A 72089-nucleotide genomic window follows, 5' to 3' on the forward strand; every position below is an offset into this window, starting at 1 on the left:
TTCTGAATTTATCCATACTGGAAACCCTATTACAAATGTTAAGAAATTATATTTGAATTATGATTCAATGTTTTAAAAGCTTTGATAGATAACAAATATAAAAATTTTATTTTTCCAGTGACAAAAATCGTGGGAAAATTTTTAAAAATTTTAAAAATTTTTGTTTTTTGTCCTTTTTTTGATGTAAAAAAATTTCCTTTTTTTAAATGCCCAAATAAAGGGTTCAACTTTTGTTTTGGGGAAAGGGAAAATTAAAAGGTAGTTTTTTTTTAGATGGGGGGTTTTCTTTTTTAAGACCCAAAATTTACAACATGTTTTAAAATTGCTTTTTAAAATGGGTTGTATTTTCAGCCGAGTTTTTAAAACCCCCCTTTGACCAAATCATTTTGGTTTCTTTCCCACATTTTTCCCCTCACATAAAAATTTAAATTTTGAGATGAAGGAATTTGGGTGTTTTAGTTCGTGTTTGAACACCTATTTTTGAAAGAGTGAAGTTAAATTTTTTCCGGTAGAATAAAAAGTTTGGTATTTTGAATGTTTTTTTTTAGATGATTTTTGAGGAGAGATCCCTTACTTTTCAGACGGGAAAAATGAATTTTCCCGTAAAAAACTTGTTAAATATTTCACGGACTAAATAGGGGGAATTTCCTACCAAGAAAACACCCAAAGGGGACTTTTTGCAGTTGTAAGGAAAGGGGAAGTTTCTCTAAAATTTTATTTTTAAAACAAAAATTAAAAACTGTATCCCAGTTTTTTGGTTTAGTTTTGAAATTGTGTTACGTGAAAATTTTTTTGGTTTATTGTGTAGTCAGTTTTATAGTAAAACTGAGGGTTTCCCTACCCCACAGCCCTGTATTTAAATGTATTTTTTCCCCCAGTCTGGCTGAATCCGATAAGTTTTAGGGTTTTTAAAAACCCATTGTTGGGGGATTTAAAACTCAGGGGTTTTTGGCATACGTTTTAAAATGAAGTTTGGTGCATACGATTTACAATGACAGTTTGGTTACTGACAGTATGTTATTATTCACCACTGCTGTTGTTTGTTTGGAGAAGTTGGCAGTAATCCGCTGATTAATAGGTTAATTGATACTGGCATAATGTCCAACAACATTTCCAAAGTTACTAAAATACTGTTGTTACATTGCCTCTTAAACCAACAAACAATTGGCCATGATAAGATATAGTGTCTGACTGGACTTCAAGTTGTGCAGAAAAATGACTATATTGTCCATGTAAAAAGTGTTAACTATTCTATATATTCTAGTGTTGTTTTTTTTTTTCGTGGGAGATTATTCCTCACTAAAATTTAAATTTTATGTTTAAAATTTAAATGCTTTGTTTGTTTTTATATAGTATTCTGAAATTTGGGCAAAAACATTAAAAGGGTTTCAAATAAAATTTTTAAGGCTCCCCTTTAAAAATTTACAAATTTGTCCCCCAAAATTTTTAAATAAATTTATACCCAAAAAAGGCGGGGAAATGAAATTTAAGGGAGTTGATTGGTTTTTAAAAATTTAAAAGAGGAGGAGAGTATTTTTAAAAAGTTGTGCTTGTGTTTATATTGGGGGTCGGGTTTATTACTTGAAATTTTGATAGTTTTGGGTCTTGTATTATTCTCTTTTTTTGGGCAACATTTTTGTTTTGTTGCTGGTTTTTCTAGTTTTATAACATTGTTGCTAAACTTATTTATGCTCAAAACAATTAACAGGCGTTTTTCTCCCCACAAGTGTAAGCATTTCATTGAATTATGGCAGTTATGTCTAACGGAGGACTAAATTATTGAAAGCTTTTTGGATTCATATTTTACTGATTTATGCCAGTTAAAATAGCAAAGGTAAAAATACTTGATTATTTGCTGTTGATATTCTGTGTAATAGATTGCATCATGTCTACATAGCCAGTCATTCTAGTTTGCCATCGATATAACAACTTACAACCATTTTGCTGGCTGCAGCACCAGTCTTTCCCATTTCGCTTTCAGCATAGTCAGTAAATTATTTTATTTTTTTACACAACATCAATTTTAAAACAACAAATACACAACAGCTATAGTTTATAGAGGCAAAAATAGATTGTTTAACCCTTGACCTCATATATACGCCAAACAACACACTTTTGACCCTCCCCCTCTTTCAGGCCTCAAATAGTGAAAAAATATTATATTTGGGCCCCAAACACATGTTTTCATTTGAGAAATGTTGCTAAAAAATGTGAGCACTTTTTGGGGGTTTGAAAGGGGGCGGTAGTCCCCCTCATCGCCAAGAAAATTTTGGACTTGTGAGAGGCTAAAAATGACCCCAGGTCAATCCTACGGTAACTTGTAACCCAACCGCTGAAAAAGCCTTTGACTCTATCTCAATTCCTTGAAGAAGGTTGCCCCACTTTGAAAAAAAATTTTGGGTAGTAAAAATCAAAGGCAATTATAGTGATTTTTGGCAATTTTAAGATGTCCCCCTCGTTGCCATGGTAACAGAAAATTTAAAGAACTGAGGATGTTGTTACAAGGCAAATTTGGTCCAGTCAACATTTGTTGCCCAAGTTTGGAATTAGTATTGAAGCATTTTTCATAGTTTCATAGCAGTTTGAACTTGTAACAGGAGGCTTTTCAATGAAAACGGCCATATCACTTTGTTTCCAGATTTTTTTTCCACAATATGCTCATGAGGGAAAGGGTTAATTGCTGGAATTTTAATGAAGCTCTAGGCAAAAACAGAATGTTTATTTGCTGGCATTTGGGAATTTTAAGCACTTTAATTCGAGGCATCTTGACTAGTAAAAAAAAAACATATGGTTCCATTTAATTTATGTCTCCCCCACCTCGGGGGGAGACATATTGTTTTTTGCCCCTGTCCGTCCGTTTCCGTCAGTCGTCCGTCCGTTAGTCCGTCCGTCCGTCCCGTCCGTCCCGTCCGTCCCAATTTTCTTCCGTTTCCGGACGATAACTAGAGCTTTCCTTTTTGACCTAACAGCTCTCAAACTTCATAGGATGAATGGTCTTATTGAGCAGATGATCCCTATTGTTTTTGGGGTCAGTAGTTTCAAAGGTCAAGGTCACAGTGACCGTTGGTCAATTTCTGTTTCCGGATGATAAATAGAGTTCCTTTAGACCTCAAACTTCATAGGGATGATTTTGGTCTTATTGAGCAATGGAATTGATCCCCTATTGTTTTTCGGGGGTCAGTAGTTCAAAGGTCAAGGGTCACAGTGACCGTTGGTCAATTTTCTCGTTTTCCGGATGATAACTAGAGTTCCCCTTTTGACCTACAGCCCCTCAAACTTCATAGGATGATTGGTCTTATAGAACTGATGATCCCAATTGTTTTTGGGGTCAGTAGGGTCAAAGGTCAAGGTCACACTGACCGTTGGTCAATTTCTCGTTTTCCGGATGATAACTAGAGTTCCTTTAGACCTACAGACCTCAAACTTCATAGGATGATTGGTCTTATTGAGCAGAATGATCCCTATTGTTTTTGGGGTTTCAGGTAGTTCAAAGGTCAAGGTCACAGTGACCGTTGGTCAATTTCTCGTTTTCCGGATGATAACTAGAGTTTCCTTTTGACCTACAGCCCTCAAACTTCATAGGATGATTGTCTTATAGAGCAGATGATCCCTATTGTTTTTGGGGTCAGTAGGTCAAAGGTCAAGGTCACAGTGACCGTTGGTCAATTTCTCCATTTCCATTCCTGTTTCCATTCACAGTTATTCTCAGCAGTGGGGGAGACATGCGCTTTTTTACAAAAGCATCCTCTAGTTTATTATTTGGTCTTCAAGTTTGTTTTAAGCATCTCACATAAGGCAGTGTAAAGAGGGGTATTGATGTACATGTATTTAAAGGTATAAGGTATACAGGTTTATTTATCAAGTATAGAATGGTCACTGACATGTACTAGTATATTGTCATCTGGGATATAGATATAATGATATGTAAAAGGAACCCTGGTCTATGTAAGCTGAAAGGGATACTGATATATTATTATATTGCAGTAATTCTGATATTGTTAGTAAAGTGTAAAAAAGGGATACTTATATATTTATGTGAAAAAGAGGATCCTGAAATATTGTTCTGATATATTTATAATGAATAAAAAAAAGATACTATTATATTTTTATAAATTTACAGTTTACTATATGGTTTATTTTTTTGATTTAGTTTATTATTTTTTAAGTTTTGTGGATTTGTTCCCCTTCTCTCCCCGTCTAGGAAAAATAAAAAGGGAAGTCAAGGTCATAAGTGGGGCCAAAGCTACCTTAAAAACCCCCCCCGGGCAGGGTTCCTTAAAGGCTCCCCCCCCAAGTGAAACCTCAGCCTGTGTTTTCTCACCCCCGCCTGCTTAGTTAAATTGGAGTTGTGTTCACAGTGGATCTGATACTCATACCAGCTTCTATATAACATGCTTTGCTTACATATACATTAATTCAGTCAGTGTTACACTAATCTTGTGCATTCACACCAAAATCTGTAATCCAGGTTAATGCTCTCATTGGAAATCTCATTCACCAAATGTTTCTTAATTTGTGTTTACGGAATGATGTGTTTTTGTCCATTTCATACAAATCTGAATAAGAAATTAACATATCCACAAAATAGATTGCAACCTCACCAAATCCTTTGACATCTGTTATAATTAGTTATTGTTTATGTTACTATTCAAAAGCAGTTCTGCTATATCTGGGGACATGTTCCTTGAGCCAGGCAAGTGTGTTATGCTTTAAACTATAACTGTTAACTGTAATTTTATAATGAGGTTAAATTAAAGAAGAGAGTTGAGGTTTAATTATAGAAAAAAGTGAGGTCAAATTACAGAAGAGACTGAGCTTGAATTACAAAAGTGAGTGAGGTAAAATTACAGAAGTGAGTAATTTAAAATTATAGGAGACAGTGAGATTAAATTATAGAACAGAAGAGAGTGTGGTCAAATTACAGAACAGAATGAGGCTAAATTATAGATGAGAGTGAAGTTTAATTATACAAGAGAGTGAGGTTAGATTACAAGAGAGAGTGATGTTAATTATAGATGAAAGAAAGGGATAATTTATAGATGAGAGTGAGGTAAAATTATAGAACAGTGAGGTAAAAGTATAGAAAAGTGAGGTTAAACTATAAAAGAGAGTGTGATTTAATTACTAAAGAGGGTATTTTTTTTTAGTCAAAGAAGAGAGTGAGGTTAAACTAAAGAATAGATGTAGGTTAAAGGTCAAATTATGTTTATCTATAATATATGAAGAGACTATACAGCAAATGAGCAGTTGTGAATATGTATTCACTGTATGGTATATCATGTTGGCATGATGTTCATGCTAATGTCTACATACCTAATACCTTGTATTTGTTATGTCTTCATTTATTACAATAGTTTTCATTCACAAGACTAACTAACTACATGTAGTTACTAACCAAATTTAGTTCAATATGTAGTGTCAAAACTAACATGGTATTGTCATCAAACTGTGTATGTCAATTAAGCATTATAACATAATAGTGTAGAGTGTAGTGTAATAAGTGGTGTTATTCATCTTCAGTGTACTTACCTTAACCACACTTAATATATCAAATAGACTTGTCCATTTTTCAATCTGGACAAAACCATTATTTTAGGGGTGAAAAATTGAAATGCTCACTTGCTGAATATCAAACAATGCAGACCATGATCAGACCTGCACAGATGTGACAGCTGATCTTGACATGCACTGGTGGCATAGATCTAATCTGTTGTCACCAACAGGCCAGGAGAGAATAAATAGATCCTACCAAGAACTTTTCCTGACCACAAGATGACCAATTTTTGTGAATTACCTAAAGTTAAATAGATGATAAAGAATTATGTAACTAAATTGGTAGAAAACAGTTGAAAACAAAGACTGATAAATGAACTCTTTCTCTTGTCTGAAGTTATAACTTCAGTAATACTGATGCCAAATTCTTCACCTTTTAGTGATGCTTAAATATGTGCAGATTAAAATAAGTACAGTTTTCCACTCGCAGCACATCTGAACTAACAACATAGATGCACCTCTTATGGTTCCTGGACTAAAACATTGATTATATATGGCTTTATTTTTAGATTTGCTTTAGACATGCTGCTAGCACAGAGGGTCAGCGAACATATGTATGTTGTGTGCTTTACATGTTATTTATTTTTTTGTGCAAATGTGGGAACACTGTTTTTTATTATAACATAATTTTCATGTTCAAGGTTTTAAAACAATAAAAAAATTTTGCTTGTGTATTTAGTATTTACTTTGCATTAGATATTCTGCTGTTAAGATTATTTAGAAATTTTACTGGAATGATTATGATAATGGTAGTATCTAATGCATGATACCTAGGCTAGTTGTCATAAAACATTGAGCTACATTCCTTAAATGTGATCAGCAAGTGTTATATTTGTGAATTTAGTGAAAGCTTTGAAAAGCATTCCAGCATTAGCAATTTGATCATCTGACAGTCGAGTTTACACGCATCAGATATGTGATTGGTTCATTTTAGATGTTCAGGCATAAGATTGTTTGAAATTTTAAAAGCTTATGGTAGGTGTAATAATTTACTTACCCATGAGGAGCTGAAATAAAATTGTTGTATTCCTCCACCAATGAACCTTGCAAGTTGCCATATGTGTGTAATAGTGTCTGTACTCCCAAGAAATGATTTTGACTACCTTGTGCTGAATAAACTCACTAGATGAAGACTCAGTTAACTTGTTTATGACATGTCTTTGAAGGATCAGAAGTACCTGGTCTGATAGGTCAATTATGACTACATTACATTTTCCTTTCCAAAATGTCCTGAAATAAACTGGATTTAAGGAAACTTACACATGTAATATACTGTAAAATATTGATTTCATATTTTAAAAGTGCATACTATTAAATTGTATGTATTGTAAACATGTATAAACAATGCATATAAAAATGTTCATTGCAAAATTGAATGTAATAACATTGATCACCTATTTATAGAACCCTTGAAATTGATGGCTATAATATGCAACAATCTGATTAAAATCAGCTCCTAAACATCACTATGCATTACGATCTGATGATCAGCAATAGGTTGTCACCTTCTTGTGATTTCTCAAACAGTCAATCATTGACCAGCTTTCACAATTTTGAAAGTGATTCGGTTTCTTATTTTAACTGCCGGAAAACCAATACTGAGTAGATGATTTTCATGACTTCAAGAACAAACATGGCGTTTTAAATATATCTGGCAGGTAAACTGGCAAAACAATCTTGCCCATTGAAAATTGGCTCTATTATTTCTAGTTTACTTGTTTCAAAATACTTCAAGCAATTTTTTTTCTAACAAAAATCAACAATTTGTTTTACTTCCCAAGGACAACGAAATTTTGATACTTTGTCTAATGCCTATCTGTAAAAATTGGTGATTGCATGGCTAAAAATAGCTTTCTCGGGGAAACTGGAATCACAATGAAGGCGAAACATATATGGTGGTAATCAAATCTGTGTAGAAATTAAGTAGATCTGAACTTTAGTCTAGAACCTCTGCATTATGTTAAAATGTTAAAATATGAAATGTTATGATAATGTTAAAATATGAAATGTTATGATAATGTTAAAATATAAAATGTTATGGTAATGTTAAAATATAAAATGTTAATATAAAATGTTATGATAATGTTGAAATATAAAATGTTATGATAATGTGAAAATATAAAATGTTAATATGAAATGTTATGATAATGTTAAAATATAAAATGTTATGATAATGTTACAATATAAAATGTTACGATAATATAAAATATGATAATGTGAAAATATAAAATGTTAATATGAAATGTTATGATAATGTTAAAATATAAAATGTTATGATAATGTTAAAATATAAAATGTTATGATAATGTTAAAATATAAAATGTTATGATAATGTTAAAATATAAAATGTTATGATAATGTTAAAATATAAAATGTTATGATAATGTTAAAATATAAAATGTTATGATAATGTTAAAATATAAAATGTTATGATAATGTTAAAATATAAAATGTTATGATATTGTTAAGATATAGAATAATAAGATATAGAGGATATTTGTTTGTTTTGCATGTAAGATTGAAATATAATTTCACTGAGTGAACACCAGATGCAATATTTTCACGAGTGGCGTAGCCAAGAGTGAAAATATAATAGCTGGTGTTCACGAATGAGATATATTTCAATCTTATATGTAAAACAAATAAATTTTCTTTTTATTTCATGCTTTTTAAGTGATTTTTAGTATTTTTTACTGATTTTGCCGTGTTACGTCGCGCATTCTCCTTTGTGACATCATCACATCATGACGTCACATCATCAATTTTGAAATATAGTTCTGTTAAATTTCTCCAATTTTGTTACATTTTTAACATAATGTATAGTGACATCGACTTTCTTTTCATAAAGAAGCAAAATTTACGCATGACGGCATTTATTTCTGCCTGTTATTCCATTTTGTTATGATTTTCTTTTCATCCGCATTCAGATAAAGTCTGGCTACAGTGAAAATTATATTTTATAAATTTCACTAGTGGTTTAACAGAATATAATCATCTGATATATTACAATAAAACACTGGAAAGCATGAAATAAAATGTTAAAATATAAAATAATCCCAACCGAAGAAAATATGAATAAATTTTTTTTTTAAGGCCATATTGGAGAGGTTATAAGTTTTTCACTCATTTATCTTAAGTGAGGCTTGAGGGCAGCTACTTGTAGTAAACACAATTATAAATTTAAAAATTGATGCATATTTTGAAAACAAGGCAATTTTCAAACTATTTTATACAGTTCTAGTGTGTATGATGAGTATTGAACTGTTACAGAAATAATATTTCTGTCTGTTAATTATAAATGTAATGTGTATTTCATGTGTTGCATTTAAGTAGTATAGATATAATTAGTTATAAACATTCTTGACATGTTATATCACCATATATAAATGGTTGTTTGTACTGTTAGGTGAGGGTTGTATTTCAAATAACTGTTTATATATATGGCTAAATTATCTGACAAGAACTATAACATATTTATAAATTTGCAAACTTCCTTTATTACGGAAAGTTACTTCATGATGATGGTCCAATGAAAAGTGAAGTTAAAATCATGCAGTGTTATAATTAGTTATATAACTGTTATATCTGGAAATTGTGGTTTTGATGGCGATACATATAATCAGAGTATAATATTTCAAAATGGGGACTGCTGTTGCAACTCCTTGGCTTTTATACACCAGTAAAATGTTGCAATGTAATACATTGTAATACTGTTAATGAGGCAAATAACTGGCATATATACATGTACCTTGCAAGATTTTCTTGCATCATGGTGATCATTAAAGGGCCATCATAACCCTGTTGTTTCTTTCATATTATTTTTTAAAACCATTCTCACAAAACAGACATTGAGAGAGAGGTCAATTAAGGTCAGTTAATAAGTTTAAAGTTGAACTTTTAAGATGGTTTCATGTGCATAAAACTCAAGGGGCAAGGTTAGGTCATTTTTTTGTGGATAATAAATAAAAAGTCGATAAAATATTCAGAAGTCTAATTTGTGAATGTTGTCACAATAACAGTGCTAGGAAATTCATATTTTATGTAGATATCGCTAGTTTCTTTTTGTTTTGGTATTAATCATCCTTGCCTAAAACACATGCTATTGTCACTATAGTTTCATTTTCTTTGATAATAATCGTCCTTGCCTAGATAACATGCCATGTATATTATGCCCGATGAGTACATAAACAGTGTTTTCCTCGTAAGTAATCAACGTAAGCATATAAGTCTTGAGACTAAGGTAAGCAGGTGAATTTTTTTCCTGGAAGTTCAAAACGAAGGTGGTCAGCATAACATAAAAGATGTGAATGTAAGTGTTGTTGTTGTTGCAGATATGCCATGCATGATTGTGGTGTAAATGATAGTGTATATAATAACAGTCTCTGTGTTTCTGCAATATCTGCTCTTTTATTCTTTTTATGCTTGCATGTGTTTATTTGTTAATTGTGCATTTTATTTTAAAGCTTTAAATTTATTAAGTCTTAGGTTTTTACTTAAATGTCTTTGTTTTATCATTTAATTATGTAGTAATAATAGCTCTAGCTCTATAAATATAAAGAAATATATACATATATATATACTTTCATGTACATTATTAAAGCACCATCTTCACAGATGTTGGGTATGACTTTTAGACCCTTATTTTAAAATAAATTTCTTACAACTTTGATTGATTTATACCCATACACATTGAAGGTATGATTTTTCATTTTAATAAAATTTTGTTGTAAATCTGTGAAGCAGTTGCTTTAACTATGTACTCTTACGTGGTTGGATAACATTTTACATTTTGAGTTTTCAGATATTTAGAAATTAAGACTTTGTTTGTGGAAATGTGAGAGTAGTGGTAAGAAGGAAGTGTGTAAATGTTGACATAAACAATGTCTGTTTGTTTATTTGTACAGAGATTTGGACCAGGCCAGCATGGAGGCAGTGGCCGCTCTACTAGCCGGTCTGCCATTACAGCCAGAAGAGAGTGACCGTGGTGATCTCATGGAGGCTAAATCTCAACTCTTTCTCAAGTATGTTGTGTTTCTTGCAACATGTTAATGTTTTACAACTACTTTTCAATTTTTCCACCCTTACCCACTCAGAGGCTCAATTATGTGTAATTCTTTAAGTAATGCAGGTCATATACGATAAGGGTAGAAACAACAAAATGTTATGTAGATTACAGAGAGGAATAGGGTTTTTATTATATTCATTGATGGTTTGAAAAGGTTTAAAATAATAATTATAGTGATATTATGTTCTCCATCCTTGTAACTTCTGCTTTTGCTGTTACTAAAGCCCCCCCTCACGACTGTGGGTTCAAATCTTGCCTGGTAATTTGAATTCTTTCACCCTGCTACCCAGCTAGCTTAGATGCACACTCTTGCCTGAAATAATGACTGAGGCCTTTCTCTACCATTTAAGCTGGATAGACATTATGTGAATATTACAGTGTCTGTGTGACTTGAAACCCGACAAAAAACAAAAATAAATCAATATTATCATACCTGGATAACTTTTTATAAATATACAACTTTTTATATTTGATGGGAAAAGATTTATGTGAATTATGCTCTTAATCATTCACAGTTTATTAAATACTTGTTTTTTGATCTTGAGATCTTAGATAAACTCATTTTTAAATAATTTAAATTTTTAATAAACTCGGTAAGAAACATATTCAATTTCATATATAACATGTTGATATGTTTTACAGGTATTTGACATTATTTATGAACCTGTTAAATGACTGTTCAGAGGAAGAACAAGACAAGGCCATGGACCCCAATCGTAAGAGAAGCACGTCAAATCTGAGTGCTTTAAGAAATTGTACAGTACAGGCTATGTCTAATCTACTCAATGCAAACATAGATAGTGGACTGATGCACTCTATTGGTAAGATATTGTTACACAGTAAAATTCTTTACCTTAGGTAATCTTAAGACTTCAGTACCATTTCTGTTACATCAATGCTTTATCAAACTAATATCAAAAATCGGCAATCAAGAAAATTATAATGTGCATACAATAGGAGAAGAATGTTCAACCAATACTAATTGGGACTCCTTTTTGTGTCGTCTGCTACTGGGTAGCAGTCACATATAAGGATCACTTCTCCTCTGTCTGGCTGTCACAAAACTTCCTATAAAAGTCTTAATGGTATCTTATGGAGAAAGTTGGGATTTTGGAATCTTTTTTCAAGATAATTTAGAAACATAGCAGTGTTGATTTTTGTGTATGTATTTGTTTTTTAAGATATAATAAAAACAATTAACATTTTGCCATTGTCATTTGCCAAAAGAATTGAAATATTTGATATATCATTATAGTCCTGACTATGTGCAATGAATATTTTACACATGTAGCATTAATTAGCCTTTATTAAACATCATGTTCTTCTTGAAAAAGATTTTAAGTGCAAAATTTAAGAGGAGGAAAAGTAAGCGATTATTTTGTGAGTTATAAATGATGATTTATATTAAAGCATTGGGCTACCACAAAGACCCTCAGACTCGAGCTGCCTTCATGGAGGTGTTGACCAAAATTTTACAACAAGGTACAGAGTTTGAGACCCTGGCAGAGACAGCACTGGCTGATAGGTTCGAGAGATTGGTGGAACTGGTGACTATGATCGGAGATAAAGGAGAACTGCCTATAGCCATGGCGTTAGCTACTGTAGTACCTACCTCACAAATGGTAAAGTACCATACATTGCTACTCTTACCTTACTTTAAGTCTTTCAAGTGTTAATAGCAATAGCAACCAGTCTTTGATATCAGTTAATGGTCAACCAGGTCAGCATGACTGAACTCTCTAACCTACGGAATATTGTTGAAGAAGATTGCAAGGGATTATATGTGTGAAATGTTGAATGTACAAAATTTAGGCCTTGCAGAAATATTTAATTTTACAGTAATTTACAGTTAGAATTATAATATAACATGTGATATATTGTAGGACGAGTTGGCTCGAGTGTTCGTGAATCTATTTGATGCGAAACATTTGCTGTATCAACTGCTGTGGAACATGTTCTCTAAAGAAGTAAGTTAACTTTACATCATGTGATCAGCATACTTGTAGGATTTGGGTTGTGCAGTACGTCATTTTTAGCTAGCAAGTTGTAATAATTAAAAGGACTAAGTCTTGCTTCCATTGAACAAATTATCTGATAATTACTGTTGCATATTCACTTTAAAGAACACATGTCAATCAAAGTATAAGTCATTGATTTTAAGACAAGACATCTAAGTCTGTTTGCCATGTTTCAATTGATTGGATTACTATGGTATTACAGGTGATGTAATTTTAGGGAGGACTACTATATTTCAAATTTCTCAGCAGCATAAATCGATCTCAATTTTGCTGAAAATAATTTGAAATCTGACATCACTTGTTTGAAGCTATTAGTTGTTGCAACAACAGAAAAGTGGGAAAAGAAAAGAAAAGAAGAAAAAAAGAAAAGAAAAAGCTAGTAATACGACTATGGCTTTTAACCCGTCTTACAATAAACAGTAGCAAGATTATTATTATTATACATACCCTATAAATTTGATGTATTAAGAATATTTTGATAAACCCTGTAACAGGTGGAGATAGCAGATTGTATGCAGACATTGTTTAGAGGGAATAGTTTAGCCAGTAAGATCATGGCATACTGTTTCCGATTTTATGGACTCGGATATCTACGGGAACTTTTAAACCCCCTCATCATGGAGATGTTTCAAAAAGAACACAGTTGTCAACAGATTTCATTTGAGGTGGATCCTGCCAGGTATCTTGTTACTATCAGTTAATTTGAAATTAAATCATGCTATCTTTTTCATGTTGCTTATATGATCAGCTTACTACAGTAAGCTATTGAATTCTTGCCTATATGGAAGCTGTCCAGTTTGCTAACGAAAGGTTGGCTATGCTATTAATGTGACACAAAACAGGGACAGGTTCATGTAACAATGTTTTACTGATTAAAACCTGTTTTCTCATCACAATGGTAGACCTTGAAAGAACAGTTGCTTTTAATGTTTTAGTAAATATATAATTCAGAGCATTCAAAATCCTCAGAAGAAATGAAATTTCCTCATGACAATTAATCTTAACTATTGAGTCTAATGGTCAGTTGTCAGTCTCTTGTGGAGAAATTGGTTAATTACTGGTTAGTTAACCAGGAAAGCCAGTTAGGTGGACAGACTGCCAAGATATGATCAAATAATCTGTTAAAATTAGTGTTAAAAGCAGAAAAACAAACAGCATTTATCTCGGGGAAGACTTTCCTATTTAAGACAATTCAAATGTATCAAAATGTTTTGTTGTATTATTACAGGTTAGAGGCAGGTGAAAATATAGAAGAAAATAAAAAGAATTTGACTATCATCACCCAGAAAGTGTTCAATGCCATAGTTGGGTCTGCTCATAAGTAAGTAAATATGTCAAATTTGTATATTGATTATAAAATCTCACAAATCAAGGTGGATAATATGTGTATTATAATTATAGTTTTTAATAATTTTGTACATTTCAACAGCTGTTGGTCGGAAAATTAGTTTACGGTGCAAGGATATCTTTATTAAACAGAAGTGACATGTTGGGTTTTTTTTTAACCTTTTTTTTTAACCCTTACCCTGCTGGATTTGTGTAATGGATTGGTCCAGTTTTGATTTTGGAACAGTCCATTCAAATATTTAAGGGATTTTAATATCAAAATACAAAAATTGAGCTCACATCAGGATAGAACCTGGTCAGACTGAACATGAGTGTAGGTTGGCCTGGCTCTATACTGGTGGTAAAGGTTTATCACTTAATTCCAGCAGGTTAAGGGTTAAATGGAGTATACATTGTAAATGGACATTCACTATCAATGGTGAAACAACCATCTTTATATCTGACTATGATCGATTAATCTGACTGATCGATCGACTGGCAAAAAAAACAAAAACAAAAAAAAAACGAAGAGAAATAATTAATGTTTGTTGAATGTAAGCTTATTGTAAATTTAGCTTGAAAGGTCATTCAAATACTGGTAGAATATATGTAATTAAAGAATTTAGAGATGTTTCTTACATTATTTGGAGAACAATTTAAATCATTGAATAATTTAAAACAAGAATAGAGGATTTGTTTGATTTTGTTGGAAGCTAGAATTGTTTGAGCTGTCTTCAGGTAGTGAGTATGGGACTTGTTAACAAATTTAAAATGTTTGTGTAGTTTTCTTGTAGCATTTGAGCTGTTCATTTTGCAGCAGAAACTGTGAGAGATCTTTGGTTTTTCTTTAATCAGTTTGGAATTGAATTATTTTTTATCAGTGACTGTGATTTCTTTTGTGTAGATGTGTTAAAATACATGTCATTTTACTAAATGGCAGGAAATATGTACTTTCTATATCACATAGCCCTTTCAGTGCTACCATTAATAAAGTCTTGTTTTAGAACCAGTGTAGAGCTTTGGCCATCCATCATATTCTAAAAGTCTCACTGGTTTCTATTCTAATGGCTGCAGTATATACTAGAATTCCTTCAATTCAAAAGCAAGGCAGGCCTAGTTTACAAATTGTGTTGGAAACTAGAATTGACTCATGTACACATTTTATATTACAAAAGATACACATTTTTGCATATGATTGCAAAAAGGAATGAAAAAGGCTGGAAATTCCATTAATTTTTACTGTTTTCATAAATAAATTTTGATCACTTCATTCAGTTTTAAGACAATAAGAAAAAAAAGTTAATTTATAGGGTAATATGCGATACAGAAGGTACAATATTGTCCTTATATTTTGATTTGTAGTGTATCATTTTTTGTATTGATTAAACAAATAACGAAGGTTTTGTTTTTATGTGATTTTTACCAAAATTAACAGATTTCCACCCAAACTTCGAGTCATGTGCCACTGTTTGTACCAGGTGATTTCACTCCGGTTTCCGCCGGACAGTATCCTAGCCACTGGAACTGTGATATTTTTACGATTCTTTAACCCTGCATTAGGTAACTGATATAGGAGATTTTGCTGTTTGTTCTACCATATAAACATGTCAATCTTGGACCAGCATTAACTGTCAAATAATTGAATGCTTTATACATTACAACATTACAGCAGCAATTTTTAAATCATTATTTGGAAAGAATCATTGATTTTTGGTCATTTTCATAATTTCACTGCATAATATGTATGTAAAATGGTCTTGAGTAAATTTGTACATTGTGATGTGTGATATGTGATGAAGTTCAGTTATTTGACAGAGATTATGTATATTAACTGAGGAATACCTCACCTGTGTGCTTACCTAACAATCCTCTTGCCGCTATGATTCTTAAAGAAATAGGTTTTATACACACTCTCATTCAACATTTCAAATTATAATGGGTCATATAGGACAAATAATTTTCTAAGTATGATTAATACGCAAAAAAAGTAAGAGAAATCAATGCTACCCATTTCTTCTGCCCTGTCACCTTTTCCCATGTTACCCTGATGATATATATGTCTGATTATATGTACCCTAGCTTCAGATATGTGCAATTAATTTCATTTTAAATTTTATTACTCACTCTTCTTTGATGAAATCTTGAGGTTTTTATGTTTTCTCTTAAAAATACCTATTACAAATGATAGAAAAATTATCGGCCTGCTTAGCTTAGTAGCAATAGCTCAGTAACAAGAGCATCATATTTGTAATCCAGGGGTCATAGGTTCACAATTTCTCTATGACAGTTGTCCTCAACAGTCATGGTCATTTATTTGCCTCTCACTTCAGAAATTATGTGGGTTTATAATAAAGTCACTTGGGGCGAAATTTTGTGATAACTAGTTAGTTAGTTATCCAGGAAAGCTTTAAGTTTGACTAACGTCTTTGATATGACCAAGAATGTGTTAAAATCAACATAAAATCCAATCAAAACCAACAAACAATCATGAAAAACCAAAGTGTAGAGTTAATTGAGCAATTAATATAAGTCACCACAAAATTGGCCAATGAATGCATGTTTAATATACATTATATTTTTTATCAGACATCCTATTACAGCTAGGTAAATGAAATCGGGAATAACAATCTCAATTTTTCTTTGAATTTAATTTCATTCTAAAGTTTGAATGTTTGGTTTTGGAACATATGTACACAAATATTGAGATAGCAATATGAATGAATATAAAACTTTGTGTGTATATGTGATATTTGACATGGTGGTATGTTTAGAAGAAGAGGTATTTCTGGGTTGATACATGTTGGTAGCTCAGATTTTTTGTCTTTTTGCTGTACATGTTTTGCTTGATGACACTAACACAAGTGGATTCTGTCGCTTAGCAACTTTCATCACCGCTGCTTCTTGTTTTAATATTTTTGTTTACTCAGAAATGAAATTTAAAAATTTTTTTTGTTTACTCTGAAATGAAATGCTTTATCAAAAATTCAGAACGTTAAATGTAGCATTTGTGAGAGACGAATTTGAATTACTCTGAAATTTGATAGGGATGGGGTTTGGGTGATTGTTTTGGGATAGGGTTCAGAAAAACATTTCCCCCATGCATTAGATGAATCAGTTTACAGATTGTACACCTTAGCTTATCATTCAGTGGCAAAGTTGCAAAGATGACTGAGTTTACACTTGCTAATGTTTTATTTAGACTATTTCTGATCAGATTTATTTATAGCTTGAACTTACAACTTACTTTTCATATTTACAGACTGGATAGAATTAACCAATCAGAAGCATGCTTGTGCTTACCATTGACCAATCACATTGCTCTGTGATAATTTGAAATTTTGCTTTGTCATGCTGAATAAACTATTGTGCATGGGCATCTCTTCTAGATCCTACTAGTATCTTTTCTGTATTTGACCATGTTATTATCGTCTGAAATTATGACAGGTTCCCATCGAAACTGCGAAGTATGTGTCACTGTTTGTTTCACGTAGTCAATCAGCGTTTTCAACAAAGTACCGGAGAGGCCGTGTGGACTGTGATAGGAACAGTGATATTTTTACGCTTCATAAATCCAGCTATAGGTAACGTGTGTAGTGAAAACTAGTGTCACTGGTGTGATATGCAGTTGGTGTTTTTTTGGTTTCCTTATTCTTTAACCAGACCTAAAACTTTGTTGTCTTAGACATTAATGCACCTGGGGTTTAACATCAGATTCTCTCTCTCTTTTTAATAATGTATGTAAAAATTCATAAGTTTTTGCACTAAATTTAGATACTTTTTTTCTTATTTGATTTTCATTGTCAACTTTTGTTGTAAGATACAATTAATTTTTTTTATAATGAACCGATGGGTAGTTATCAAAGACTGGATAGATTTAACCAATCAGATGCATGGTTTTACATTAATGGAAGAAAGATATCACTTTTATAAATGTAATTAAGAACAATGATTTCTTGAATTTTCTTTTATATAAATGTATATTTTTTTGTTATCACATGAGCATGACCTGCAAAAGATGATCTTCCTAATTTGTCTTGTATTTTGCATTTGAAGTTGTTTGTAATTACCTATTTCATATTATGCTAGACAGTTTGGTCAACTGTGTGTCTGTTGTAAATTTACTGTTGTGCTAAAACATTTAGGTCATCTAGATTTTCTACACTTTCACAAATGTATACCACCTGAAACTGAATTCTAAACATAATCTATGTGGAACTTGGCTAAATGAACCACACAGCTCAGATTGGTCGCCATATTAATTTAGATCAATTATTTATATTAATTTCAAACTCTGAAATTTAGTCACTACATAATGTTTCCTAGAGTTATTTTGTAAATGCATGATCTTGGAACATTTTTTATATTGTCATATATAACTTTCATTTCTGGTTGGTAGTTTGTGGCCAGATGCACATAATTTCTTATGATCACTTGACCCTTACTGTTGTGGGCTTGAATCTGTTGTGAGAAAGCGATTCAGGCAGCATGGTAAGGTTGGTGGTTCTACATGGGTGCATGCTTGCGTCCGTAATATCCTAGGGTCTTCTTTCATCAGTGAAGCTGATATTTCCTATGAATATCATTTTGTAAGAACCGAAATGAATCATTTGGCTATCCTACCATCATTTATATATATATATATATTTATATTAAATTTATATGTAATCATCACATTCTGAAAAAGAAATTCTCATTCAATAAAGAAATTTTTACACTAAAATTCATGTAATGTTTGAAAGTGAAACTATTTTAAGGTTGCATTTCATTTTGAATTCCCATTCTCATTTGTTTTCTCTGTCTGGGTAGACTGTGCTATCAAAAATATCCTGTAATTTTTAAGTTAGCAGGATATACAAATGAAAGTCAACAAGAGTATTTTAAAGATTATTTTGTCTTAAGCAGTACCTTGGTCTTGAAAAGTTATTTTTGAAAAAATGAAATATTATTTGTAAGAAGGTGTTTCCATTAAGTTTATGTTTATGAACATTTAGGCTTGTTTTTGAACGTTCATATGAAAATTGCTTTGGTACATGTTGTATTGTGTTTACTTTTAACTGACGAAATAAATACATCCATTGCATAGTGGTTAAAGTCATTGACTTTGAACCTCTTGCCTCTCTATGTTATGGATTGAATCCTACCAGGGACTGTTTAGCTAGCTTATGAAAGGTTGCTGGTTCTACTCGAGTGTCGGCTTGTGTCTGAAATAATGCAAGAAGGGGCACCACAGGTCTTCCTTGACCAGTAGAGCAGGAAAGTTGCCATATGACCTACACAGTGCTCTTGTTAATATGAAAACAAAACGAAAAATATAAAAAAATGTACAATTAAGTAGTTCTTGAAATTGTAGGGAACAACACTTAAAACCAAATGGCTGTCTGTATGCATGATATTAAGATCACTGGCATGTACATACAGATACTATGTATATTTATCTATGGGACACCTTTGGCTTCTCTCATTTCTATTTATAGTAACACTTATTTACTGATTAGATAAAATAAGTGATTTATTACTGGGTTTTGTAGTTTGTCTATAATAATAACAACAGTAACACTGTAACCAATATCTAAATAGAATATAGATAATATACAATCTATCTTTAATATATGTTTATATAATGCTCATTATATGCAGAAAACATTATATTTCCGACAGTTTTTACATACAGGATGTATTCTTATTTTTAGTGTCACTTTATTATATTGCATAGCTAATTGTCATTTTGTTTGTTTAATTTATTCTAAGCTTTGCTTTATGTGCTTGATTTTAAGTAATATATCATTTCCACTTAACTTTTTGAATGTCAGTCGCAATGATAACATGCCTATGTTACCTGCAAGATTGCCTCTCTCTGCAGTCTGACCAGACCGGCCAGATTGCTCCTCTCTGCAGACTGACCAGTCCGGCCAGATTGCTCCTCTCTGCAGTCTGACCAGACCGGCCAGATTTCTCCTCTGTGCAGTCTGACCAGTCCGGCCAGATTGCTCCTCTCTGCAGTCTGACCAGTCCAGCCATATTGCTCCTCTCTGCAGTCTGACCAGTCCGGCCAGATTGCTCCTCTCTGCAGTCTGACCAGACCGGCCAGATTGCTCCTCTGTGCGCAGTCTGACCAGTCCGGCCAGATTGCTCCTCTCTGCAGTCTGATCATTCGGCCAGATTGCTCCTCTGTGCAGTCTGACCAGTCCAGCCAGATTGCTCCTCTCTGCAGTCTGACCAGTCGGCCAGATTGCTCCTCTCTGCAGTCTGACCAGTCCGGCCAGATTGCTCCTCTGTGCAGTCTGACCAGACCGGCCAGATTGCTCCTCTGTGCAGTCTGACCAGTCCGGCCAGATTGCTCCTCTCTGCAGTCTGACCAGTCCGGCCAGATTGCTCCTCTCTGCAGTCTGACCAGACCGGCCAGATTGCTCCTCTGTGCAGTCTGACCAGTCCGGCCAGATTGCTCCTCTCTGCAGTCTGATCATTCGGCCAGATTGCTCCTCTGTGCAGTCTGACCAGTCCGGCCAGATTGCTCCTCGCTGCAGTCTGACCAGTCGGCCAGATTGCTCCTCTCTGCAGTCTGACCAGTCCGGCCAGATTGCTCCTCTCTGCAGTCTGACCAGTCCGGCCAGATTGCTCCTCTCTGCAGTCTGACCAGTCCAGCCAGATTGCTCCTCTCTGCAGTCTGACCAGTCCGGCCAGATTGCTCCTCTCTGCAGTCTGACCAGTCCGGCCAGATTGCTCCTCTCTGCAGTCTGACCAGTCCGGCCAGATTGCTCCTCTCTGCAGTCTGACCAGTCCGGCCAGATTGCTCCTCTATGCAGTCTGACCTGTCAATGAATCACTGACTATTAAAGCAAGACTGTAGTATCTGCTTCTCTTAGTCTATGTCCATGCAGATACAATAGCCTGGCACTAAGATAACAAAGTGGATATCTGCTTTAAATTGTGATTGATATTTATCCCAATGCTTTAATTAATAAATTCCAAGAGTTTTTAATGAATATTTACCAATATTTTAATGAATAATTTACCAATTAATATTAATCAAATTTTAATAAATGTGAACCCAAAGAGTAAGTTGTAATAATCTTTAGAATTAATATTATTAATTCTTACGTTCATTGGTTGTGAATATTTAAGCTTAAATATTAATAAATATTCACCCGAAGAGGTAGTGAATATTGCCAAAAAAGTAATGACTTAAGTAAAAAGGGTCAAGAATATTTATAGTTTATAAAAAGTAATGAATATTGATGGAAAGGAGTCATAAATTTTAATCAGATAATGAATAAATATTTATCTAAAAGGTTAATCAAAACTACATATTTTCCACCAGGTACCCATTTTTCTATAGGAAAATAAATATGTCTAAAAAATTAGAGATGTTTGGTGAAAGAAGTACATACATGTATAAACTGATGCATGATTCAATTATTCATTTTCAGGTTTAGATATACTCACATGTTTAAAAGTTAAAGATGTGAATGCTTATATTATGATATTTGAAAATGATATTTGTAAAAACTGGATATTGTATTCAAATCAATTGTTCAGTAATTGTGTAAATTATCGAAGAATTTGAGAATAGTTCATGTGTTATATTTAGTGTTTTCAACGTTCAAGCATTTCTCATCTCAGATGTCATGTTATTAAATGTAAGGACATGTTTGTAACACATCTTATATTTTATACATATAAAAAAAGGATCATTGTTAATTATAGGATTTTTGCAATTATTCAGGTGAATGCATACTTAAATATCTTATAAACTTCTTGATATTTCATGACAGTTTCACCATATGAATCGGGCATAATAGATGTGGAGGCTACACCAAAGATAAAACGAGGTCTCACATTGATGTGTAAAATCATGCAGAATATTGCCAATCACTTGCTATTTACCAAAGAAAACCACATGAGAGGCTTTAATGATATTCTCAAAGCCAACTTTGAGGCTGGTAGAAGGTATGTTAGAGGCTTTCTCTATTCTGAAAGGCTTATTTTCTTGGTATTAAAAGTGATTACGAAGGGATGTCTGTGGTCAAGTAGTTAAGGTCGTTGACTTCAAACCACTTGCCACTCACTGTTGTGGGTTCGGATCCTGACAGGGAACATTGGATTCTTTCATTTGAGGAAGCTATCCAGCTAGCTTAAGGAATGTCTGTGGTTCCACTCAGGTGCCTGTTCCTGCCTGAAATCATATACAAAGGGCACCTGAGATCTTCCTCCACCAGAAAAGCTATAAACAATAACTATTTACATAAGTTTGGGAGGTTATCCAACTTCTACTATAAGGGTTTCAGATTTCAGATCAAAATTGTGTTGTTGTAAATTTTTATACAGGTTTCTGCATAAATGTTACTGCATTTTATAAATGCACACATTTTTGTACTATACAGTCTTGTATTATATGAAGATATGTTTTCTTGATGCAGGTTTTTCACAGAGATAGCATCAGATGTTGATATACCGGACACTGGCAACCATAGCTTGTCTTTCATTAATGATGCCAATGTTTTAGCTCTGCACAGACTCCTGTGGAATAACCAGGAGAAGATTGGAGACTATCTCTCCAGTAGTAGGTTAGTATATAACATGATAATCATTACATATATAAGGCACAATATTCCTCAGAAATGAATAAAGTTTTACTTTTTAGAAATGGCAAATATGAATTTTCTAACTTTGGTTTTAGAGCATGTAAGATGCTTGTTGCCTGAAGAAAGAATTGATAAATGTGAATTATTTTTATGATTTGTCATAAAAGAAGCATTATGTAAACAAAGTGCATGTATTTTTACTTCTACTGGTTATCAAGGACAAGGTCAGACAAGGATTGAACCCATAGGGCTAACATTAATTAACCACTTGGCCCACTGCCACAGTATTATTTTACCATTCATGTTTTTTTAAATCACTTAATTGTTACTAAGGTAATTTTACTGCTGTATATTATAGAGATCACAAGGCTGTTGGACGTCGACCATTTGACAAGATGGCAACATTACTGGCGTATCTTGGACCACCAGAACACAGACCTTTAGACTCACAGTAAGTGAATAAATCTACTTCTATTGTTTGCTTTAAAACTTTGAACTGTCGGCACATTACTTGTACATAGGTATAGGCAGTATATCACAAATTTATCTATCTGAAATCTGGGATTAAAATAGAAATATATGTATGTCAATCACTATGACATTTGACCTTGAAATAATTTAAATAGGTCAATAAAATTAAGAAAAAAGTAGTTTTTTTTAAGAAGTGTGAGAATTTAAGTATTATTTTTGCAAGTATCTTAATGCATTTCATTTCCATTATATTACAGATTGTCCATGACCAAGATTCATCTGTTAGCAGACTCGAGGTGAGTTTATACTTTAATTGTTGCATTTTCTCCTCATTCTAACTTTCTTACTATTTTTTTATTTTGACAAATGCAACAGGAAACAGATAAAAAAAGAGAGGAAATCTCCTGTATTAAGCATATTTGATAAGTTCTACAATATATCACAAACTACATGTAGTAGTTCAGTACATCAAATTTGTAATCCAGTGATCAATTGTTTGATCTATGGGTGAGGAGAAACTTCTCAGTGACAATTGTTCTCAGACATTGTGTCAAATGGTAATATGTCTTTCAACCGCTGATTCAGAATTCATGTGGGATTAGTAGTTGGTAACTTGCGGAGAAATAAGTGATAATAGGTTACCATAAGTTGTCCAGGATATCTGGTTATATGGACAAACCGCCAAGATATGATTAAAATATGTGTTAAAATTCGCATAAAAACCGAACCATGAATTTAATTTTGTAATGAAGTTTTATATATATTTTGTATAGGTGGAGTTCAATGGACATGACCAGCACCAAGTTTGAAGAGATTATGTCAAAGCACAACATGCATGAGAAAGATGAGTTCAAGTCCCTGAAAAACCTACATATATTTTACCAGGCCGGCACCAGTCGAGCCGGAAACCCAGTGTTCTACTACATTGCCAGAAGATATAAGTTAGTCCATTTCTTAGTAGTGCTGTTAATGTTATAGTTATAGTAAAGCTTTGAGATTTTACAAAATATATATTATGATAAGTGATAATATGAGTTCATAGTAAAGTTAAATCATTATTGTTTTACTCAATTGATTGGTAAAGAGTTTTCAGTATAACATAAAATGTGGTAATGTGTTTATACAGGGCATTACTATGGAGAAATAATATATACATTGTATGTCTTTGTGAATGAATTATGGAAGTATGTATTGCAACAGCCATCTTGTTCGATAAATTTATTACTAGTATATCTTGCAAGGTTTATTAACTTTTCTGTTCCACTTCTTGGTGGTAACCAATACTGGTGTCAAACATGGTCATATCTTAAGTAGTACATGAACGAATAATCCCATTGTTTAGAGGCAGATACCTCAGCCATTATGGTTATATTACTATTCCTGTGTTAAACACACATTTCACCTGCAGTTGAATTAAATGTTAAAAGATATGTATATGATTGTAATTAAAGAAACATATATCGATTATTTCAGAGTTGGTGAGATTAATGGTGATTTGTTGATTTACCATGTGTTGTTGACGTTGAAGCCCTATTACAACAAACCATTTGAACTGGCTATAGACTTTACACATACATGTGCTGAAAACAGATTTAGGGTAAAACTTTTAACCATTCAGTACGTTCTGTAACCATTCAAAACACTCTGAAACAGTTTTTATGATAAAATAAAATAATTGCTTACCAAAATAATTAGCATGGAGAGACAATTGTAAAATTTTCTTTTTAGATAAACACAGATTCTAACCGTATGCGTTTGTTCAGTTAATATAACTGTTCGATATGTTGGGGTATTTATATTTTATATGATTGTTATATGAAAGGTTTAATTTTTTTTTACAGACTGATTTCTTGTCTAAGTGGTTTGTAGTGATGCCAGAAGTGGTATATCAGAATATTGTCGCTACCTATATATATAACTGTAACTCCTGGGTCAGAGAATATACAAAGTTTCATGATAGAATACTCACTCCATTAAAGGTAAAAACTCATATTAAGATTTATAAATTTCATATAGAAATAAGTTTTTTCATTTGATTGAATAAGTATTGCAATTGAAATGTTTTTTAAGTCTAAAGAGTTAAATAGTCTTATTTATAGTAAATGTATTCATTAAATGTAACCTTGTTATAATGGTATTTAGCTTATACAAATTTTTTTATAAATTGATTGTATAGGAATCTATAATGTTAAAGACACACTCTTGACCAATCAATACTGAGCAATGAGTATAAAGTTTCTTGCTCAAGAAATTAACAGGTTGCCCCTTATGGGGTTTGAAGTCAAACAACCAGCGATCCTTAAATTACTAGTCCAACACATTAACTTCTTGGCCATGCTGCCACTATGATACATGTGCTTAAAAACTAATGACATAATGATTAATTGAATAATGACATTCAATGCATATGAGTTTTGTTTTAATTTGATCTTTTTGAATTTATGTGGACCAGAGATATGTTTATTTTACGAATATACATGTACCTGTATTTTATGAATTTCAGGGTAACAGAAAGCTTGTGTTCATAGATCATCCAGCGAGGTTAAATGAGTATATAGATGTAGATCATCAGAAATTACCTGGATCTACTGTAGCCCTCGAGGAAGATCTCAAAATATCAAATAATGCTCTAAAACTTTCTCATAAAGATACCAAAGTCACTATAAAGGTGAGATTTTTTTTCAATTTAATGGCAAAAAACTTAGAAACAATATCTGATAATCCTCATATACATTGGTGTGTATGTTTCCCCATGTCAATGAAAACCATAAGATCACTTAATGGGTTCAAATTGCTGGAGTCCCTAGCAGGTAAGGTGGTTTTGACCCCAGTGTTGCTTTAAGTTTGTAACACCGAGGTAAGCCAAAGTTATCTTACCTGTTTCAGCGCCATATGACCTAAACTGTTGTTGTGCTGTTAAACATTACAACAATCAAATCATGCTTAGTTAAGATAATTAGCTTGGGAAGGTTAGTGGCCTCAGGTGTTGACCCTGAATTTGTGGGCCTTTGAACATTTTGTGCTTATCCTCTTCAAGGATGTTGAATTCTTACATGTGAGGATGCTCATAAGCTATCTTGTGTAAAATTAGTTGTGTGACTATGCAGAAAATAATGAACAAGTGTGCATCTGAGGAAGTTTGATTTGATTTTTACCTCCATAGGATTTTGTGTTTATTCTCTGTATTTGTGCTTATTCTTAGTATAAGTGTTAATTTTCTGTATATATCTTTATACTATTTATTTGTGTTTATTCTCAGCATTTGTGTTTAATTCCTGTATTAAAGGTGTAGCTGTATTGTACATGATGTTATATTTTAGGTTGGACCAAATGCTATACAGATAACATCAGCAGAGAAGAGTAAGGTGCTGGGACACCAAGTATTACTTAATGATGTCTACTATGCCTCAGAAATAGAGGAGGTACGGTATAAGACTTACATGTATTAGTTAATCTTTGTTTTTGTCTTAGAAATAAACCAAAATAATAATTGAGCTTTTGTTCCATTGGTGGAAATTCTGGAAAAAACAAAACAAAAAAAAACAAAAAAACAAACTTCTGATTTATTTTATAATGATCATTTGATATAGTAAATGGGCAAACATATCAATCAGTAGTAGTGGTTTGACACTTGCTTGGTGTACTTTAATGAAAATGATGCAGGAATGTTTTTTAATTCATATACATGTAGACTGGTTCAGATTTAATTGAGAATTTTAGAATAGGAATTTTTGGCATAAATTGTGTGAAGTGGTTTTCCCTTATTGCTGTGGATTTAAACCCTGCAAGTGAATTCTTTCTTGTGAGAAAGAGATTCAGCTAACTACAGAATATTTGAGGTTCTACTCATGTGCCCACTTTTGCCTGAAATAGTGCACAGAGGGGCACCTGAGGTCTACCTACACCAGCAAACCTTGAGTCCCCATATGACTTACAGTGTGGATGTGACTTATATACCAATTGAACATTTGTTGTATTTGTAGGTATGTCTGGTAGATGATAACCAGTTTACATTAACCATTTCCAATGAGACTGGTCCCCTGTCTTTCATCCACAATGACTGTGACAATATTGTACATGATATTATCCACATACGTACACGCTGGGAACTGTCCCAACCGGACACGGTCACCGTTCATACGAAGATCAGACCTAAAGATGTGCCTGGCACCTTGCTCAATGTAGCACTTCTCAACCTTGGTAGCTCAGATCCCAGTCTTAGATCTGCTGCCTACAACCTGTTGTGCGCTCTCACTCAAACCTTTGACCTGAAGATAGAAGGCCAATTGTTGGAAACTACAGGTAAGTGTACAGACTTACCTCTTTAAACTGTACTTTAAAACAGTAGGCAAAATCTTAAAGAAAGTAAGAGTAAAATCTTCTTTGTATAATTAAATTCTTCATTAGGTTAATGATAAAACATTCATTATTTGTTTTTGCATTTCTCTTGTAAACAGTATTATAAACAGGAAAATACTGGTAAATCTTTTGTCTACTTGTGAAATTAAGGTTTCTGTATACCTTCTGATAAGACTGCATTTTTCAACTGATAACATATATTAACTTTATATTTACATACATTTATGTCAACTGATATGTTTATATTGCCTGTATACATGTACTTAAGGTTTTTGTATACCTGCAAACAACATTATATTGATCCACATATGTGTACATTTAAGGTTTATGTATACCTGCAAACAACACTATATTTATCAAGTCCATAAGTGAGACACTTGCGGCCAATGAGCCTCATCTGACCCTAGAGTTCCTTGAGGAATGTATACAGGGGTTTGGCAACTCTAACATAGAGCTCAAACATTTGTGTCTAGAGTATATCACACCATGGTTACCTAATCTTACCAGGTAATGCTGTCTTTTCCTGTCACTGTCATTGAGTAAAATAATACTTGAATGTGAGATGTCTTAATGATATTTATTCTATTTTGAATAAAAGTTTGGATCTAAATTTTATGTAAGTAACATTTGTTGAGAAAAAAGAAGGATCTAAAAGTTTTGGTATTTCAAACTTTTAACTTCAGCAACAGTACATTCAGTCTGGTATTTCTTCACCTGGTATCCCTTTAAAATAACAACTTGAAATTTGTAAATAATTATTGTTAAGTAGTGTATCATTTTGTTTGCATACAGAACACACAGTTTATAAACTATCATGTATTGATTGTATTTTATAGGTTTTGTAGACACACAGATGAGAATAAAAGACAAAAAGTGGCCCTGATACTAGACAAACTTATTACCATGACTATAGAAGAAGTTGAGGTATGTACTCCCTGGAAATATTGTTAAAGTATTGCTCTATTTTAGTCTACTTTTGACAACTAAATGTGTTATTGTGTTCTATACTCTCTGTTTGTGCAACTTTTATCCTGATTTTACAAAATAGTACTGCAGGTTTTTTTTCTGAAATTAGAATTAAACATCTCTTTTCTTGTAAATTTGATTTAAAAAAAAAATTTCGCTTAATTTTTGAAGTACATGTATCAAGAATGTTCCTTTAATATCGTATATAACTCTGTATGTATATTAACTTGTAGATGTACCCCTCAATACAAGCTAAGATCTGGGGCAACATTGGTCAAGTGGCAGACCTGTTAGACATGGTACTAGATAGTTTCATCAAGCGCAGTGTGACAGGAGGGCTGGGTTCGATACAGGCAGAGATCATGGCTGACACAGCAGTGGCGCTCACGTCAGCCAATGTACAACTTGTCTCACGGAAAGTTATTGGACGGTTATGTCGGGTATGGTTACATTTATAAAATCTGTCAAATTTTGTAATATTTTAGAAGTGATTTTAGAAGTTTGTTAAAATCTATAAGAAAGGTGGCTGCATATTTTTACATCTATAAGATTTCACAGACCTAAAATATAGGAAAATATAGACGTTTGAGTAGTTTTTAAAGTGTTAAGTCATATGATTTGATATTTGTGATATCTTTTCTAGTATAATGTAAATGTTATCATAAGCCCATTTAATATAGTTTTTTTGGTTCAGGTAATATATTCCTTATTGCCTATTTAAAAATTACCTTGGGTTTGGAATAAGCATATGTTTAAAGGTTGTTCACAGTGATATAAATTAGATGCTTGATTGTTACTGTTAAAATTATTTGGTATTTGATTGATATGTTTAATAATTGACATGTTTCATTTTAATCCTAAACTAGCTGAATTTCTTAAATGGACTTGTCCAGCTTCCATTTTGTTGAACTGTTCATTATCAATTTTGTTGATTTCAAGATAAAAGCATAAAGTTAATCAGCCAATAGTTTTAAGCCTGGATGTGTAGGCTGACCTGACTCTATACTGGTAGTAAAGGCTAATCACATTTAGTGTCAGCATGTTTAGGGTTAATTACTTTACTATCATGCGCTAACTAATGTCAGTCATATGTGTATTATACAGTTAATAGACAAGACATGTACATCACCTACCCCGACGTTGGAGCAACATTTGATGTGGGATGATATAGCTATATTGGCCAGATATCTTCTTATGTTATCTTTCAACAACTCACTAGATGGTATGGTTTCTTATGAAACATATTACTATAATGACATTTTACAAAGATAATATATTACTATAGGAGCATTCACATGTATTCATGTAGTTTATCTATGAATATTATACTTTACATAATATATTCCTTTGTAAAGTTATATAAATATCAACGAGTTTTTGAAATATTTCAAAAGATTTTGGTGGCCCATTAGAAGTAAAGTGACTGCCTGAGTTGGCACTTTTATTATCTTTTAATTTGACTTCATTAAAGTCTTACATTTTAACAATATTTACAATTTAGATGACAATTAAGTGTAAGAATAAGATTTTCTGTTTTACAGTTGCGAGTCATTTGCCATTCCTGTTTCACATAGTAACGTTACTGGTTTGCACGGGGCCACTGTCGTTACGTGCATCAACACATGGCCTAGTCATCAATATCATCCATTCCTTGTGCACGTGTTCACAACTACAGTTCTCAGGTAAATTCATTGTCATTCAATTTAAAATGCCATGTCTAAACTTGTCTAATAGTATCAAGCTGTATGTAAGAAAAAGGCCATGTGCTAAATTTGTGAAATGTTCGATTTTGAATTGTTGATTGTATGAGGAAAATGACATGAAAATAGTTTATTTAAGCAGCCTGTTGCACTGAAGTGATATGCAGGCTACTGATGGCAAGTCCTTATTGTCACAATCATTAAAAACAGTTAATTACATTCAGATTGAGTAAGAGTTGTAGCTTGATTGTAATTACATAATGTTGAAGCAAAAATATAATAGTATTTTGTTGAAAATCTGCCACACTTGATCACTTAGAAATTATTTGTATTCAATAGAAAATACTCTGAAAGTGTTGAAGATGAGCCTGGCTGAGTTTTCACTGCCCAAATTTTACCAGCTGTTTGGTATCAGCAAGGTAAAATCAGCAGCTGTGAGTGCGTTCAGGACAAGTTTCCGGCCTGGAGACAGATCATTCACAATGTCGCCACCAGAACATGAAAAAATGCCCCTGTGTTCATTAGAAACCATTGTTGATGCTTTACTAGAGATTATGGAGGTAATGCTTATCTAGTATTCGACATTATATAACTTTATAGGTGACATTTTCTGATGACATTTTCTGGAAAAACAATAAACGTATTAACTAGAAAATATACTACATATTAAAGGTGCTCCTTATATTAAATTACTGGTTAAAGTGTATTCTAAAAGTAAAATATCAGGTTATATTTCCAATAAAACTTACTTTAATTGCTACCTTTGTAAGGACAACTAATTGAAATAAATGTTTGTTTGGGTTTTTTTTAACAATAATTAAAAGTTTCACATAGCCAACTGAATTATTAAGAATATTTCCTTGAAAAGTAATGTAAAAGCATGTAATTTTTCATTGTTATTTATAGAATTAAATATGTTTGCTGTTGTAAAACTTCTTGATGGAATTCATTTACTACAATAACCTCACATTATTTACAGTGTCAATTTCAGGCGTGTAATAAGGATATACGTAATTGTGATTGGCTACAACAGTGGACAGATTTATCAAAGAGGTAATCTCCATGCTTACAGTACTGACATATTAGTAGTCCCCTTGAGGGTCTTCTAGTGCTATAGGGACTGACCAATCAGCCCAATGTTTAACAAACAGAAGTCAATGGCCAGCGTCAGCCTGAAAATATTATTTTAAAGGCCCATTACCACATAAGGGAAAAAGAAATTATTTTTGCCACTTATAAGAAAATTGCATCTGGTATTAACTTAGTGAAATATATTTTGGTCTTTCACTGTAAAGAACAAATCTTCATTGTGTTTAAGTTATTTATTTATTCTATCTATTGGTTAGTTTGTTGGTTATTTGTTAATTGTTGTATTTGCGTGTGTTTGTTTTCAGATTTGCATTCCAGTATAACCCAGCTCTACAGCCACGGGCTATCATAGTGTTTGGATGTATAAGTAAATCAGTCACAGATTCTGAGATTAAACAAATGTTGAAAATACTCATGAAGGTAAATTAATCTGTATTTCTTGATTTTTAGCTCACCTGTCACAAAGTGACAGGGTGAGCTTTTGTGATCGCTTTTCGTCCGGCGTCCGTCCGTCGGTCGTCCGTCCGTCTGTCGTCCGTCGTTCGTCCGTAAACTTTTACTTAAAATGACATCTCCTCATAAACCACTAAGCCAATTTCATCCAAACTTCACAGGAATGTTCCTTTGGTGGTCACCTTTAAAAATTGTTCAAAGAATTTAATTCCATGCAGAACTCTGGTTGCCATGGCAACCGAAAGAAAAAACTTTAAATATCTTCTTTTAAAAAACCCTAAGAGCTAGACCTTAGATATTTGGCATGAAACATCTTCTAGTGAGTATCTACCAAGTTTGTTCAAATAAAATCCCTGGGGTCAAAATTGGCCCCGCCCCAGGGGGTCATTGATTTTCCCTATATGCATATAGTAAAAACTTAGAAAATCTTCTTTTAAAGAACCCAAAGAGCAAAAGCCTAGATATTCAGCATGAAACATGTTCTAGTGAGTGTCTACCAAGTTTGTTCAAATAAAAGCCCTGGGGTCAAAATTGGCCCCGCCCCAGGGGGTCATTGATTTTCCCTATATGCATATTGTAAAAACTTAAAAAATCTTCTTTTAAAGAACTCAAAGAGCTAGAGCTAAGATATTTAGCATGAAACATGTTCTAGTGGGTGTCTACCAAGTTTGTTCAAATAAAAGCCCTGGGGTCAAAATTGGCTCCGCCCCGGGGGTCATTGATTTTCCTTATATATGTATAGCAAAATCTTACAAAATCTTCTTTGAAAAAAACCAAATAGCTAGAGTTTAGATATTAAGCATGAAACATGTTCTAGTGAGTGTTTACAAAGTTTGTTGGCAAATAAAAGCCCTGGGGGTCAAAATTGGCCCTGCCCTGGGGTCAAAATTGGTAAAAACTTAAAATAACTTCTTTTAAAAAACCCCCTGCCCTGCTGGAGGGGGGGGGGGGGGGGGGAGGATCATTGTTTTTCTGGGGGTCATTGATTTTCCTTATAATGTGTCTTACATTGAGGTAGCAGTAAAATGCCCTGTAAAAAAAAAATCAAAATTTGATATATTTTTTATAGAATCTTACAGTTAATGGTAATATTTGATATAAGTGAGTATAACACTGAGTGATATATTTCAGGCTTTAGAGTCATTCCAGGATTTGGTTCTTATAGAATCTATAGTGATGTGTTTGACCAGGCTTCAACCCATGCTAAGAGCTGTAAGTTATGTGTTTTTATGTATTTGATCTGTTTAAACCCATATCAAAGAAGAGTGCATTTTAATATCTTATCATCTCATCAGCAGGTGAACGCACCTATTTAAACTATAATGAATAAAAAAAATAAAAAAAATATGATATTGTTATGATATATTATTATGATTTTATAAAAGTTTATAGTCTCGGATGCCTGCTTATGACTGAAATAATGCACAACATTGCAACTGAGGTCTTCCTCCACCAGTAAAGCTGGGAAGTTGCCTGACCTTTACACTGCCAGTGTGACCTAAAATCAAACATCAATCTTTATGTAATATTTATATTACAACATATAGCAAACTCTATGATTTACTTCAGGACTCCCCGATTCACAAGTTTTTGTTCTGGGTAGCTATATCAGTGCTACAGTTAGATGAGGTGTCCCTGTACGCAGCTGGACTGTCTCTGTTAGAGCAGAATTTACACACCCTCGATAATATTGGTATCCTAGAAAATGATGTAAGTTTCTTAATACATGTATAACTTTTTATTCTATATCAGTTAATAACATCTAATAGCTGCTTTTGAAATTGTACCATGTGACAATACAATGTATTCCAATATTGGATGTTGTAGCATCCAATATAATTATCCTGTTTTGGCATTTGGCCTTTTCCATCTTATGTCTATGATTAAAGCTGTTAACGACAAAAGTATCTGAATGAATTTTACATAGAGCATTATAATGTCAAACCATAGCAATATTAAGTTGTGTTAATTTGGATAAAGAATAAACAGGTTATTAAACATTTAAATATATTGATATATATTTGGACTCATATACAGCTTCAGATATCATATTAGACTCCCCTGGTGGCTTGTCCAATATGGTTTCTCCAGCTGTGTACTCTTACAAATATATTCCCATATGGTACAGTTTAATGTTACATAACCTCTAATTATATTGTAAAATGATGTGCATATATCTGTATAGTAGGTGTTTGGATCTTCATAAGTCATGCTTTCACCATTTTAATTGTTTATTTGTTTTGGTAAAGAAAATAAAACAAAAGTAAATTTGTTCCCAAAAAATAATTTTACATAGCATATTTGGAAAAAAAACAACAAATATTATATTATTATAATATCATTCTACAAAAATTTTAAAGTTTATAGATAAAAATCATGTTAATGTTTATGGTATCTTTCATATTTTAGTCATTAGAACGTATCATGATGGAGACAAGGGATCCACTACAATGGCATTTTAAACAACTTGACCATGCCATGGGGCTCAGTTTTAAGGCCAACTTTAACTTTGCTCTTGTTGGACATCTGTTAAAAGGTTTGTCTTTAATCCTAGTATTCACAATTTAAACTTTAAATATCTTTTAAAGTCATGATAGTTGTGTTATTAGTACTTTAATCATAAATTTTATATTTATTTTGAATTGCTAATTGTTAATTGTCTTATGCTTGATTTTTTGTTTCCCTTTTATTTTGGTCGCTTCTTGTTTGAAATTGATTGTTTACTGAAAAAATTTGATTGTAAATCTTTACTGTTTGTCTCCAATGATGCATTATTCATCATGTGACTTTAATAGTTGATTTATTTAGTGTTATCTTTGAAGATGGATTATTTGCGGAAATTATCTGTTATTTATGCACTAGTCAATTAAAACTATGTCTACTTGCCTTGGGTAAGGTTGGAAGAAATGAGTCATGAATGGTGTGTCTGTCATTTGGGGCTTAGTTTGCAATGCTTGGCTTTAAGAGGATTTTTTTGCCATCTGTCTGTAGAGGGCAGTTACTTTACTAGGGGTTTAAAATCAATAAGTCAGAGTCCTTGCTTTTCCACAGGGTGGTGGGGCTATGGTTACATTTGACTAGTGCATTACTAATTGTTAACAAATTGTTTGATTTTATTGGTTTATTGTTTAATACTTTAAGGATTCCGACATCCTATCCAGACAACTGTATCTCGTACCATACGTGTTCTACATCATTTATTGGCCATCACTAGTAAACCATTAGGAAGGTGAGTCACTGAGTCTGCATATGTATCTATGTATGTATTAAGTTTAACTTATATTGTTGCACTATAATGTAAAAAGGGGAAACAATTTTATTACTTTAGGAACAGTGAATTTATCATTGATGTTATTTCTAAACTACATGTACATTGTATGGTGTAGAAGTTTTATAAAGTTTAAAAGTTAGGAGAACTTCTGACTTTCTTAGAACTTTCAACAAGTAGATCTTAACATTGTGGTTTGAATTTTTATCTCAGGGATAAGTTTGAAGTAAATCCACAGACGGTGCCATACCTAGCGGCTTTAGTGTCGGTATCTGAGGAGGTGAGGAGTCGATGTCACTTAAAACACAGAACTAGTCAGTATATGATGACAGACTCGCCCTCCAGTGACAGTCTTAGTGCTGAGATGTCCCAGACTGTGTCAAACACTGCTAACCAGGGTATGTTTCTTAGCCATTCTTCACATAACACGAAGATCTGTACATTATTGTTAAGTATGAAATATATAAACTGATTTTCATAGAAGTGAAGTGTCTAGTTGCAGAAAATATAAATTAAAATTAATGATCTTTCTCTTAGAAATCGTAGATTTTTTTTTAAAGTTATGTTTGATATTGATAGATATATTTGCAGGTATGACTGGAGCCCCATCAAATGTATCTGTATCAACAACCAGTAACGGAACCATGTCATCTGCTACAAGTATATCCCAGGCACATAGTTCAAGTTCCGTGTCTACAGCCGCTTCAGCCTCCTCTGGCTCCAGTACCAGTGTTGCAGCCACACCACCGCCAACTCCGGCATCCCCAGCTGCCCCACAAACGCCGGTACCCACAACCCCTACACCTACAACCCCAGCATCAACAGCTGGTAGTCAGTCCCAGTCACCACCATCTAGTGGAGGTCCTATCAGACAGAAATCATGGGAACTCTTGGACCAACAGGCAATGACAGCGGCCAAAAAAGCAACATCTGTTCCTCACCAAATACAAAATGCAGCTGCAAATGTTGCAGTATGTAGTTACTCTTATTAATTGATATATAATGATTTCATTAGAGGGGTGCGAGCTTATCAATGTTAGAAAATTCAATGCATTATTTTATTTGATAAAAACTTTTTTTTGACCTTTGAAGGAAATAGAATAGGCCCAAAGCTTCATGATTGGCATAATAACATTCATATATAATTTATTTTGAAGAATTATTTTGGTGGAACATACATTTTATTCTTTTTGAATATATATATGGATATAAAAAACCTTTTTGATAGGAATATATTGTATTTATAACAGCAAAGTAACAGTGCTAAGGTATGGCGAAGTTTGGACAACGAGACCAATGCTGCAGCTGGCACGGGTGCTGGTGCTGTTTTACCAAGTAGACCACCTCTGTTCAAGACACGGAGCAGCTCCATGCCTGTTCCAGGTACAAAGAAAATGGACAGTGGGAAATCTCAGAGTCGTCCTGTACGTGGATCTGTCTCTAATGAGAACAATATATTACTGGATCCGGAGGTGCTTACAGATTATCCTACACAAGTGCTTGTATTGACTGTACTGGTGAGTCTCATTTATAAATTATGTATACATTTATACAAGTTACTGATCATTTTCCTAATTGATCTCACAGAGTGAAAAATATATTCATAAATGGAGGATATTCTGTCTGCTTTTATGAAGTGAAATTATTTTTTTTCAGTTTAAATGAATTAACTTTGTTAAGCAAGTGATGGATTTGTAGCAAGGGGTAAAAGTGTAATTTTCAGGGTATATTTGATTCTCGTTAGTTTGTTTGTAATGATTTGTATGGTTTATGTTCATGATTTCAGGCAACTCTTGTAAGAAACACAACAGACGAGAATGAGGCACGGATATTGTACGAGTACTTGGCTGAGGCCTCCGTTGTCTTCCCTAAAGTGTTCCCTGTCATGTAAGTTTACATTTTTATATACTCTTTCTTCATTCGCACTTTATATTTTTTGCAGGGGAGTCTTAGAATAGTGAATTGAATATGGAGTTTTAGACATTATGTACAGCAGTTTCACACTCTTAACAAGTTTATTTATTTCTTGAATATTTTGACTTCTCCTTAGCACACCATAGGTCAGAAATCAAGTTCTATGTAAGTATAATGTTCATTTGCATATACAAAAAAAAATGTTTTTCTTACTCGGGTGCCCCTTTGTGCCTGAAATGATGTACAGAGGGGCACCTTAGGTTGTCCTCCACAAGTTAAGCTGGAAAGTTGCCATATGACCTCTACTGTGTTGGTACGATATAAAACCCAACAAAAAAGAAAGAAAATATGAGATAAGATACTGGAATGTATTCTTCTTGTTCTATTTACAGTCATAGTTTAATGGATGCGAAGATCAACAATGTGTTGAACCTATGTCATGATCAGGCTATCCTGAATGCAGTACAATGTATTATACAGAATATGATCGCATGTGAGGATGCCTCACAACAACAACTCTCTTATCTCATGAGTAAGTCTACATTTTTATCTCATCACACCATACATTTATATATCGTCCATGTTGTCCGGTCTCTATGTCTACACAATAAAACATACATATGACAGTATTTTGTGTGTATGTATGCTTATTGTGTAATCATTTATCACTATATTGTGTGTTATTTAATCAGCGACGTTAAATACTAAGATTTCATTTTTCGTTGATATTGTTCATGACTTGATAGACATTATTAGTTCATCACATTGATATAATGTGAAATATAAGAAATAAAAAGAGATAGAAGTATACCAGTAGTATGGGAAATTGTGATGAAAATTTAATTGCTCTTTCTGAACATTTATTAAAATTATTTAAGAATTCAGCATGGTTTGCAAGGCATATACATATAGATGTATATATTGAAATTAATCTATTTCATGTTTCATTTTTAAATTTTGATTAAAGACAGAAATGATTTGTTAATTGTAATATTACACAAAAAATATTAAATAGGCATTTTATTTTATAACTACATTTTACCTTTAGAGCTTCATCGGATGTAGACTATTTTACAGAAGTTTTTGAAGAATATTTTAAAGAGTACAAAATCTGTGCCCCTGTAACTCTGTAGCATTTTCCTACAAACACAATAACTAGTTTATGAATCATCCTAGTACTAGACATTCTAACTTGTTTCCTTTTTTCATAAAAACAGGTTTGATTTACTTTACCAGTAACATGTATGAATATTGTGTGGTAGATAAAATTGTTTTTTCTTTTTTTTTCTTATTTCTTGTCTGATTTTTTTCTAGTAGTTTTTTGGTATTGTATGATTTTGATATTAATACATTGATTTTGTTTCTGGGGCAGAAGGGTGGGAGAGGGTTTTTACAGGTACACTTTTAGTCAAAAAACTTGAAAGAAAGACAGAAAAAAACCTATTTGTTTAAGATTTTCGTTTGTCCTTGTACATAGCCTGAATTTTTCTGCTCAAATGAAATATATAAAAGGTTGTTAGACTTTCAAAAAGTTCTGGTATTGTGGAAAGATCGCACAACTTAAGTCTGTAGGTCCACTGGAGAATAATTATTATTGTACACACATGTCTTATCAGCTAAACATTTAAGTATTGTAATTTTATGGGAAGTCAGATATTATAATTTGATGTCAGACATGGGAACATGTTTACTGTTAAGATGGCATTAGAATTATCCTTAACTCTGTTTTGATATATTCTTTTCATGTGGATTTTAAAACTGTATAAGCGGCTTCACTAGGTACAGTTACATACTTGGTTCTGTACACATATATATCTGTTACTTTTATGAAAAGTCCCGCATTAAGTTTTGATATGGTAAAAACATTAAAGATCATTACTTTATCATGTATCAGCTTTAGAAAGAAATTTAAAAATCTTGTTATGTTGGGAACCTGAGTTTGTTTAGTATACCAGATCAAACAGCTTCAAATCTAATAGATCTGGTACATGTATTGCTGGTAGCTTTCTGAACTTTGATAAAATACAATGTATGTGTACTATTTCTGTAAGCAAAAAATTTGTAATGTTTGTTTTGTCTGTCAAAATATGTTTAAATAACTTTTTTTTACCATGAGAAATGCATGAATCATTTTATACATTTCAATTGACTATAAGCATTGAACAAAACAATATTTGACACTGAAAGCATTAAATAAAAAGGGAAAAAGAAAGGAAATTATGATTTAATTCATCCTTAAGTATAGATAAAAGTACAGACTGGAGTATATTCATAGATGTTAATAAGTAAACACCTATTTTTATGCATATGGTTTTTACTTATGATAATTATTGTATTATTACATTTTATTCTAAACTGTTATAACCTGGGTTAATTTTATACTTAACTAGTTGGATGTGTGCATAAATGTATGGTGTGCCTGTTGTCTGACCCCTTAGTTCATTACTTTCTGTCAGGTAGTCCCGCAAGTGATCCCCTAGAAGAATATGGTGACCATGACCTTATAGAGCTCTTCCATCTATGTTCACAGTGACTCTAGGGGTAAGGACTCCATTTATACACAAATCTAATACAACAAACAAGCAAATCTAATCTTAATTATATATGAACAAATCTAATTATTTTTAAGTCAGCATTGATGTAATCGAGTTTTAACCGCATAAAAAAATGTTTTAACAAGAAAAAATGATACAGTCTTGAAAATGTTTATTATGAAAATCTTGACGCATTTTGTGATAACAGCAGAGCTTTTTAAAGTAACTTAAGTATATGTAATAATGTATTGATCATGCTGTTTTGCATCCATTTGTACATCAAATTATAATTGCTTGAATAATGCTCTACTTTTTACCATTTTTTTAATAAATACAAAAAAAAGGAAATCTTCAAAAAGCAATGTTTTTTTTGTCATAACTCTGAGCAAAAGGTGAAATAAGACAGGAAAAAAAAGTTTAAAAAAATGCAGTGTCTTTAAAATTATTTCTGCCATGGCATTTATTTGCGAAGGTTGTTAACAAGTAACAAAGTTCTACTTGTTGCCATGGAAAGTTACATATGAAAATAATAATTACTATATTTGTCAACAGAGGTTTCTGTAATTTACCAAGCCTTCAAACTTTTTATTGCTTTGAAAAACAAACACAGCTTTATACTTTATTAGAATTGTACATGTACTTCCAAACATATATGTAATCATGTACTTTATGAAATAAGAGTGTTATCTTTCTAAGGCAAGCAAACAAAAAATATTTTGACACCTTTTTCATGCTCCAAGAAAGAACTGTTCATTTTTTCACAGCTAAATTTGTATATTGGTTTTGAACAATTTTCAGTCAGAATTTTCTATTGTTATTTTCAATAAAAAGCTGAACAAAAGTCGGTACATAGCTTAACATAGATCTCTATACATGTACTTGTAGCATATAGAGGACATTCTGGCCACTAACACGCTCAAAAAGTTAAACAAAAGTTTAACGACAAGCTTTATATTTTGATGAAAGATTTATGTTTTCAGGTTAATCATTTTTATGAGAGATAATGAATTATCATGATCAGTACATTATAACATGTCAGTGTCCTGTCAAGATAATAATGTCTACAACATGCAACAGCTATTCCTTAAACCCCTAGTGTTACACTCTCTATCTATCTCTCCCACTCTCTCTCTATCACACATACATCATTGTATAGCATGCTCTCTGTTGTTTATTATTAAGGTAGTCCTGTATATTGACCATTTGTCATCTCTTTACAGTACAAAAATACAAAACAGCGAACATTCTATCCCTTAACCTGTTAGATTTTCATAAATGGATTTGTCCAGATTTTTGGACCAGTTTATTATCAATTTGGGTGATATCAGAATTGTCTGACTAGAATTATCAAATGTTTTAACATACTACATATTTTCTGGATATTGTTCTGGACACTCGTTCTTTTATGATTTATATTATATAAATGTTTTGAAAGAGAAAGTACCTTAAAATAAGATTTACTGTTGATATACAGAACTACCTTAATGTTATCAGATTCATGTACACAGTGTTGTGTTATATATATTGTACTGTCACTAACCAGAAATTATTGCATCTTGTGTAGAAAATTATGACATTCTAACAATATAATCCTGACATTTGATGTTAACTTTAACTTGTAATTTTACATTTGCAGAGTGAAATCTCGGGTTACATACCTTCTTTACCTTTGCCATACCAAGTAGCATTGCATTGTATTTCCTATAGTATAATGCAATTCAATCTTGTTGTTTCCTTAATGTCAGGCATTTGATTGACAAACTATTTACAGATTGCATATGAAAGTTGGTTTGTGCGATGGTATCCTGTAATATCTTAACTGTATTATATGTCTCATATTGAGTCAATCATTTCTAATATTGCACAAATATTTGGTACCAAGCAGCTTGCAATCAGAGACCACTCCTACATTGTAACCATACTAGTCAATTTATTGTAGTGAATGTATTTAGGGAATCTGTGTAAATATTTGTGGGTTTAAATCAAACTCCTCAGTTTAATGTGAAAGTCTTACTTGATATGCAAATTTTATTTTAGAAATCATTTGTCAAGGCTGCTTTGGCGGCTACAAAATCTACCCATGTGACCAGTGCAGACCAAGATAATGTACGCATGTTCCTAACATCTGTCTCAGCTCATGGTCTGCACTGTTCACTGTTCAGTCACTACATAAAAAATATTTGAATGTTCTTGTCTGGAACAAAATAACCTATAAGCATGTAGCAATAAGTTATATATACTCGTGTCAAAAACTGGCTCGGCCCTTGATGTAGCACTTTTAGTTAATGAGAATCAAAATGTTTTGTAAGTCTTCTTTTTTCAGAAATTCAGAAACTGCATGACCATGTTGTGTGGTATTTGGCATGCTGCATTGCCTGGTTCTTTTGAGGTCAAAAGTGTCTCCACTTAGGAGATTACATTCATATAACATTTTATAGGATGATAACTATTATAAATATTCTCCTGATACAGATAGAATTCCAAACTTATAGTATTTAGCATTTAAGTGAGATTCAACAATTACATAAATAATACCATTGGATCACCAATGGCCCGTCCCAAGGGTAACTTCTGTTATATACCTACATGTGAAAAGATTTTTAAAAAAATGTTTACCCTATGAAACTAAATGTCTCAAATGTTAGATGTAGCAATGTCCAGACAGAAGTTATTTAAGTCTGGAGACCAAAATAGCTTTGTTCTTGAGAACTTTCGATTTTCTTAGTTGAGTGATAATAAGCACGTTTTGGCTTTTGTTTAATCACTGAAACAGTGTGACAAATTTTATATATTTAAACTATGCATGTATAGACAATTTGTATAAAGTTTATTTTAATCTTGATGAAGCAGTAATAAGGACTTGAGTAAACCTATGATCTTATAAATGGACTTGTCCAATCTAATATTGGCGTGTCATACATAAAAGGTCTGTTTTCGTCTTGTTTGGGTTTGAACTTTTTGTGCCCCCACTATAAGGGATGGGGGGCATGTAGACTTGCCCTTGTTTATTCAATATTGACTACTGTGTCACATGTTTTATGAATGTACCTGTAGACTTCTAGTCAGTCATGTATTTATGTTTTATACATTTTCGTTAGAACAATTTAAGTGTTTTATTGTGTATCTCTACCTCTACTCAAGTATATGTCTCTATGTTGAACTCTATGTTTGCCTAAATGTTTCTGCTCAAAATCTTTCTCTTATATCTGGCGAGTTGTCTATTCTCATATATTACATCATGTATTATACATATATTTGCCAGTGGATGTTTTGTCATTTATATACTAATGACAAGCTATCATATCTGTAAGCAGATTCTCTAATGCATTTATTTCATCTTCAATGTCTGATCAAATTTGAACCTAGTTTCATTTTCAATGTCTGATCAAATTTGAACCTGATTTAATCTTCAATGTCTGATCAAATTTGAACCTGGTGTAATTATCAATGTCTGATCAAATTTGAACCTGGTTTCATTCTTCAATGTCTGATCAAATTTGAACCTGATGTAATTCTTCAATGTCTGATCAAATTTGAACCTGATGTATTCTTCAATGTCTGATCAAATTTGAACCTGATGTATTCTTCAATGTCTGCTGGTCAGATTGCAACTAGGGTATATCCTTTATTAAATCTACTCTAATTAAAACCTCTTGTCCCTTATCAGCTCTTTAACTCTTTTACATTATAATCATCTGTCCATGGTTATACATGGTTAACTGGGAGTTTCTAATACCTTGTAATTAATGTCTGTGAGTCCACCAAACATATAAACTAAATAGCCACTAGAGCTAAAAATAGAAAAAAAAGTCTTTAAAAATCATCCCCTGAACTTTTGTACAATATTTAATGAAGTTTAAGTATAGGTTTGGTCACATCAACATTGATATGACATCTAATGATTTTACATTCTATTTGTTGATGATGACCTCAGATGACCCACCATGAATCATTTCAAACACAAGTAGGTGGCAACTTTCTTTAAGCTAGCTGGATGGTCTCTTCAAATAAAAGAATGTTGATGCAGATCCAGCCAAAAACCATAAGGGGCAATTGATTTTATATCAGTTAGCTTGACCAAATCACAGAAAATTCTGCATAATTATACCACATTTATAATTATTAGTTTGATGCAATATCTTGTAAGCCTTTCTCAAATGCTTTCTAGTTATTATTGCACCATTTATACAGCATATATATATATATTTCAGCATCAATTTCTATAATTATGTGATGTGAATGTTAAATTTGCTTGCTGAATTTCTGTACAACAGCATCTCAAAATAAGAACAAAGTGCATGTCTTATAATGTTGCTTAACTTTATCTGAAGTTTTCAATTCAAGTTATGCGTGTCTCTTATGCATTAGAAATATATATATACAAAATGTATATATATATTTATAAACTCAGGTTATATTTGAGTTTTAGTGCAACAAGTTCAGTATTTTACCTGTGTCAGGTTTTTTTTATGAATAGTAACAATAAAAGGGGTGGGGACCGTGGGGTATTGTAATATAATGCATATGTACCTCAATGATCTTTATGATATTACTGGTCAGAGAGATAACTCCGACGCATAGATAACCCCGACACTTGATAAATATAATTGTTTTAGCTTTGTTTTTCAACAAACAAGCACATGATCATCTAATAGTATAGGAACAGGACAGAATGTGATGATTTGTTATAATTTGGTAAACTTTTTAATGTTTTTTAAATAACCTAAACATTTTGTAGGCAAAAACTGCTTCAAAACGTTCTTTTTACTAAATTACAATAAGGTAGTTAGAAATGTATTGACCACAGGCCACTGACTTGGGCAAGATTTTTGAAAAATTGTTTAAATATTAACAAAAAATAGATAAACCATATAAGATGTAAAAATTAATTATTGGTGCTGATTTTCCAGTAATTTTTTAATTGAACATTTAAGTGTCGACTTTATCTACTGTTGTGGGGTAAAAAGACCATGTTTTGTATACCTCATTCAAGACCTTAAAGAAGTACCAGATTCCATTTTCATACATAATTTTCGTAGTGTAATGTAAAGTTTTTGAACTGAACTTTGTTTAGGTTGTTCAATATTTAAAATATACTGGAAGATAATTTATATATTGCAAAAAATATGTGATTTAGTGTCGGAGTTATCTCTCCAACCAGTACAGGAAACTGCTTTTTCTAAAAATAGGAAAATCATGTCACATTTAATAATGGAATAGTCATGTCCCATCTAGTAATTGAATAATCATGTCACATCCACTGATGAAAGTATCAGGTCATTTTCTAGTAATGGAATAATGATATCACATCTAATAATTAAATAATCATTTCACATCAAATGATAAAATTGTCATGTCACATCTTATAACCTCATGTCACATGTTATATATCATATCTAAATGTAGAATAATCATGCCACAAAGTCATCATATCACATTTTCTCATATTCAGATGCTGTATTGAATTAAGGTTACCAGTATGTTTCAAATGATGAGCATTGCATGTATGCATCAGAATTCATGATTTTATAGAAATAAAATTAAATTTAAACAATGTCCTTCACTTTTACATTATTGCTTTTCTTTTTCAGATAAATTGCTTATAAACAGGTTTCTTTATAATTAAATCATTATTTTCACATTTTTCATATATATGGAAGAATGCTAAAAATTGTTTTTGTTTCATACATTTTGTGAAGTTTAAAATAGATAAGAGTATATATGAAGTGTTAGGCAGTTTTTATCTAATATCTTATAATGCCCATGTTCATTTTACTGTTAACCTGATATTTTAGGTCAACTTTTATACAATGCAGGTACATCTTTTTCATCGCATTCCATAATGTAAAATGTGTGATAAATCATTAATGTAATTATGTTTCTTTGGCAAGTTAATGATTCTTTGGCATAGTTTATGTTTCTTTTGCATAGTTAATGTTTCTTTGGCATAGACAATGTTTCTTTGGCAAGTTAATGATTCTTTGGCATAGTTTGTTTCTTTGACATAGTTAATGTTAATCTTTGGTATATTAAATGTTTCTTTGAAAAAATTAATGTGTCTTTGTGGCAAAGTTATTGTTTCTTTGGTGTACTTTATCTTGATTTGGTATAATAAAATGTTACTTTGGTATAATTAGTATTTCTTTTTTATAGTTATAAGCTTACAAATGTCAAATTATACAAATGCTCAAATCAAAGTTTCAAACCGCCTGTGACAGACATTTTGGTAATTGGCTTTTCTTAACTGTTTGTATAATTTGACTGTAGCCATTCTTGGGTTGTGAATTAGTCGGTGAAAGAGTGTCAAGCATTTGAGACACAAATCGTTATATTAAGTTTATGTTTTTCTTACTTTGCAGGTATAGGATTTGGTGGACTGTGGAGATTTGCTGGAACATTTACAAAGGTAAAAATTCTTGATTAGTCACGCTTTATACATAGTAAAAAGCTCTCTCAATCAATACGTAAAGTTGTATACCTACTATTTGACCCTTACAGTATCTGCTTAGCTGGAAATGTTACAAAATAAATAGAATTTTTCTTTATCAGTAAAGTTGTATACCAAACAGTCTCTGCTTAGTTAGAAGTGTCAGACAATAAACACAACTTTTAGCTGGTATTTCTATACTTTGATTTCTTAACTAAGTAAATATTGGTAATTATTGTCTTTCAGTCACCACAGAGCAGTGACACAGCAGAATTGTTTGTGAACTGTTTAGAGGCCATGATGGTAGAGACTTGTCTCCCTGGTGACGACCTTGACATTCTTAACCCGTACCCAAGTTCACTGGGAATTTCTTCAAATCTCAACCTTTCAAGCTCCATGTCTAGCCTCAGTGTGGGCAGCATGCACTCCCCTACAGACAAAGATAATGACAAGAACGGGTCCGGAGCTAATGGTGCTCGGATCAGACATGGATCTGCTAATAATGTTTCTAGTAAAAACAGGGCTGGTAGTTTCAAGCGGAAGGACAGTAAGAAAAAGATTGACAGCCTAGATTAGTTGAATCTTGGTTCAAAGAACAGTCTAAACTGACTTGAATCTTGGTTCAAGATAACAAAATTCTTCATACACTGGATTTAACAACAACAAAAAACCGTTACGTTAAAAAAAGTTTTACTGGAACATAAGTTGTGATAATGTTAGATATTATTGATGTGTTTGATTTATGAATTATATGTTGTTACACAGAACACATCATCTTATTAGTTATAAAAAAGACTTTAGCTTTATATTCATATAGGTAAACTTCAGTATTTTTGAAGTTATCTTTAAAACTTACATAATTTAGAGATCTGCTTTTAATACATCTTCATTGTATCTGTAATGAAATAACTTCATTTAGTTTTACTCCTTGATTTTTTACAGAGATAATTATTTGTCTGTGCCACTGTGCCATCTTGAATACTAGTATTTTAGATGGAATTCCCTTTATTCAAGAGTGGACATTCCAAAATGAAAGCAATGCAAGTCCATTGAACACATAAAATTGAAGCAACGTTAATTAAGATATGTTAATTATTCTGTATTTTACCTGAATAAAATTTGTTTTACATTTATATTACAATTGGGAGATGATATGCTCCTCGACAGCTGGATGCCCTGATTATTTTAAACTGTGTACTCTTACAGTTTTCTTTGACTGCTAAAATTGGTTATTTATTACTGACAATTACTGTGTAACATGATTTTGAAACAAGGTTATAAGCTTAAATAATGTTGATCTTACTTGTAGTAAAAAAACAAGTCATTGCCAATCTGTAGTGAAGTTTGCCTACTGATTTTTTCCCCTATTGTTTTGTTTAAGAACATTTGAATATTTTATTAAATATTGGACTTTGTGTTTATATATAAATATTGTGTCTCTGATGAGATATGAATATTGTTGTTAAGATGTGAGACATATTTTGTTAATGTGTATATAAGAAAAGGAACAGTTTCTAGTCCCGTATTATTATAATTTTGTGTATTATATATTGTTACATTATTTATTGCTTGCATAATTCTCATCCCCCAGCTTCATTATTTCAGCATATAATGTATAGTACTTTCCCAAAAAAATGTCTTTATGACATATATGTTATCAGCTAAATTATCATTTCTCTGTATATCAAGTGTTTAATTTTTTCTCGCTAGTTTTTGTTGTGATCATGAGTACCTGCCCATAATGTTTTCAACGTTTTATTATGGAGCCCCCTCCCCATGTGTCTGGATTGTGACATTGTAACTATAGCGATGTTATGAATCAGTGAGTCGAGTATCCAGTGGTTGTAATTATCTTTTTATCACTGTGTTAATATAAGGACATGTGTTAATATTAGGACATTTGTGTTTAAATTGGGATATGTGTTTTAATATTAAGACATATGTGTGTTAAAATTGGGATATGTGTTTTAATACTAAGACATGTGTGTTAAAATTGGGATATGTGTGTTAAAATTGGGACATATGTGTTAAAATTGGGACATGTGTTTATATATGGACATATGTTATTATCAAAACATTTGTGTTGAAATAAGGACATATGTGTTAATATTAGGGCATATGTTACTAATATTAGGATGTGTGTTAAAATTAGTACACACATGTATGTGTTAATATTAGAACATTTGATGTCAGCTTTGATGAAATAGAGATAATGTTATTGCCAAAGTTGTTTATTGAGCCATTGTTATTTATTTCATGAAAGGATTTAGTTGTGAAAGTCTTTGTATTTATTTCATTTTTCAAGAGTACAGATTGTTAAATTATTTACACAACACTGTTTGCTACCATTTAAATACTAGAATAATTGAATATGTTGGCATCATATTTATGAAATTTTTTATCAGATTTGTGTCCAATTAAAATGAAAACCATTTAGTTATTTATCAAATGAAGAACTTTCCAGTTATGTAACTGGCTGTAACAAATCAAGTAGTGTTGCTGGTTTGTAGATGATAAAGATGATAGTCATCCAATAATAAGTTGGACTGGTTAAAATTCTCTGGAAAACTTGATACTAAATGTCTTCATCATTCTATATATCTTCAGTACCTTTATATCTTCCTATTTCTTAATTACTGACATTCATCTGCAAGCTTGGTCCTCAAAAGGAATTCATATAACTGGCTTTTATTTCCAAGAACAGGTCAAAATCAAATGGTTCAAATTATATGATGTCATTGATGACATCACTTGTTGTATGACTTGTCATAAGAAATTCATTTTGTGTAAAAGTTCGGGGTGTTTCTTACCAGTAACTGGAATAAAGGATGTCCGTAAAAAACATTGTTTACTATTCTTCATTGGTCAAGTTAAAGGACTCCCCTAAGGTTTAAAAGCCTAAAAACATAACATTTGAATTTCTTACATAAATGAGCTGGGGCACTTTAAACAGAAATATATGCAAAGATAGTAAGAAATATAAAGGCTTTTCATTCTGGGTCATTTTTTACAATTTGAATAACTATTCTGGAATAACGAAGTGCGCAAATGAAATTTTGTACAAAGATTAGTGGTTTAAATGTACAACAAATGGTACATTTATCTGGAAAAAAACATTTTCAGTCCCATTATGTCAAAGAACCTCAGTGGAGTCCCTTTAAGATTAAATTAGAATATTTTTTTTAAATGAATACACCATATATATGTAAAGCATTGTCACTATTCATTAGAAAGATTTTATATTATTACGATACCAGTCTGGCTTTTTATTTAATGAATATCATTAACATATACATGCCAATACAAATTATCTGTAAAAAACAAATCACATTACATAGATCATTTCTCCTAACAAAAGGTAGTTTAAATATGCACTTTAATTAATTGTTAATAAGGGAAATATCCCACATACTCAAAACTAGTTTCAACTTAAATCTCTCCATCAGAACATTCATATCTGTCAGAATTGCTGTATATTATCTTTTGGACTTGTGTGTATAATTTAGCTGTATATTTCTGTAAGGCTGTAAAAGAACAAGGTTTTATTACAGAATGTGTGTTTTATCTCGATGGACATACGAGCCTCATTCTGGTATTGCCATAAATTCTTATTATCGTAAATATATGTAACTTGCATTGTCTTTCAGTTTTCAATATTTGAATATGTTGCGTAGTCGAGTATTTTTTTGTGTCCAGTCGTATTGTAATGCTTCACTATAAAGATGTAGATGTACATATAAATATTATATGATTTTATCTGGAGAGACTTACAGTACAGAAAGTTTGGTGTCTATTACCAAGATTTCACATGGACTTAAAAATATATGATACAATAAACAGACCTTAGAATCTCATTGATGTTTAACTATCGGATAAAAACTATTGTAAACAGAATACAAATGTATTTTGAGTTCACCATCATCATAAGAGTGTGGGAGCATATTTTAATGTTCGTTATAATGGATTATGGTGATTGATACTCGGAAGGAAACATAAAAAAGGAAAGAAACCTGATCAAGACCTGTATTTTCTTGTATGATTTTTTAGGTTTATTTTTGTGAATATGATTAATTAGATAAAGCTCCAGTTTCTATGGTGATGGTGAACACTAGAGCCAGTATATTAATATTAATGTCTAATCTATGAGCAGGTGTACATAACTTACCACATCATTATAACAAGTATTTTTATTTGGTTGTAATTATTATTATTTTGCCTACAGATAAAGTTGTTGTCTTGCATTTAGTGCTGTTGTAATTGAACTGTTGATGTTGCAACTTGTGCTATATTGTGATCAGAGTCGAAAAAAAGTATTTAAAAAGGTGAATGTATATCTGTGTTCTCTTTTCTGTTCCCTATCCTATACCATATGTATAGAATAAAATCATACTGTTGGTTAATACAGATGATCAACTACAAATTACTGTGATGTATGAAAGACAAGTGGTTTTAAGAATATGCCCTGTGTTTACTATAATAATAATGTGGTGAATAGCACCTCATGTATTCCTTAACATCTTGAGCTGAAATATTGCCATGGCGTTTCTTGAGTGAATTAAATTAACAGAAGTTAAATAATATCCGTGTGATCATTTTCAAGTTATTTTCTCTGTGAAATCCTGCTTTTTTGAAATGTTCAGGTAATTTGAATTGGTAAAAAGATTAAAAAGATTGACTATTATAATGACTGACCAATAATTGACGGTGGAAAGTGTTTATGATCAATTACAAAAAAATTACGTCCCTGAACAGATGCAAATATACATGTGTACAATGTACTGTACGCTCAATATATTATTTCACACTTTAAAGGATTTCTTGCAAATTGATGGAATGTCCATGTACTGAGAGGTACCTGGGGTCATCCTCTAATAGCAATGATGGAATGTCCCTGTACTGAAGGGCACCTGGGATCATCCTCTACTAGCATTGATGGAATGTCCCGTACTGATGGGTACCTGGTGTCATCCTCCATAATGTATGATGGATTGTCACTGTACTGAAGGGTACCTTGGGCCATCCTCTACTAGCAATGATGGAATGTCCCTGTACTGAAGGGTACCTGGGGTCATCCTCTATTATTTATGATGGAATGTCCCTGTACTAAAGGGTACCTGGGGTCATCCTCTTATTATGTATGATGGAATGTCTCCGTACTGAATGGTACCTGGTGTCATCCTCCACTAGCAATGATGGAATGTCCCTGTACTGAATGGCAACTAGGATCATCCTCTACTAGCAATGATGGAATGTCCCTGTACTGAAGGGTACCTGGGGTCATCCTCTATTATGTATGATGGAATGTCCCTGTACTAAAGGGTACCTGGGGTCATCCTCTTATTATGTATGATGGAATGTCCCCGTACTGAATGGTACCTGGTGTCATCCTCTACTAGCAATGTTGGAATGTCCCTGTACTGAATGGCAACTAGGATCATCCTCTACTAGCAATGATGGAATGTCCCTGTACTGAAGGGTACCTGGGGTCATCCTCTATTATGTATGATGGAATGTCCCTGTACTAAAGGGTACCTGGGGTCATCCTCTTATTATGTATGATGGAATGTCCCCGTACTGAATGGTACTGGTGTCATCCTCTAATAGCAATGATGGAATGTCCCCGTACTGAAGGGTACCTGGTGTCATCCTCTATTATGCATGATGGAATGTCCCTGTACTGAAGTATATCTGGGGTCATCCTCTATTATGCATGATGGAATGTCACTGTAGTGAAGGGTACCTTGGGTCATCCTCTACTAGCAATGATGGAATGTCCCTGTACTGAAGTATATCTGGGGTCATCCTCTATTATGCATGATGGAATGTCACTGTAGTGAAGGGTACCTTGGGTCATCCTCTACTAGCAATGATGGAATGTCCCTGTACTGAATGGCAACTAGGATCATCCTCTACTAGCAATGATGGAATGTCCCCATACTGAAGGGTACCTGGGTCATCCTCTATCATGTTTGATGGAATGTCCCTGTACTGAATGGCAACTAGGATCATCCTCTACTAGCAATGATGGAATGTCCCTTGTACTGAAGGGTACCTGGGGTCATCCTCTATTATGTATGATGGAATGTCCCTGTACTGAAGAGCACCTGGGATCTTCATCTACTAGCCATGATGGAATGACCCTGTACTGAAGGGTACCTTGGGTCATCCTCTATTATGTATGATGGTATGTCACTGTACTGAAGGGTACCTGGTGTCTTCCTCTTTTATGTATGATGGAATTTCACTGTATTTAAGGGTACCTGGCGTTATCCTTTACTAGCAATGATGGAATGTCCCTGTACTGAAGGGTAGCTAGGGTCATCCTCTACTATGTACATTGTATGATGGAATTTCCCTGTACTGAAGGGTACTTGGGGTCATCCTGTATTATGTATGATGGAATGTCCCTGTACTGAAGGGCACCTGGGATCATCCTTTATTATGCATGCTTTTTTCTTTCTTAAATACTGTTGGGAAAAGGCGTAAAATCAAACAAACAAACAAACAAAACCGAAAGTATGATGGAATGTCACTGTAGTGAAGGGAAACTGGTGTCATCCTCTATTATGTATGATGGAATGTCCCTGTACTGAAGGGTACCTGGGATCATCCTCTACTAGCAATGATGGAATGTCCCTGTACTGAAGAGCACCTGGGATCGTCATCTACTAGCAATGATGGAATGTCCCTGTACTGAAGGGCTCCTGGGATCATCCTCTACTAGCAATGATGGAATGTCCCTGTACTGAAGAGCACCTGGGATCGTCATCTACTAGCAATGATGGAATGTCCCTGTACTGAAGGGTACATTGGGTCATCCTCTACTAGCAATGATGGAATGTCCCTGTACTGAAGTATACCTGGGGTCATCCTCTACTAGTAATGATGTAATGTCCCTGTACTGAAGAGCACCTGGGATCGTCATCTACTAGCAATGATGGAATGTCCCTGTAATGAAGGGCTCTTGGGGTCATCCTCTACTACCAATGATGGAATGTTCCTGTACTGAAGGGTACCTTGGGTCATCCTCTACTAGCAATGATGGAATGTCCCTGTACTGAAGGGTACCTGATGTCATCCTCTATTAGTAATGATGGAATGTCCCTGTACTGAAGAGCACCTGGGATCATCCTATACTAGCAATGATTGAATGACCCTGTACTGAAGAGCACCTAGGGTCATCCTCTACTAGCAATGATGGAATGTCCCTGTACTGAAGAGCACCTGGGGTCATCCTCTACTAGCAATGATGGAATGTCCCTGTACTGAAGGGTACCTGGGGTCATCCTCTACTAGTAATGATGGAATGTCCCTGTACTGATGGGGACCTGGGATCGTCATCTACTAGCAATGATGGAATGTCCCTGTACTGAAGAGCACCTGGGATCGTCATCTACTACCAATGATGGAATGTCCCTGTACTGAAGGGCTCCTGGGGTCATCCTCTACTACCAATGATGGAATGTACCTGTACTGAAGGGTACCTTGGGTCATCCTCTTTTAGCAATGATGGAATGTCCCTGTACTGAAGTATACCTGGGATCATCCTCTACTTGTAATGATGGAATGTCCCTGTATTGAAGAGCACCTAGAGTCATCCTCTACTAGTAATGATGGAATGTCCCTGTACTGATGGGGACCTGGGATCGTCATCTACTAGCAATGATGGAATGTCCCTGTACTGAAGAGCACCTGGGGTCATCCTCTACTAGTAATGATGGAATGTCCCTGTACTGAAGAGCACCTGGGATCATCCTCTACTAGTAATTATGGAATGTCCCTGTACTGATGGGGACCTGGGATCGTCATCTACTAGCAATGATGGAATGTCCCTGTACTGAAGAGCACCTGGGATCATCCTCTACTAGTAATGATGGAATGTCCCTGTACTGATGGGGACCTGGGATCTCCTCTACTAGCAATGATGGAATGTCCCTGTACTGAAGATCACCAGGGGTCATCCTCTACTAGCAATGATGGAATGTCCCTGTACTGATGGGGACCTGGTGTCATCCTCTAATAGCAATGATGGAATGTCCCTGTACTGAAAAGGCTGGGGTCATCCTCTATTATGCATGATTGAATGTCCCTGTACTGAAGGGTACCTGGTGTCATCCTCTATTAGCAATGATGGAATGTCCCTGTACTGAAGATCACCAGGGGTCATCCTCTACTAGCAATGATGGAATGTCCCTGTACTGAAGGGTACCTGATGTCATCCTCTATTAGTAATGATGGAATGTCCCTGTACTGAAGATCACCAGGTGTCATCCTCTACTAGCAATGATGGAATGTCCCTGTACTGAAGGGTACCTGGGGTCATCCTCTACTAGCAATGATCGAATGTCCCTGTACTGAAGGGTACCTGGGGTCATCCTCTATTATGTATGCTTTTTTTTTTAGCTCACCTGTCACAAAGTGACAGATCGCTTTTCGTCCGTAAACTTTTACTTTAAATGACATCTTCTCATAAACCACTAAGCCAATTTCATCCAAACTTCACAGGAATGTTCCTTTGGTGGTCACCTTTAAAAATTGTTCAAAGAATTTAATTCCATGCAGAACTCTTGTTGCCATGGCATCAGAAAGAAAAAACTTTAAATATCTTCTTTTAAAAAACCCAAAGAGCTAGAGCTTAGATATTTGGCATGAAACATCTTCTAAAGAGTGTCTACCAGGTTTGTTCAAATAAAAACCCTGGGGTCAAAATTGGCCCTGCCCCAGGGGGTCATTGATTTTTCCCTATATGCATATAGTAAACTTAATTTTTTTTAAAGAACCCAAAGAGCTAGAGCTAAGATATTTAGCATGAAACATGTTCTAATGGGTGTCTACCAAGTTTGTTCAAATAAAAGCCCTGGGGTCAAAATTGGCCCCGCCCCAGGGGGTAATTGATTTTCCCTATATGCATATAGTAAAAACTTAAAAATTCTTCTGTTAAAGAACCCAAAGAGCTAGAGCTAAGATTTTTAGCATGAAATATCTTCTAATGAGTGTCTACCAAGTTTGTTCAAATAAAAGCCCTGGGGTCAAAATTGGCCCCGCCCCAGGGGGTCATTGATTTTCCTTATATGTGTATAGCAAAAACTTAAAAAATCTTCTTTGAAAAAACCCAAATAGCTAGAGTTTAGATATTAAGCATGAAACATCTTCTAGTAAGTGTCTACAAAGTTTGTTCAGATAAAAGCCCTGGGGTCAAAATTGGCCCTGCCCCGGGGGTCATTGATTTTCCTTATATGTGTATAGCAAAAACTTAAAAATCTTCTTTGAAAAAACCCAAATAGCTAGAGTTTAGATATTAAGCATGAAACATCTTTTAGTAAGTGTCTACAAAGTTTGTTCAAATTAAAGCCCTGGGGTCAAAACTGGCCCCGCCCCAGGGGTGTCATTGTTTTTAAACTATATGTGTATAGTAAACTTAAAAAATATTCTTTTAAAAAATCCAATGAGCTAGAGCTTAGATATTTAGCATGAAACATCTTCCTATCGGTGTCTACCAAGTTTGTTCAAATAAAAGCCCATGGGTTATATACAGGTGACCGACCTCTTGTTCTTAAATACTGTTGGGAAAAGGCGTAAAATGAAACAAACAAACAAAAATATGATGGAATGTCACTGTACTGAAGGGTACCTGGTGTCATCCTCTACTAGCAATGATGGAATGTCCCTGTACTGAAGGGTACCTAGGGTCATCCTCTATTATGCATGATGGAATGTCCCTGTACTGAAGGGTACCTGGGATCATCCTCTACTAGCAATGATGGAATGTCCCTGTACTGAAGGGTACCTGGGGTCATTCTCTACTAGCAATGATAGAATGTCCCTGTACTGAAGAGCACCTGGGGTCATCCTCTACTAGCAATGATGGAATGTCCCTGTACTTAAGGGAACCTGGGATCATCCTCTACTAGCAATGATGGAATGTCCCTGTACTGAAGGGCACCTGGGGTCATCCTCTACTAGCAATGATGGAATGTCCCTGTACTGAAGGGCACCAGGGATCATCCTCTACTAGCAATGATGGAATGTCCCTGTAATGAAGGGCACCTGGGGTCATCCTCTACTAGCAATGATGGAATGTCCCTGTACTGAAGGGCACCTGGGGTCATCCTCTACTAGCAATGATGGAATGTCCCTGTACTTAAGGGAACCTGGGATCATCCTCTACTAGCAATGATTGAATGTCCCTGAACTGAAGGGTACCTGGGATCATCCTCTACTAGCAATGATGGAATGTCCCTGTACTTAAGGGAACCTGGGATCATCCTCTACTAGCAATGATGGAATGTCCCTGTACTTAAGGGAACCTTTGGTCATCCTTTTCCAGTAATGATGAAATGTCACTACAAAATGGGGTACCTGAGGTCATTTCTATCAATAATGATGGAATATCGCTGTACAGAAGGGCACCTTGGGTCATTTTCTTCTTGGAATATCACTGTACAGTGTGGTAACCTCTACATAGGGATTTTTGGCATGTAATTTTGGGATATTCTAACTTAATGCCCCCAAAATTGTACATTCTCAACATGGAATTTAATTAAGACAAAGCAAAATTGTTGTGATGTAAAGTTTATAGAAAGATATTTTGGTTCTTATAGCAATAATCTAGAATATCACTTGACAAGCTTGGTTAGACTCAAAATCTAACTAAATACTAAACAAAATTTATTTCATACCAATATTTGATGAAAACTTGTCATAACACTATAAAGCTGGATAGCTTCCATTTTGCCCTAGTGGGATTTCAAGTCACAGAGCTCAGAAGATAAGAGATGAAATTGATCTGAAGACATCTACCTTAATCACTCAACAAAAGTAAAATAATAACTTGTTATACATTCATAATTTTGAAACAAAATATGTATGATCTTATTACAGAAATGGCTTAATTCTTTTCATTTAGTTTTCATTCATCTTCTGATGTTGAACCACTGACCTTCCTATGCTGCTTAGCTACCTCATACATTACAATACTTCCTGCTATAGCACAATTCAAGCTCTCAACTCCGCCTGTCATAGGTAAGTGAACACACTCACCAAAATGATCGTAGGCTAACTTTTTGGCAGGTAATGATAAACCTGAGGTCTCTCCACTGATCACTAACACTGTATGTTTGTTACTATAATCTACCTTGTCATATACTATGTTGTTTATTGGAGCATTTTTGTAAGCACTAAGAACTTTGAAACTTCTGTAAGATGGTTCATCTTCAATTTCTTCAGTCAATTTTTCACTGTTTTTCTGTGCACTAATTTCACCATCTTCATCAACATTATAATCATCATAGTCATCGTCATTCATCATCAACATCACTTTCTACATCAGACAATTCATAATCTTTAGTTTGTTCTATCTCCTGCATTGCCATGGAATTTCTTGTTGCCATGGTTTCATCGAGGCTTTGTTCAGTTGCAATCTGATTACTGTCTGCAAGATATACTTTGATATTGTCTGCTGGGGGTAAGATGGCTGGTACCTGGGACCATGTTATGTTGCTCATGATTGGTATCCTGTAATGACTTCCTGCTGCTGATCTAAGAACCTTGCCATTCCATATATCAACACATCCTGTAAACAAAAATTGTTCTATACAATATATGTGTGTAAAGGTGTGATATGTGTGTGAAGGTGTCGGATTTTAATGTTTCCATCAATAATTTTTCAGTTACATAGGTGTTGATGTTGGATGGTAATAAATAGCAGAATGTACATCTATAAGGTAACTGCTCTGAAATACCACCCCATACATCCTAAAATTATCCCATTAATATTAAAAGCTAGTGATGCTGATTTTAAAAACATCATTGGAAACAATTCTGCAGACAGACATTTTTCCACAAGTGACATTGTCAAGTTGTGTTTGACCCTAAATTGAATCATATTTATGCATTTTTCCAAGAAATCATCAAGACAGTCACATCAAGACAGTCACTTTGTAGAGAAAGTTTCCTTATTCCTGATGAAAATGATTTCTCTAGAGTGTAAGTAAATAAGATTTTCTTTTATTTAACTTGCTGACCTTGTTTCTGACTTGACATGCCTATAACCCATATTACATCTTGACCTGTTAATCATCAGTTAAACATTGCAACTCAATAAGCATGAAGACTTGCTTTAAAATACAGGCCCAAGATGATTTAACAAAATTTTCATTTATTCTATATTTGACACCAGGTGACTCATATTCAATGCTTGCAAAAACTCTTGAACAAAACGAAAACATTGTAACAGATGCATTTGAACTTCCCTCATCAGTCACTCAATATACACAATGAGGCCATATTGTACACAGTAAAACAATTCTATATATATATATATCAAAAGTTTATCTCGGCATAATTTTTTTTATTAAAATTACCTAAATTAACAATAGACACTTCAAAAGTGGGCAATTTCATTAATAAATTCCATGATATAAAGGAAACAGTATGTATATTAAAGACTGAAGTTACCTTTCAGTGCTATGACCTTCTGACAACCTACAGCTGCTGCAGTTCGTATCAGGGTGCCGAGGTTACCACCATCCCGTACTGAATCACAGATCAACGTTAGTGGTATCGGGTTGGAGATCGGTCTTAAAGCTTTAGTTGGCATTTCAAAGATTCCTAAAATAGTGAAAAATAAAAACACTCCTTGATTACACAAAAATCATATTGCAGACATTCCCTTGTTAATACTAACGCATGTATGGAGCCTACTTAACAATACCAACTTGCATGCAAAAACTTTACCAAATGAAGGTGCCGAAATTGACATCGGGTGAGTACAATAGCTCTCCCTATACTTCGACACCATAACCAGACTAACAAGTGCAACTGTACTAATGCTCTAATTTTTTAAACACTAAAATTTAAACAATAGCATGGACCTACAGTTTTTCTAATATGATATACAATGCAGAATTATTATTTTAAAAAATTTACTAACCTAGTAAACCTTGTGGGGTCTCGACGTCCGACCAGAGTTTAAGATGTTTGTATAAGACTTTGTAAAGTTTAGCTTTACCAAGCAGCTCAGTAGGCAATTCTTCTACTAAATCCATCTTTGTAAAGTAAAGCACTTTCAATTTGGCACCAACTTCAAGAGCATCTTTAATAAGAAGTTTTCCCTCAAGAACAATTTCTTTACTGTCATCTCTTTTCTTTTTACTTCTTGCTGCCATAATAAGTCGCCTGAAAATAAGCCACAGAGCAATTTATCAGACATTCTGAACCCACTATGTGCATGCAAAAGGCCTATACCGTCAATAAAGAGGTAGGCCAACCATAGGTTTGAAATTTTATCAATAAATGTGAAGTATAGTAAAATGTAACATACCCTATATACATTTTATAATTAAGAACAATATTTAGGTATTTCATGCCTCCTCACCCCCTATTTAGTCCTATATGACTTTGCTTTGTGACATTTTTACTATGAGCAAAGCAAATTATATCTGATTTGTAAAATTTTCCATAGCATGTTCTGCAAGATTTTAACACTGTGGTGTTTTTCCTTCTTTAATGGGGTCTATTAAACAGACCTTCCCAATTGAAAATAAGTGCATTTAAAAGTTTTCCCAATTCTCTACCTACAGTGTAACAATTGCCAAAATGAAGGCTTGAGATAGAACTTCAATAGTTGAGTCCCTTGTAATGGATGCAAAGGTTTTTCTTGCCTACAATCATCGATAATAAATACTCAGTATGGGAATAGGCGTTGTTGCATACAGCATTAGAATAGCCTTAGGATTATTTTTGTTGCCAAGGAAGCACTGAACTATATGTATATTATGTACAGTGTGTGTTGGCAAAACAGAGGCATTTTAATTTTTTTTTAAATCCTAATTTTTGCATCATACCAGGCATCTGTTCCCTAATGCACATGTATATTTGAAGGGAAATTAAACTAAAACACAAAATTTTTACATCTTCAATTTAACTGATTGATAATCAACAGGATATTACGATATGGGAACAATCTCAACTCTAAGGCCAATCAGAACATCTCCGCTTCTAGTAATTCTAGCAACAGTCTGAACAGGGTCTTTCAATTCTATTTGAAAGACCCTGGTCTGAATTAAATGCTTTTATAATCAAAAGTGCCCTGATACGTAAATTTAGCTCAAATATAGAATCAGTCCAAGGATTATAAAATTGGACTAAGATTTTTCTCAAACTTTTGTGAGACTTCAACATATTTTTTTATTGATTTTCATTTTGACTTCAATTAAAAATTTTAACTTATAGTATACACATCGTACATGTTATCTAAGAGCACTTCAGCCCTCCTGGGGCCCGCTCTGCCTTTGGTAGTTCTGGCTTCCATAACTTTATTTTTCGCTTTTATTTTGACGTTGTGCGACAGTAAAGTTATGGGTCAACCCTTTTTGCAAAATCTACCAGAATTTTGGCAGTTTGTGTGCCGTACATAAAAACCTACTAATTAAAATCACCCTTATTAATCAAATTTGGCTCAAATAAAAATACCATTTGATAAACAAATCAATTTTGAATCAATTCATGTTTTGTTTTTAAATGAAACTTCAATGAAATTGTGTACCCAACTATTTAATAGGGAAATATGTAGAGAATGTTTACCTATATGGAGTCTGCTTTCAAATGAAATCTCGCGGGACTTCAAGTTTTGGGAATTCTAGCATCTATTTTTAGTAACAGACCATACACTATATTTAGTAAATGTACAACTTTAATTGAAGTTTAAATAAAAACAAACAAATAATTCAAGAATCATCACTAAAAACAATTAAATCCGACATGTTTATGGTACAATGTCTGTTATTGAATAAATACACCATTATTCATAATTGCAAATTAAAAATAGCATTTGGGTCACAGGTCACCAAATGTCATGCAAAGGTATCCGAAACCTAAATTCTCGCTAGTCACATGATAATTAGGGCAGCAAATTATGGCGGCGAATTTTATGAAATGTGAACCCACTGATAAACTTTGAGGCATTATTTCATCAATCTAACGTTCTGTGACTGAAGTGTCCCAAATATATCTAACTATCTGTATTAAAATAGCTTTTGTCCAGATCAGGCAAATTTATTGAATTACAGCATGACATAAATATGTCACGGTTCTGGTTGATTTTTGATACAGGATTGGCTTCAGCGAACAGGTCTAGCAGTACTATAAAACTTGTTCGCTGAAGTCTCTTTAGCTAAGCCTTTGGGTGTATAACTATATGACATAAAATAAACAGACAATATAATGTTTGATATGGTCATACCCAAATCTTTTGTCTGCCTCCTCAAGTTTTTCAAAACTAATGCTGTCTTGATCATGTTCATCTTTACCAGAAAAATTTGGAGCACTTTTATTTCCCTTCGACACCCTTTCAGTCTTTCTATATCCCTTGGTCACGTTTTCATTTATTTTAAATCCTGTTTCGTTGATTTTGTTCCTTAAATAATTTTCCTTAGTCCGCTTAGCAGCTATGCTGTGACTTTCCTGGACCGGGTCATCGGGATTGTATGGCAGGTAGGCATTCATTTTTGGATCTCTTACCCTTCCCTTTAGCTTCTGTACATCTTCTTCGGGTGAAATAAATTCTCGTATATTGTGCCCTCTTTTGCGAGCATAATATCTGCACGCAATCCAAGAAAATGGGTATTTTCTTGAATTTAACAAACATGTTTTCATGGGCGCTGCCATCTTTGGTGCATCCGTACTATCATAAATTTGTACTAATCGCTTACTCATTATCGGTTGTACTGTACTAATTTTTTAAAACTTTCTATACACCCGAGGCACACGGACCCAGCACAGTTATGGGATAGTGTAAAAAAGTAATTCTAGAAAAAATATATACTGTATTTATTAAATACAGTATACTTTCTTTTTCTAGAATTACTTTTTTACACTGTCCCAACACTGTGCTGGGTCCCTGTGATATCGAAAGAGACAGTTTTGAAATTGAAGTGTATATTTAAGCTTTTAAATAGTTATAGTTACTATATTTTAAGTTTCAGTGCCTATAAAATTGTGTTTCAGCACGGTTATTTATAAAAATTTAATTAAGTGGTGTTGAGCAGAAGACTTAAAAAGGTTTAACAGGAGGTGCATATTCCCCCATCCCCCATTATATTTGCAGATTGAGCATTGTTTAAGAAGGAAGAAATCCCATATACATGTGTTCTGGTTTAAACATATTTATTTAAGCTCGATTGCGAAACAATTAAGTTATTGCAACTTCTATCAATTACTTTCGAGTCCGGTTCCTGGAAGGTGTCATATGAAGGAACATGGTCGTGACCCGATAAGCTTAGGCTCGAATCCATGATCCCTTGGTTGAGAGGCAGAGACTTTAACCAGACCCTACGCTGGATAAAGTAAAGTAGAGTAAAGTAAAGTAGGCCCCCCCCCTCACGTGGTTCTAACTTACATGTATGACGTTGATATATTTTTGTTACTTTGCGAATAAGGGCAATTCACTCTTTTGTAATGAACTTCCGCAGCCAAAACAATATATATAAAAACAGGACTGTCTACTAGAAAACAAGAAGTTGGACATGTATCATATTTTTTGTAAGATTTTAGTTTTGGCGGCGTGAGACGTTTCTATTCGGCATATTTCTTGTTGGGTGGTTCCAGTATTCCTTACTTGAATACTGTTGAATCACCCTTAGGATATGTGGCCTGCTTTTTAAATTTGTCTTTTGACGCAATATCTGTGATATGCAGGCTTCATAACCTCAGATCCCCTTTCAAAATTCCATTTTATTTAGTTCCGCCCATTGTTTTCTCGTTTATGGCACATGCATGTTTTTTACTTGGGGACCATATGGCGCTTTTCATGGAATGACACAAAAGTGTCACATTGAAGGTTCCATGATAACCGCCATATGAACACATCTGCGGGTGTTTCAAAATTCTAAATTTTACCAGTTCATATTAAATGTTGAATTCTGCTTAAGCCGGTGCTAGGGGGTGTGGACGGTAGTTTGCACTTGACAGTACCGTTCATGAACAGGCTCAATCAAACCGAGCCTGCAACATTTTCAATTTTGCCGCGTTGGGCTTTCTTTAGGGATTCTTATTTCACTCTATTTTGTAAACTGTACTGTGCCTCCATTATGACACTAAATATTTCTCTATAATTCACACTGTCTTAAAAATATATGGAACAAGGGTGATACCTCAGAATCGTTAAAGACAACAAAATTACATGAAAATTGCAGACTCGGTTTGATTGAGTCTGTACATGAGGGATAATGAAAAAGTGCAGCGTGCATCCCTCATGCCCCTTAGCACCGGCTTGAATTGCTAGAATCAATGATCCTGATGACGGACCAGATAAAACCAGTTGAACAGTATATAAAATATGGCGAATGTCATTCGGACAAGACGTTTGAATTAAAACCTACCTAAATAAAGAAGAAGAATACACGAAGAAAAAAGGCGTTAATAAACCTATATACGGTCAGGTTTCTTGGGAACAACATTTGACCAAAATCTTTCATTTTAATAAATGGCTTGGACTGCATTTTAATGATAAACCAAATTCATTGTTTAACATTATTTCTTGCAATATACAAAGAAACCTTATGGTTATGCCCTTTGTAAATTGCCACGTTCTTGACTGGTTATTCGAAATCTGCAGAAATTTTTTCACTCCAAGGCCAGGAAAGTTGTACAATATTATGAAATGCAGCTATGAATATAGACCGTAGTTTAAAACCTTGGCAACAACTATACCTTGTTGTTACTGCGTTTGCTTGAGAGGAGGAAAAGCGAAGAAATAGAGGTAGAGAGACGCTTAAGAGATTGAGTCCAGGCGGATTATATAACACTACGGTTTCAGTGGAACACGATTATAACGAGTTTCTAAGAAACTCTATTTGATTCGTGAGACCTATATAAGGCACATAATCAATAAACTATAGTTATGAAAAATGTGTTTCTCATAACTCGATCAGCCATTTAATGAACTTGCATCATTTTTATGACTTGATGTACGTATCCTATTGATAATTTATATCTATTAATTACTATCATAATTATTTATGAACTGATCTGTGGATAATTGATTTTTCTATTTCGCTTTCAACGAAATATTCTAGTGCTCTGGGGCATAATAAAAACTGGATGACAAAAGTAAAATTTAATTCTGCATATAGCTGAACACCGATTTTTTTTGCACCATAGCAAGACTTTTGAAGTATAAAATCTTTCGTTGGTCAGTCTTTTAAATAAAAGATCGAAATCAAGAAAGTAAAGAAATTTTATTAAGATTTCTAAAAATTACAATATCCACAATTATACATCTATTACACATAATATACATGTATAATAAGTTCATGACAATAAAGAAAATCACAGACGAGAAAAATGTACATTTAATTACTGTATATGTGTATATACATATATAAGACTTTATATTGTTTTTGTACTGGAAACAAAAAATACCGAATGAAAAATGATATTAATTCATCCATTGGCAGTTATATATGTACAGTCAAACTTGTATTAAGCGACCGCGCAAGGGAAACACCCAAAACGGTCGCTTAATAAAACGGTCTCTTAAGACAAAGCATGATAAAAAGTCAAAATTTATACATGACATCTTTCTCTTGCCGTGGGAATGTTTTTTAAATGTTTAATAATTAGAACGCTCCGATAATCTAAATGGATGCTAATGTAAAAAAATACCTTTCTGATATTTATTGACAAATCAGTTTTGATCCATTACGTACATGTTTGACATTTTTCCAGAATTTTTAAACATCTCCGTTGTAATTCCTTGTCTCCAACACGGTCGCTTAATACAAGTTTGACTGTATACTAACGAGTTTCTTTAACAAACTTGGATAAACGTATGACATGTATAAGCCCAGTTTTATTATTTGACGTTAACAATTGTATAGATTTTTGCATACTGATTGAGGTCTATAAAGTAAATATTAGTTCCATATAATTTGTCCGTGACCTGAGCGAAGATTATACCTACCATTTCAAGAAAAAAATCTAGAATTTCAGATACATGTATACATGTATATATGGTGCCAGATTATGTCCACTTTTAAAAACCAAAAGAGCCATGTGGTTTTCAAAGTAAAAAGACTTAGGCTTTCGAATACATTTTGTGTCGCCTCTACAGAGTAGTGGCGGCATATAGGGATCATTTCTCCGTCATCTGTCTGTCTGTCCCTTTTTGCAGTCCCATTCTTTGACTTCCCCGTATGGCCCTTAAATGATTTTATTAAATTTGTCTGGACTACTCCTCTTATACCACTTATGCAATTCAAATGAAACTTTACAGGATTGATCGACAGCATATTACACGGTTTTTTGGGTTGATTGTTTTTTTTTGCTGAGTTATGACTCATTAATAAAAAACTTTTTTTTGCCCTGTTAATGTTTTTGTGTCTCCTGCTACACAGTGGCTGCAAGATGCAATTGACTTCTCGCATCGATCAGACGTTGGCGTGTTCGTTAGGTTCTTACATGTTGTAAATTTTCAATATGTTTTGCTTCATGGGTTCCCAAAAGATGCATGTTTTCGTCATCAATCTAATATACAACACACACATATTTATACGGAATTATTAATTACTGTTTGAATGATTTTGTAATTCAACGCTGTTGAATGAAATAGTACGTTAATGTATGAATTTCCATTGACAAATAAAGCATATAGTAGAATTTAACATGTATAAATGGGTTATTGGTAGATATTAAGAAAAAAATATCTGATATGTTTCACGCGTATGGTTATCGAAATATCTTTCTGACCTTCAATGTTTGTAACTAATGGGCGTAATCGCAAGCTCGTTACCGCCCAAGGGCGTCACTCGGACGATATCCGATCGAACCGCAAAATATGACAGATATTATTAAGACTATCATGAGGCGACACATGCGATCACTGATCGCTCTTGTTGTTACATGCTGTTTCGTTATAACTGAAAGTGCCCTCTTTTACATGTTGTAAAATTTTCGACATAAAGTGTTTTGTCTTCATAACTCATACCAATAACAGATGCATGTGAAATGGTAATCGTCATCAACATCTTAATATTCAAATGAGGATTCAACATATGTAGATATAAAAAAAACAATATTTGATATTTGTTTCATACATGCGTTATAGTTTAAAAGAAAAAAAATGCAATTAGTATTTTGTATACATGTAGTCCTTTTTATAACAATTGTAATTTTAATGTATAACTTTATTGTACATTTTTATTTCACATAATTCTGCATTGTTACTCTAAGATTTCCGTGTACGTCATTTATTATTTAATGACAATTTCCCTTTATTTTGTGTCATGTTTTTTACTGACATCAAACAACAATCAATCGACAGACATAAATATATACATAATTTATATAAACATAAAATAGGACATTTTATTCAAGGATACGCAACAATTCCTTCATTTTTGAGCTACAATATTTCATAAACTAGGTCTATGGTGTTTTAAAAATTTGGTAATATTTTAGATAATTGTTTTAAGATCTGATTCAAACCATCGTCAACAAGAATGGATGTATTCTGTCAATCCCATATACCCGAGGGTACATGTACATGAGAAAGGGACGTTTCTTTTCCGAACGGGGAATTATTCAGTTCAGGAAGGGAAAAAAGGGTCTCTATAGCTACTATTTTCCCGTTCGGGAAAGATCCCCGACTGGTACTTTTATCTTGGATTTGTATTCACGTGTTACTCAGACAAGTCCTACTTTCGAATTTGAATTTGTTCCACATTTTTATGCATAAGTAAATATATTCTACAAATTCTTCGATTAAACATTGTTTTTTCCTGCGTTTTATTCACGCCCGTTTAACTCACAACGAGTGAAAAATGTCCATCGGTAAAAATGTTGTGAGCAACTTCCGTTCCTCGTTGTGAGCACCCATCTATGACGAGTGACACGATAAACAAGGTGACTTTTTCATAATTTTTGAAGATTACAGACATTTATGTAAAAATATCGGAATGCAGTTAGCTAGCGATGTGTTTTCCGAGTATGCACATGTAAAGATATTGTCTGTTGGTGGACAATTTGATGGAAATACCGTGCGACGCAGTCACTCGGGGTAGCTGGAAAACTGGAGACAACTTCTCTTTGGACCTTATTTAACATTGAAAACGTCGATTCTGGTGACGTTTTGTGCATTCTAACCTAAAACAGATGCCCACAAGTCTTCAGTGTAAATTATTATCAGAAAGTCTTCATAGAAACGAAGATATACCCTTTTTGCTTTAATCCTCGTTGTGAGCACCATAACCTCGTTGTGAGCAAGACAAGCGCACTTGCTTGTCTGGTTTTAATATGTAATTCAAATGGCAAGAATACAATTTTCAATCTACCAAAAGCAATCAAAACGTTTTTGTACAATAGTTTTTCTTTGCAAAAGTTCTTCTTTTTCTTTTTAAAAGTTTTTTTGAAAATTATTCTTCATATTCACAAGTCATCAGATTAACAGAAGAACTAATCAGTGTAGGTAAATCAGGTATTTTATTTCGTATACTCTAGTTTGGCTCGAGTGAACATCACGGGAGTTTATGAATATTTCAACAATTTCACAGTCTGTGTGATACACACATACATGTGTTTATCCTGAGCTGAAGACTGACCAAGTTATGTAAAACAAGAACTATCACGGTAAGTTGACAATGCCCCTGAAGTGGTGATTTGTCCTTTGATTTATGGACCAGATAGATTATTTGTTTTTGGACAAGTAGATCTTCAATGTGAAGGTAATACAATGTCAAGGTAAAATAAATATAGGTCAGTTGGAAGGTCTTGTCCAAAGGGGCATTGTGTCCTAATATGAATTAAATCAACTTACTTATAAAGAAGTGATGACCAATGCTAAAGTTTTTGGATGTTCTAGAAGGTCATTCACGGTACAAGATAACAAAAATACAGATCAGTTTGAAGATCTTGCCTAGGGGTGTTTTTTTAAAAATATGAGTAGAATCCGTTTACTAATAAGGAAGTTATGACCAATTTTTAAGTTTTTGGACAATTTGACCTTCAAGGTGAAGGTCATTCAGGGGTCAAGGTCAAAATAATATAGGATAGTTGAAAGGCCTTGTCCAAAGATGTGTTGTGCCAAAACATTATGCCAGGACATAATGGCCAATCTTAAATGTTTTTGGACAATTTGACCTTCAAGGTAAAGGCCATTCAGGGGTCAAGGTAAAAAAAAATACAGGTCCGTAGCAAGGTGCTAAGGGATGTTGTGTTCAAATATGAATCAAATCCGTTTACTAATAAGGAAGTTAAGGCCAATGTAAAAGTTTTCGGACAGATTGACGGACGTACCAACTTTTGATATTTATGAGGCAAATCACCTGGACCAACGTCCATTAGCAAAATTAGCTCAAAAAATAGCTCTTAATTTGAATCTTATGCGTTTTTGTTCTTTATTTAACTACGGAATGAAGCTCATAAATATCAAATATTTGCTCGGACTGACAGACGGACAGTTCAAAACTAATATGTCTCCCTTTGGGGTATGCACGACGTCTTGCAAAGAAATGCTGCTGTGCAAAAACGTTTTAATTGCTGTGGTAGATTGAAAATTATATTTTCACCATCTGAATTACATATTAAAACCATACACGCACTGCGCTTGTCTTGCTCACAACGAGGTTATGGTGCTCACAACGAGGATTAAAGCAAAAAGGGTATATCTTCGTTTCTATGAAGACTTTCTGATAATAATTTACGCTGAAGACTTGTGGGCATCTGTTTTAGGTAAGAATGCACAAAACGTCACCAGAATCGACGTTTTCAATGTTAAATTAGGTCCAAAGAGAAGTTGTCTCCAGTTTTCCAGCTACCCCGAGTGACTGCGTCGCACGGTATTTCCATCAAATTGTCCACCAACAGACAATATCTTTACATGTGCATACTCGGAAAACACATCGCTAGCTAACTGCATTCCGATATTTTTACATAAATGTCTGTAATCTTCAAAAATTATGAAAAAGTCACCTTGTTTATCGTGTCACACGTCAAAGATGGGTGCTCACAACGAGGAACGGAAGTTGCTCACAACATTTTTACCGATGGACATTTTTCACTCGTTGTGAGTTAAACGGGCGTGTTATTTATGCAAGAATTTTTACGTATTGATAATTGTGATACCCTGCATTCTGCTTTACAGGTGTGTCCACTGACTGCGTCGAGTTTTAAGCTGTAAGAATAAGGAATAAAGCAGTCTAAACACATAGATTTAAAAACAAAACGACTCTAATATAACGACACAATTTAAGACTTTTTTAAAAAAAAATATAACCAGACTAGGTATCGTTCATGAGAGACAACAATTAAAAAGTGCAAAATTTGTGCAACCAGACAAATCAGCTAAAACAGTTCTAGCATGTAAATTTGCGTTAGATTTAACATTTACTAATGAAAGTATAAACATTTTATAAAACAGTATCTCTCTTGAGAGAAAGGAAAAAATTCCATATAATACCTGCTGTAGCAAATACTTGCACTTCACAAAGATGAAATTGTCGATGCCCTTTATGAACAAGTTTCACATATCGTCCTAGTGTTACTGCTGGCAATGGGACAGACCAAATATTTTCAATTTGTCCAGCTGAAAAAGCAACTTCCGTCAAACTGTCTAAAGAATTACCAAGAAGTACTTGTACATTATTAGCTCGAGATGCTGAAATCAAAAAATATCAATTTACTATAGTACTATTTTCAAGTTGAAATGAAATTTGGGAAATTTTAATTATTGGATTAATTGATATACTGATACCAACCTATAAGCCTGTCTTATGAATAATTATAAATAATAATGATAACAATATATAACACAAACAATATACTAACCGCAACAATCAAGTCGGTTGAACATTTTCACCTCCTTCACAATGTATGTATATTGCAAGTCAACATACCACCAGTTGAAAGTTCCCGTGCTGTTGAATGTTTCAAAACATGGAAGTGACGAGGAGAAATATTGATCTGCGTTCCCGTCAACTCCCTTTCCCGCATAGTGTTGTTTAAAAACACTAGATTGAACAGCTTTCTTGTTGTAAGCCACATTAACGACATTGGTAGCTGTTACAAGATAAAAATGAATCAAATGGTTTCTATTTTATTTATGTTTCAATCGAGAAATGATGATTATATTAAAAAAAAGCACAACAATATTTTATCAGTTATTCCCTTTCTGTGTATATACAGTATGTAGTACGTGGGAAGACGTCTCCATGTGCAACTTCTTACGGATATCAGTTAGAAGCATTAGTGGATTAATTCTTCAAATCCAAACGACAATACCGATACGATATAGAATAATTTCATTTTGGTTCTTGAAGTAAGTTATTAAAGTTTTGCTATCTGCAGTCGGGAATTTTTTTCAGTAAGAATTTCTCCATCAATAATTGTTGCTATTAAATGACGGAGAGAAAAAAGAACAGTGCCCACAATATAAAGAGAGTAGATAGACGAGTCAAATGACCGAAACATTAAAAAATGTGTTACATCTCAACAGCAACTTGACCACGTGCTATACTGTATCACGCTGAATGTAATTGATAACATTCGTAATTCACAATTCCATAAAATCTATAAGTTGATACTTAGTCAAAGCAACATTTCAAATATGATGGATTTCTGATTGGTCTAAATCATACTAATGTTAGTAAGATGTTACTTAAAAATATCTTAGCACAACTTGCACACATGACTGCTAGTGTAAAATATAAACACAAATTTCACAGAAAACTGACTCATAAATTAATTAACGACTCAAAGTCAAATGTCACAGTAAAGCATATAAAATGTGAAGGTTTTGTTAGTTCTAAGAGGTACAGGTTAGATAGGCTTTCAATTTTTGGCTTTCCGATGTAGCTTTCTTAGTTTTTGAAATAATTAATTACCTCCAAGAACTCCATAAAATAGGACCCTTTCCTGCGACTCCACATTTTCCGCCATGTCAAACATGTAACACCCAACACAATTGTAAGTGATTGTATTGTATGATATTGCGGCACATAGAGAAGTTTTTGAACATATGAATGCACAAACAATCTCACTGAAAACGTTGTTGACACTGAAAACAGAATGCGTGCAGCTTAATCCATCTGAATTGAACCTTATAAGATTAGTGAAAGCCGTCTCTGCTGTGACTGTAACAATGCAACAAAAAAGTCCTGTAACAGTCAGTAAAACTGTTAAGAAACCGAGCGCCATATTTATGGCTCCTATCAACAGCTAGTCCTTTCGTGAAGCTTTCGAGTCAGTACGTACACATTGGAGAAAAAAATGCTTTTTCAATTAATCAAGTCTGGAATTGCTATAATATAGTTTTGCTTGTCTGAAATGATATAAATTAGAAACATAAAAGCCCGCTGTTAATTGAAAAACCATTTTAAAACATATTAATAAAATATGCTCTGCAATTTCAATATATATTTTTGTTGCCAATATAAATCAATATGTCACATCGGAACTGACACTTTCTGTTTTATTATTATTGTATATTGATACATAAAATTTCCTATGATTTATGATGTGTTTTTTTTAAACGAAAGTCTGAATTATTAAAATTTAAATTGGTTTCCCCATTAGTGTTTCGCTACCTGACAAACATTGTGCTTATCATGGCATTTTTAAAATATGCGAAAATTGGCATACTAGCAAACAAATCCCGGTTTTGATTCTTTCTTTCTTTCTTTCTTTCTTTCTTTCTTTCTTTCTTTCTTTCTTTCTTTCTTTCTTTCTTTCTTTCTTTCTTTCTTTCTTCTTTTGGGTATAAAAAGGCAACAGGTGAGGTTTTAAGCAAGCGTAAAACGGCTGCGAAGGAATTGGTTAATTGGAAAGGAATAAGTCAAATATTACCCGAAGAAAGTTGTGATGAATGTGAAATGATTTATTATTAATAGCACTTTTTAGACTTTTATCATCTTATGTAATTCATGTCCACTTTAAATTTTAAGTATTTAATATGTAAAAGCATATTTGAAATTATACCAGTATAAATTTTGATCCTGAACTGAACACAGGACTGTAATGAGTCGCCCGTATATATCACACACTTTAACTCATCTGGACATAAAGTGCTTGTGGTAATGTTATATATGTCAAGTTTTTAAATAAATAACACTATATTGTTTGCTTAAGAAAAAAATATGAAAGAGTTCTTAGGTTTCACTTTGCATGAATCAATTGGCTAGTAAGATCCAGCTGTATATACATGCCAGTCCTGTCATTATAGCGTGTGAATTTCAATGAAATTTTTAATTTTCAACGTATTTTGCCCCCAAAAAAGGACTATATAAAGGACTTCGTGAATATAATTAAGTTATCTGCCATATTGTTGATACCTTGTTAATTTGTGTTTTTTTGTGAATGATTTTTTACACACGT

At 33.4% G+C, this 72089-nt stretch overlaps 3 protein-coding genes across 7 annotated transcripts; 1 reads left to right on the forward strand and 2 right to left on the reverse strand.

The window, feature by feature from the left end:
* The first annotated feature begins 10429 nt into the window (after nucleotides 1-10429).
* LOC132719396 (neurofibromin-like) lies at nucleotides 10430-48612 on the forward strand. 5 transcript variants are annotated; one of them, XR_009624220.1, is made up of 38 exons: nucleotides 10430-10574; nucleotides 11261-11439; nucleotides 12029-12240; nucleotides 12502-12585; nucleotides 13131-13315; nucleotides 13865-13957; nucleotides 17407-17543; nucleotides 21735-21909; nucleotides 22380-22526; nucleotides 22903-22995; nucleotides 23273-23311; nucleotides 23789-23956; nucleotides 24489-24612; nucleotides 24857-24994; nucleotides 25519-25683; nucleotides 26336-26437; nucleotides 26999-27317; nucleotides 27698-27881; nucleotides 28211-28298; nucleotides 28574-28780; nucleotides 29445-29562; nucleotides 29882-30022; nucleotides 30380-30600; nucleotides 31020-31093; nucleotides 31435-31549; nucleotides 32714-32794; nucleotides 33152-33292; nucleotides 33992-34118; nucleotides 34724-34811; nucleotides 35064-35248; nucleotides 35442-35821; nucleotides 36101-36367; nucleotides 36637-36737; nucleotides 37157-37296; nucleotides 39221-39305; nucleotides 44890-44908; nucleotides 45658-45704; nucleotides 45972-46029. XR_009624220.1 is itself a non-coding variant. In XM_060703158.1 (36 exons), exons 1-36 carry the CDS (start codon nucleotides 10477-10479, stop codon nucleotides 46299-46301), a joined length of 5481 nt encoding a protein of 1826 aa, XP_060559141.1. In that variant the 5' UTR covers nucleotides 10430-10476; the 3' UTR covers nucleotides 46302-48612. The 5 variants fall into 5 exon arrangements, 3 of the variants coding, with proteins under 3 accessions (XP_060559141.1, XP_060559142.1, XP_060559140.1); XR_009624219.1 differs by lacking the exon at nucleotides 44890-44908 and having other exon boundaries at nucleotides 45972-46063; XM_060703158.1 differs by lacking the exons at nucleotides 39221-39305; nucleotides 44890-44908 and having other exon boundaries at nucleotides 31032-31093; nucleotides 45972-48612.
* Nucleotides 48613-56392: 7780 nt separating this feature from the next.
* On the reverse strand, nucleotides 56393-61439 carry LOC132719397 (rRNA methyltransferase 3A, mitochondrial-like). The gene is given in 5 exon segments (XM_060703160.1): nucleotides 56393-57024; nucleotides 57026-57297; nucleotides 58182-58334; nucleotides 58657-58901; nucleotides 60967-61439. Coding segments are annotated over 5 exon segments (1533 nt in total). The 3' UTR covers nucleotides 56393-56634.
* A 4317-nt stretch (nucleotides 61440-65756) lies between these two features.
* LOC132719398 (fucolectin-1-like) lies at nucleotides 65757-71013 on the reverse strand. The gene is made up of 4 exons (XM_060703161.1): nucleotides 70601-71013; nucleotides 69546-69776; nucleotides 69178-69375; nucleotides 65757-68892 (listed from the first exon to the last, which is right to left on the reverse strand). The coding sequence occupies exons 1-4, from the start codon at nucleotides 70911-70913 to the stop codon at nucleotides 68888-68890; spliced, it is 747 nt and encodes a 248-aa protein (XP_060559144.1). The 5' UTR covers nucleotides 70914-71013; the 3' UTR covers nucleotides 65757-68887.
* Between the last annotated feature and the right edge of the window lie 1076 nt (nucleotides 71014-72089).

The sequence above is a fragment of the Ruditapes philippinarum genome, unplaced genomic scaffold (assembly GCF_026571515.1).
Source record: "Ruditapes philippinarum isolate M1 unplaced genomic scaffold, ASM2657151v2 ctg1891_1_1_1_1, whole genome shotgun sequence".
NCBI classification, from domain to species: Eukaryota; Metazoa; Mollusca; class Bivalvia; order Venerida; family Veneridae; genus Ruditapes; species Ruditapes philippinarum.

Excerpts from the sequence above, each read along its gene's own strand:
- LOC132719396 (XM_060703157.1), top strand. The coding sequence starts at position 10,477 with ATGGAGGCAGTGGCCGCTCTACTAGCCGGTCTGCCATTACAGCCAGAA. Across the intron at positions 21,910-22,379 it reads AACTTTGAGGCTGGTAGAAG|GTTTTTCACAGAGATAGCAT; the intron begins GTATGTTAGAGG and ends TTCTTGATGCAG. Across the intron at positions 37,297-45,657 it reads ACAACTCTCTTATCTCATGA|GTATAGGATTTGGTGGACTG; the intron begins GTAAGTCTACAT and ends CTTACTTTGCAG.
- LOC132719398 (XM_060703161.1), bottom strand. The coding sequence starts at position 70,913 with ATGGCGCTCGGTTTCTTAACAGTTTTACTGACTGTTACAGGACTTTTT. Across the intron at positions 69,777-70,600 it reads ATTTTATGGAGTTCTTGGAG|CTACCAATGTCGTTAATGTG; the intron begins GTAATTAATTAT and ends ATCTTGTAACAG. Across the intron at positions 69,376-69,545 it reads CAACCGACTTGATTGTTGCG|CATCTCGAGCTAATAATGTA; the intron begins GTTAGTATATTG and ends TTTTGATTTCAG.